The sequence below is a fragment of the Lactuca serriola genome, chromosome 6 (assembly GCF_051521515.1).
Source record: "Lactuca serriola cultivar US96UC23 chromosome 6, Lser_US96UC23_V15, whole genome shotgun sequence".
NCBI classification, from domain to species: domain Eukaryota; kingdom Viridiplantae; phylum Streptophyta; class Magnoliopsida; order Asterales; family Asteraceae; genus Lactuca; species Lactuca serriola.
In genome coordinates this window covers 17,007,802-17,073,358 of record NC_136413.1, presented here as the reverse complement: position 1 = coordinate 17,073,358, position 65,557 = coordinate 17,007,802, and the positions used below count along the sequence as shown (strand labels likewise).

At 34.8% G+C, this 65,557-nt stretch overlaps 4 protein-coding genes and 1 long non-coding RNA gene across 6 annotated transcripts; 3 read left to right on the top strand and 2 right to left on the bottom strand.

Annotated features, from left to right (window-relative positions):
- Nucleotides 1-25,169: 25,169 nt before the first annotated feature.
- KAT3 (potassium channel protein) lies at nt 25,170-30,396 on the bottom strand. Its single transcript, XM_079005816.1, has 13 exons — nt 30,088-30,396; nt 28,502-28,717; nt 28,059-28,220; nt 27,733-27,790; nt 27,339-27,656; nt 27,024-27,263; nt 26,663-26,761; nt 26,547-26,579; nt 26,172-26,357; nt 25,952-26,029; nt 25,805-25,871; nt 25,594-25,740; nt 25,170-25,461 (listed from the first exon to the last, which is right to left on the bottom strand). Exons 1-13 carry the CDS (start codon nt 30,273-30,275, stop codon nt 25,358-25,360), a joined length of 1,896 nt encoding a protein of 631 aa, XP_078861942.1. The 5' UTR covers nt 30,276-30,396; the 3' UTR covers nt 25,170-25,357.
- A 7,523-nt stretch (nt 30,397-37,919) lies between these two features.
- Nucleotides 37,920-39,949, top strand: LOC145057815 (Rhomboid-related intramembrane serine protease family protein). Of its 2 annotated transcripts, none has more exons than XR_013686197.1 (7): nt 37,920-38,282; nt 38,640-38,764; nt 38,862-38,947; nt 39,034-39,074; nt 39,151-39,317; nt 39,394-39,587; nt 39,651-39,949. XR_013686197.1 is itself a non-coding variant. In XM_079005716.1 (7 exons), the coding sequence occupies exons 1-7, from the start codon at nt 38,069-38,071 to the stop codon at nt 39,813-39,815; spliced, it is 861 nt and encodes a 286-aa protein (XP_078861842.1). In that variant the 5' UTR covers nt 37,920-38,068; the 3' UTR covers nt 39,816-39,949. The 2 variants fall into 2 exon arrangements, 1 of the variants encoding a protein (XP_078861842.1); XM_079005716.1 differs by having other exon boundaries at nt 39,394-39,456.
- Nucleotides 39,950-44,027: 4,078 nt separating this feature from the next.
- Nucleotides 44,028-47,072, bottom strand: LOC145058388 (uncharacterized). The gene is made up of 3 exons (XM_079006305.1): nt 46,787-47,072; nt 46,449-46,644; nt 44,028-46,247 (listed from the first exon to the last, which is right to left on the bottom strand). Exons 1-3 carry the CDS (start codon nt 47,018-47,020, stop codon nt 45,649-45,651), a joined length of 1,029 nt encoding a protein of 342 aa, XP_078862431.1. The 5' UTR covers nt 47,021-47,072; the 3' UTR covers nt 44,028-45,648.
- On the top strand, nt 44,140-45,357 carry LOC145058389 (uncharacterized). Its single transcript, XM_079006306.1, has 3 exons — nt 44,140-44,295; nt 44,557-44,645; nt 44,952-45,357. The coding sequence occupies exons 1-3, from the start codon at nt 44,140-44,142 to the stop codon at nt 45,355-45,357; spliced, it is 651 nt and encodes a 216-aa protein (XP_078862432.1).
- A 16,978-nt stretch (nt 47,073-64,050) lies between the features above and the next one.
- Nucleotides 64,051-65,142, top strand: LOC145058924 (uncharacterized). Its single transcript, XR_013686576.1, has 2 exons — nt 64,051-64,261; nt 64,924-65,142. It is a non-coding gene; the product is annotated as an uncharacterized LOC145058924 (long non-coding RNA).
- Nucleotides 65,143-65,557: the final 415 nt, after the last annotated feature.

The following is a 65,557-nucleotide window of genomic DNA, read 5'->3' as shown; positions in this document are numbered from 1 at the left end:
CCTAGAGCATCTAGGGACGAATTCTTATACCTCTCCTATCTCTTTATACCTTCTCCATTTGCTCTTGGTGTTTGTGAGCCATTAGAGGCACTACACTTGTGGTGCTTGCTTTCAAGACTTAGGGTTTGAAGATTTAAGTTGTTATTACAATACAACGACAAGAGGTATGTAATCTAACCTTCTTGGTTAATTTTGAAAATAGCAATCATGATTAGGGTTTTATTATGTGTTCATAATGTTGTGTATCTAATAGTGAAAACATAGATCCAATGCTAGGGTTACATGTACACATAGGATTGTTTGTATAAAACCCATCAGGAGGATGCTATTATTTGACATTATTTGCTATTTGCTTTGTGTGCGTGCTGAGTAGGGGTACATGGCAGGAAATCTTTGAGATATAGTTTTGAGTCAAGAGTAATCTAGGAGGGATAACTAGATGTTCATTATAGGGATCTTCTAAGAGAGTAGTTTGATATCCTTGAGGTATTAAAAGTACTTGTGAATTAGGATCCTAGGAGGAGGACTTGGGACAACTACGGGTTGGTGTGGAAGGTAGTATTGGGCCCATACTACTGAAAGCACCGGATCTGTACGCGACCTAAGTAAAAACCTTAGGATACTATGAAGCATGTAGGGATGGGTAATTGTGAGTGCGTTTTAGCTAATCCCTGATGATTCTTGTGTTTGTGTTTCAGAGAGTCTATAGTGATTACTTGAAACAACCCCGAGGGGGGGGGGAGTACTAGTGACGAGGAGATTCGCAGGATCATTTTTGAGGAGGTGGCCACAGCTATCAGGGAGGCCATTCCAGAGATGTTCGGGTCTATTAAGACCACGTTGATTGAGACTTTTGACGAGCGTTATGCTGCTGTCACGGAGGCTGCTGCTGTCGCAGCCACTACAGCCCTTGTGGCTGCAAGGCCACAGGGGGTGATTCGTTGTTGCTTCGAGAGTATAGCAACACGAAGCCACTGGAGTTTGACGAGACCCAGGGCCCAATTTCTGCTATGAGATGGATTTATGATATCAAGGGATGTTTCTATACTTGTTCATGCCCTGAGGACCTGAAGGTTCGATTTGTGCTAAACCAGCTTCCCTTAGGAGCGAAGGACTGGTGGAGGTTCGTGACGACTGATTATTCTCCTGCAGACCATTAAACAATGACTTAGGTGAGATCCAATTATTCCGAGATGAGTACATTCCCCAGGTGGAGAGGGAGCGATTGGACCAGAAGTTTCTGTCTCTCAAGCAGAAGACAGAAACCGTGACAGAGATTACGAGGATGTTTCATGAGACTGAGAGGGCGTTGTTCTGTCCTGAGCACGTGTCTACAGAGCAGGCACGTGTGAGTTGGTACTTGAGCATTTTGAGGTGGGATATTAAGGAGTTCATGGTGAACTCATCATATCGGATATTGGCTGAGCTACATACCAATGCAAGGAGGAGGGAGATTGAGCTAGAGATTCAGGTCAAAGAGGAGGGAGAGTCTCAGGGTAGAGACAGGAGACCAATGCAGTCGTAGCCGACGACCAAGCGGGCTAAGCCTGCTGATACGAGAGCATGAGGCCAGAAGGGCTACACTTGTGGAAAGTGTGGCAAGAGTCATGAGGGATCTTGACGAGCAGGGATTTGCTACAAATGTGGCAAAGAGGGGCATATGGCGAAGGACTTCCCCAAGGGATTTTCGGTTTGCTTTCATTGCAACTAGACTAGCCACTGGAAGGTCGAGTGTCCTCAACTTACTCATGGATCAGCCCAGGCTTCTGCTCCTGTTGCTTTGCACGTTGCTGATGGCCAGCCGGTGAAGGCCGAGGCTCCGAGCCCTCGTGGGAGATCCTTCCAGATGATTGCGGAGGAGGTCCGTGCAGCACCTGACATTGTTGCTGGTATGTATCTCCTTATTTATGATATTGTTATTATATGTTTATGCTTATATTGTGTTTTATATAGTTACTTTCCTTGTGAATTATGTGCCTGCTTTGGTGTTATTTGACTCAGATGCGAGTTGATCCTTCGTGTCTTTATCCTTTAGTCATCACATTAGTGTTAGACGCAAGGCTTTGAGTCGACCACTGAGGGTTTCTATAGCCAATGAGCATGCGGTTTTTGCCATTGATGTATTCCGGGGATGTGTTTTGGAGATTTTCGGTGTTGGGTTTCCGATAGATCTGGTAGCGATAGCGATGGGGGATGTATGTGTCATAGTAGGCATGGATTAGTTGAGCCGGTTTGGAACCGTGATTCATTGTGAGAGACAGAAGGTGACGATACGAGACCATAGTGGGGGAGTGCTTACGGTCTATGGCGAGGGGACTAGATCGGGATCCGCCTTCTGCTTTGCCACCAGGGCAAGAAACGTTATCCACTACCGAGGATCAACGATTTGTTTCACCAGTTGCAGGGAGCATCTTGGTTTTCCAAGATTGATTTGAGATCTGGGTATCATTAGATGAGAATCTGCGAGGAGGATATCCAAAAGATGTCTTTTCAGATTCGTTATGGTCATTACGAGTTTGTGGAGATGCCTTTCGGGCTCACCAATGCACCGATGGCATTCATGGACCTCATGAACCGGGTGTGTAGGCCCATGTTGGATCAGTCGGTGATCATGTTCATCGATGACATTTTGGTATACTCGAGGCCTAGGGAACAACACGATGAGCATCTTCGGGAGATTCTTGGGGTGTTGAGGATGGAGAGGTTTTATGCCAAATTCTCCAAGTGTGATTTCTGGTTACGAGATGTCCAGTTTTTAGGACACCTCGTTAACCAGAATGGGATTTTGGTCGAACCGGCCAAGATTGAGGCAGTTATGCAGTGGGAGGTGTCGAGGTCCCCATCCGAGATCAGGAGTTTTCTGGGTCTTGCAGGCTACTATCGGAGGTTTATTAGAGATTTCTCCAAAATTGTTGTTCCTCTCACCAAATTGACCAAAAAGGGTGTTATCTTCGCTTGGGGGCCTGAGCAACAGGCATCATTCGAGACTCTTCGTCATATATTGTGCAAAGCTCCAGTGCTAGCCCTTCCAGAGGGAGTAGAGGACTTCGTAGTCTACTGTGATGCTTCCATATCCGGATTGGGTGTCGTGTTGATGCAGAGGGGACACGTGATAGCATATGCGTTGAGACAGTTGAAGCCTCACGAGACGAGATATCCCACCCATGATTTAGAGTTAGGGGTGGTGGGATTCGCCCTCAAGATTTGGCGCCACTATCTTTGTGGTGTCTGATGTACCATATACACGGACCATAAGAGCCTAAGATACCTTATGGATCAACCCAACCTGAATATGAGACATAGGAGGTGGTTGGATGTAGTGAAAGACTATAACTGTGAGATTTTGTATCATCCTGGAAAGGCTAATGTGGTAGCAGCTGCCCGGAGTCGTAGAGCAGCAAGTGCTTCGATTCGAGACATGTGTATGAGGATGACGGTGATGAATCCATTCTTAGATACCATTCGAGAGGCCCAAGAGGTGGCCATGAGACCAGAAAACCGTAAGAGAGAGCGGGTGATCATGCATATTTCTGAGTTTGAGACTGATAGTCGGGGGCTTACGGCCTTCCATGGGTGGATATGGGTGGCATATACAGGTGGAGCTCGACGGATTTAGATGGAGGAGGCCCATAGGTCGAGATTCTCAATCCATCGTGGGGCCACCAAGATGTATTTAGACTAGAAGAAAGATTATTGGTTGCCATGTATGAAGAGATATGTGGCATGGGTAGTCGCGAGATGTGTTGACCTGTCGTTAGGTCAAGGTAGAGCATCAGCATCCCCATGGACAGTTGCAGCCTTTAGAGATTCCCCTGTGGAAGTGGGAACAAATGTCCATGGATTTTATCACCAAATTGCCGAGGACTGCGAGGGGTGTCGACGCGATATGGGTGATTGTAGATCGGTTGACAAAAAGTGCTCACTTTATGGTTATAAGTGAGAACTCTTATGCAGAGAAATTGGTCGAGGTCTACATTTGAGAGGTGGTGGCACGACATGGAGTGCCAACATCGATAATGTCAGATCGTGATGTGCGTTTTACTTCCAGGTTCTGGAAGAAATTTCATGAGGAGTTGGGTACCCGGATACATTTCAGCACCACATACCACCCGCAGACAGATGGCCATATCGAGCAGATGATTCAGACGCTCGAGGACATGCTACGCACATGTGTTATGGATTTCGGTGGGAGTTGGGACTCCTACCTGCCCTTGGCTGAGTTTTCGTACAACAACAACCATTACTCCAGTATTGGGATGCTTCTCTTTAAGCTTCTCTATAGGAGGAGGTGTCGGACTCCCATATGTTGGGGGAGGTCAGGCAGAGAGTGATAGGGAGCACTGAGATAGTGCTCAAGACGACAAATCAGATCCAACAGGTTAGACAGAGGTTGCTAACGACCCATAGTCGTCAAAAGAGTTATGCATATAGGAGATGTTCCGATCTAGAGTTCCAGGTCAGCGATTTTGTCCTCCTGAAGGTATCCCCATGGAAAGGGGTGATTCGATTTAGGAAACGGAGCAAGTTGGGCGCTAGATACCTTCCAAATTCATGACACCTTCCATGTATCCAAGCTGAGGAAGTGTGTAGCCGACGAGACGGCAGTGGTTCCTTTAGAAGACATTCAGGTTGATGATCACCTGAACTACATTTAGAATCTGGTGGCGATTTTGGATAAGAAAGTGAAGGTCTTGAGAAATAAGGAGGTGCCTTTGGTTAAGGTTCAGTGGCAGCATCGGAAGGGATCCGATTGGACTTGGGAGCCGGAGCACGTAACACCCGTAGATCCGAGCTAGTCAATTTCGAGACGATAAGCATCAAAAATGACTTTTTGATGGAAGATTATTTAGAAGGATCGATCTTAACTAAGTTGTAGTATATGTCACAAGGTTTCCGTGCATATAAAGAACGCCGAAATCCGAGTTATAACGAAGAAGTTATGACATGTCGAAGTTTCGCGACAGAGCCAGCACGACACAGCGCGATGTAAATAGTGAATTTACGTTAGAGCGATATTTAGCCTTAGTATGAGGAAGTTATGATTTTTCGAAGTTTCAACTTAGCGGTATGCAGCCCGAATACTCGATTTGGGATCGAGCGGTTTTTAGCCGACACAACCTAAACGAGAACCTAAGATCTCGTTAATAGTAGCATAACGACAAAAAGACAGACAAAAACGGAATTCAGATGAAGGAGTTATGAATTTTGAACGGATTTTTCCTGTCCCGGCCTACTAAAAATAACATATTAATAATATATTAAAATTAAAGTCAAAATTAGCCAACGAAGTCTAAATAAAAGTTGTAGATCTTGTTTTTACCTACACGTGGATAGAAAGAACTTCGAAAACGGAGTTCGTATCCGAAAGTTATGAATTTCTGAAGTTCGGGGCGCGAAACCCCAAAACTGTCATAACTCATGAGGTGAACATATGTAGTTCACGAGGTGAGCCCAGTTCACGAGGTGAGCATTACTGACTCACGAGGTGAACAGATGAGACGTCTTCCAGGGCAAGTGGCCATGATGAACGCAATGACGTATCGAGCTCACGAGGTGAATATTAGAAACTCACGAGGTGAGCTAGCTCACGAGATGAATATTAGAAATTCACGAGGTGAACCCAGAAAATTCACCCTATAAATAGAATTCAAGGGGCAGTCGAGTTTGGTTGCTCATCTCATCTCTCTCACTCCCGATACTCTCCCTAAGCCCTATTTTAACCCCCGAAGACCCGATATCATCCTGAGACCCGAAGAGAGTCCCGAAGCCCGAAGATCCCAAGAAGAAAAGAGTTTCCGAGCCGAAGCTCTGCCTGCGAGAAGTCCGGTGTGTGAAGATCTTCCAGTTTCACCGAAGAATACTACTTCTACAAGCAGTAGTGTTGTCCGATCATCTTCTGATCAAGTGAGTGTATAGTCACTTTCGACTTACACATAGATATGAAGTATTTTATAAAATACGTGTTATGTGTGTGTGTGTGTGTATATATATATATATATATATATATATATATATATATTGTTGTTGTTGTTTATATGTGTGAGTGTGTGGTTACTTTCTTCTAACACATAAATATGAAGTGTTTGCTTTGAAATACGTGTTATGTGTATATATATATATATTGTTGTTTATTTGGATTGAGTGTATAGTCCCTTTCATAAACACAATTTTAATACAAGTATTGTTTGAATGTATTAAGTATATGTTTTGGGTGAGAGTGTGGTCACACTCTTTTATCACATAAATATGAAGTATTTACTATAAAATACATGCTATGTGTTTATATACTATTGTTTATTGAGATAAGTGTGGAATGGATGTTTTATATGGTTTTTAAATGAGTTAAACTGTATATGTATTTTATATCTACTAATATGTTGGGTAAAACATGGGTAGATGAGATAGTTGGTATGTGATAAAATGATGAGGTATGTAAGATGATTAAGAATGATATTGGTAGATGCACCAATTAGAGAATATCATAATACTAGCAGATGCGCTTAAGAATAATATTGGTAGATGCACCATTTAGAGAATGTCATAATACCAGCAGATGTGCTTAAGAATAATATTGGTAGATGCACCAAATAGAGAATGTCATAATACCAGCAGATGTGCTTACAGGATAATCCTGACAGATGCGCTTATAGGATAATGTCGGCAGATGCGCCTAAAAGAGAATGTCATAAACCTGGTAGTCGCGCCTCATAGTGTATGACGGAATCCTGGCAGAGGCGCTTAAAGGATGATGTTGGTAGATAAGCCTTATGTAGCAATAGATTTTGTGCCAATTCCTTAGGTCAATCCTTAGGAATAAATGAATGACGGGTAGTTAAATTCTTAGGGTAAAAACCTAAGAAATAAAGAAGATAATGAGGATGAGTAATTGGGTTGATTGTTTGATGGTTGAATATAATAATTAAATTATTGTGGGTCGAAAACCCTATATGCTCACCAGGCTCCCAAGCCTGACCCACTCAGTTTTCTTTGTATCACATGTATTAATACGAAGACGTATTTCACTAAGAGATTAAAGGAGATGTAAATCATTAGTGTAAATAAATGTAAGTTTTGTTTATGCTTATGTGTCTGTATCGGAACATGACATCCCGAGATTTTTTTATATAATGAAAATACATTTCTTTAAGAAATGCTTTGATAAATTCTTATCATATTTTGTTTTGGGAACAAATTCCGCAACTGTTTTCTATAAAAGATTACTCTGATTTTAAAAACAAAGCATAAACAAATCGGTCTTTTCTGGCCGTGAAATTGGGGATGTCACAGAGCAGTACCCAGAGTTGTTTCTAGTGGACGACTTCGAGGGGGAAGTCTGATTCTAGTGGGGGAGAATTGTAACATCCCGACTCCCAGGTATAAATTTAAAGTGTTTTATATTCATTTTGACAGGGCAACTCGACGAGTTGGAGGCCCCCATTCGTCGAGTAGAGATTGAGATGGCAGCGTGGACTTTGGAATCAACTCGACGAGTTGGAGGATCCAACTGAACGAGTTGGAGTTGAGTGTGAAAACCCTAATTTTCAGGGTTTGCACCCTATTTAAAGCACCTTAAGACCTTTACCCCGCCTCCCTCATGTGACATCCCCAAAATCACGGCCAGAAAAGACCAGTTTGTTTATGCTTTGTAAAAATCAGAGTACTTCATTTTATAAAAGTGTTGCGGAATTTGTTCCCAGAAAAACATGGTAAATACGTTATTAAAACATTTTCGAAGAAACGTATTTATTTCATTTTAAAACGTTTGGGATGTCATCGTTAATACAGAAACATAAGCATAAACAGAACTTACAATTGTTTACACTAGTGATCTACATCTCTTTAAATCTCTCAGTGTAAAGTGACTTCATATCAACACCTGTGATATAAATAAACTGAGTGGGTCAGGTTGGGAAACCTGGTGAGTACATAGGGTTTTCAACCCACAATAATATAATTATTATGTTAAACAATCAAACAATCCACCCAATTACCCATCCCCATTATCTTCTTACTCTTAAGGATTTAACCTAAGAGTCATCTATCCTGCATTCGTTTATTTCGAAGTCCCTTGCTTTCAGGGTTATAGGACTGGCACTAAATCCATAGCTGCCAATGTTCGTTCGTAAAGCACTAATTCCATAGCTGCTATAGTCTACTCATCGGGTACTAAATCCATAGCTACCAGTGTTCATCTAATAGGTACTAAGTCCATAGCTACCAATTCCTAACAAGTACTAAATCCATAGCTACCAGCGTCCAACTAATAGGTACTAAGTCCATAGCTACCAATTCCTAACAGGTACTAAACCCATAGCTACCAACGTCTAACAGGTACTAAGTCCATAGCTACCGGTGTTTGTCCAATAGGCACTAAGTCTATAGCTGCCAACGTATACTCTCATCATCTTATATCTCTCATCGTTCATCTACCCATGTCATACCCAACATATTCGTATAAAATACGTATACAGTTTAAATTATTTAAAACCTGTATAAAACGTTCATCCAGCATAGACAGCAAGTATTCAGATAATATGTACACATAGCACGTAGTTTATATAAAATACTTCATATCTATGTGTAAGATGAAAGGGACTATGCAATCACTTGAAAGGTGGTGACTCAGCACTCGAACAGCGCTTCGATACTCTCAAAACGATTTTCCTTCGATAAAACCTAGTACCAATACCACTAGGGTTTAGTCTAACGATAACCGCGGTTAATTAATAGTCTAGCTATTATTATTATACAAGTGTTAAACAATACTTATATAACCCATAATAATAGCCCAAGTACTTATTATAAGGTCCTAGTAACATTACTATATTAAAACGTAAGCTAAACTAAAGATAGGTTAGGCGTAGCTCACTTACAGCGGGTTTTCTCGAAAACCGGGCTTCGCTGGAGCAGCGTCCCCGAGTCGAAAGACTCTTTTTCTCGGGACTCCAGGAGCCTCGGGGCTTCCTTCGGGTGCTAGGGGGTTTTCCTAGACTTTAGGGGGCTTAAGGAGGCTTAGAGAGAAATTCTAGAGAGAGAAAGAGAAGTTGGAAGGTCTGAGAAATGAGGATGCCCCGGCACCCTTTTTATAGGCTGGAAAAGCCAAAAACTCGTCGAGTTCCAGGCCAGGTGTCACCATCTGGTGGCTAGCCTTGGGGAGGAAGCAACGGCCAGGATTGCGCCACGTCACCCGATTTCGCACAGCAACCTCCCGACTTAGAAAAATCATAACTCTCGCATACGAGCTCCGTTTTTGACGTTCTTTATATCCACACGTAGGTAAAATCAATATCTACAACTTTCGTTTAGACTCCGTCGGCTAATTCTCGACCGATCTCAAGTTTAATAGTAGGAGGCGTTTAGACTGTTAAATGACCGCGAACAATTCGTCACTCCTTCATACGAACTCCGTTTTCATCCATCTTTTTACCATTGAGTTCCTATTAATGAGATATTCAACTCTCATTTAGTTCGCGGAAGCCAAAAACCGCTCGAACGAAAATTCGAGTTTCGGGCTGTACACTGCTAAGCCGAATTTTAGAAAAATCATAACTTCCTCATACGAAGTCAGATTTGGGCGTTCTTTTTATCGACGCGCTTAGTTTAACATATTCTACAACTTTCATTTAGATTGATAAGGCTAAATCTCGCTCTATCGTAAATTCACTATTTACGCTTCCCGGTGTCGTGCCGGTTTTGCCGTAAAACTTCGACGGGCCATAACTTCTTCGTTATAACTCGGATTTCGGCGTTCTTTATATGTACGGAAACCTTGAGAAATATTCCATAACTTGGTTAAGATTATTTATTCTAAATAATATTTTGTCAAAAAGTCGTTTTCGACCCCTATTTCCTCTAAATTGACTAGCCCGGATTTGCGGGCGTCACACCTCATCACCTTATCACCCTGAGACAAACCCATTACGACCTATATTCCATTTTGAGAGTGTGTAAGCTAAGAGTGTGTGTTTGGGTGCATCCCTTGAAGAAACTTGAAGACTAAAGGGGCTTGGAACAAGAATGAGTCGTTGGATCTGACATCCATTCAGTTGTAGCAATCATTTGGAGGTAAAAATCCATAACCTTGATCACTTGTTTGTTAGATCTCTCCATTAGATAGTTTATGTCCATTTCTAGCTTCTTCTTGAGTCATTATTTGTTTTGAGCATGCTTTAAAGCTAAGACTTCAGACCCGGACACTATTAGGGCCTTTAGGCCTAAAGACTCAAGCTTTATCAATATTTGGCCAAACTTCATGCCTTAAACCCCTTGTTGAGCCTTTTTTTTTTTGGCAAAGTTAGCCCCTAAATGTCATGCATGGACGTAAAGCTTGCAACTTTACGTGGTATCTCGACCCTAGAAGGCTAGATCTAGAGTTTGGGGCCTTAGTCTTGCTTAAAAGCGTCTAAATGAGAGAAAGTTATGAAGGAACTCGATGAGTTGGTTAGGGTTTTCCCCCGATATTCTAGACACTATACAAACTCGACGAGTTGGCGAGACAACTCGGCGAGTTGACTTGAATCTTCCTAATTTTCTGAGAATAGAAGGAACTTGACAAGTCGCATAGATGCACTCGACGAGTTGAGTCAACATGGACTGTTGACTTCCGTTTACTTTTAAGGTTTGGTCAAGTTGTGGGCTTTGGAGACCATGGAGGGGTAAAATGGTATTTCACCCTTGCTAAGACTTAGTAGAAGAGTTAGCTTAACATCTTTGAAGTTGAATTATTAATTAGAGATGATTGTGATATATGTAGGCGGAGTCTAGATCGATAGTTGGAGTATGAGACATACTTGCCTTACTTACGAGGTGAGTCTCCTCACGATACTTACCTGTGTGGTAATCACTGTGCGACTGGAGGGTCTTATTGGTGTTATCAACCAGAGGGTCTTATGTGCTTATACTGATTCATGTGATATTATGCCTTCTGACTTTGTAATTTGTGATGTATATTATTCTGTGCATTTATTGAGATAGGACCAGAGGGTCCAACTGAGTTGTGAGACCGGAGGGTCTTCACTGAGACACATGACCGGAGGGTCCTTGTTGAGATATAGCCATGAGAGGCTAATTATTTGTGTGTGGTATTTTGGGGAACTCACTAAGCTTTGTGCTTACAGTGTTGTGTGAAATGTGTTTCAGGTATATCTCAGGATCGCGGGAAGGCGCTGGCTTGATTGTACACACCGGCTAGTTGATTTGTGTTTTGAGGATTCTGGGATATATGAAAAACAATCTTATGCATTGTGTTTGAAACAATTTTATAAATTGAGTCTGAGAAGTGTAAAACTGTATTTTGTGTGGATTTTAAAATGAAAATTTTATTTGAAAATTCAGAGTGTTACATTGGGCCGTGGAATGTCATTTAGGAATTTGGGCCTTTTGAGTGAACGGGTTAGGCCTTGGTTTTGGGCCAAGTAAGAAAAAGGGTAAATTGATCTTTTACCCTGGATGTTGGACAAGTAATTTAGATTCTTGATTTTGGTTCGAGATCCAATTATTAATCGGATATTATTGATGATGATAGTGCGGGGATTTTCGAGATCAGCAGACCGAGATTTTATTTGAGAGATTCAACAACTAGAGGTGAGTTTCCTCACTGTGTTATCTACATGACTCTTGCATGTGTTATGTGTTTATATGTATACCGGGCGAGGTTTGATGATTATATTGTATGCTATTTATCTTTGTGATTTTGCATGTATGTATATGTTTGTATGTATACCGGTGGGGCCCGATGCCAGGTGGGGCCTAATGACTGACAGATTTGTTCCGGGCAGGGCCCATCATATGTTTGATATGTATGGTATGTGGTATTTTGGGGAACTAAATAAGTTTTGTGCTGACGGTTTTCAGTTTATTGTAACACTCTAATTTTCGAATATTTTTTTTTTCATTTTTAAAATCACATAAAACCCAATATCACATTTCTCAAAAACCACAAAATGTACAAGTTGTCAAAACACAAGTCAACAAATGTTTGATAATATCCCAGAACCCTCAAAAACATAACCTCTAACTGGTGTGTACAATCAAGCCGACGCCTTCCCGTGATCTTGTGAGGTACCTGAAACACATATCACACAACATGGTAAGCACGAAGTTTAGTGAGTTCTCAAAAATACCACATACACAAATAATAATCCTCTCATGGCTATAATTCGGTTTGGACCCTCCGGTCTCACAACTCGGTGAGGACCCTCCGGTCTCACCGCTCGGTGTGGACCCTCCGGTCTTGTGTCTTAGTGAAGACCCTCTGGTCTCATAGCTCGGGTTGAACCCTCCAGTCATGTGTCTCAGTGAAGACCCTCCAGTCTCACAACTCGGTTTGGACCCTCCATTCTTGTATCTCAGAGAAACAAATCGGTTAGCAAACCACCTACCTTACCTGTTCGATGGTTCAACCGGTCAGACAAAAAACTAGATATGTTTGCCCTATTCACAGACAAAATTGAAGTACAAAAAAATAGCCAAAATATAATGTTTTTTCTATATATTACCCTATTCAAAAGAGCCGCTTTTAAATATTGACCTCTTTAACTTTCATTCATATTTATTTCCATTTTATCTTTTAATTTTTTTTGTTCTCTGAAACAGTAATAATATAATTTATTCTAATATGTCTAGCTTGGCCCTAATTTGTCGACGTATAAAAGTTTGGATGGTTGAATAATTTTATTTGGGATCAAAGGATATAAAGGATATGTATTAATGATTTTGAAGAACAAGTTAGGCAACAAGAGGTTCAATGAGATCCATATGATAGCAACAAGTGGTTCAATAGAAAATCAAGTTCAAAAAATATCGAATTTGTGAGAGATCCAAGAAACTCGATCACAATTTTGAATCATGTTCATCTAATAACCATGTTTTAGGTTGGAGTGAATGGTGTTGAGCTCACCGAGCTTTACCTCAGCCAAACAACCCTTTACCGCAAGGGATTGTCGAGTTGGAAGAAGTAAGGGAGAACAAGATAAACTCTCACTCCTCTACAACCGGTTACAGAGCCCTTGCCAAACTCGCCATGCTGAGCTCGAGGGCCGGTGTGTTGCTTGCCGAGCTGACTGATCAACAGGTGTCGAGCCCTTCCCGAGTCCACTCCTTGTAACCTTATAGGAACCTAATATTTTTATAAGTTATAACCATCTACAAGTCATGTACAAATTATGGTGGTCTGATGGAAAAGTTACATTTTAGTCCCAAGATTTTTTTTGAACGAAAAAGTCCTGAAAACTGGCAAAAAATTGCATTGTGACCCTTTTTGACCGGTTGAAACCGGTACCAAATTAATTTGGGACTATTTCGTAAACTAACTCAAAATATTGAGACTTTTCTTTAAACAAAAATATTAGGACTTTTCTGCAAACAAAACCCTTATTATTATTATTATTATTATTATTATTATTATTATTATTATTATTATTATTATTATTATTAAAAATATAAATAAGAAGACTATTTTTTGAACTTTTTATTATTAATATTGTTAATAATACATATAAATGCATTGAAATGAAAAAAATAATATTAATGACATTATTTAAGGGTGAAGGTGGAGGAGATGGTGATGCTTTTAACATTGAAATCATGAATGTCTGCTTGTATATTTTTACTTTGTGTATGGTCATTTCACATTTGTTATTATTGTTTTCAATTAAGAATATCAATACATAACAATTTAAAAGAAGTTGCATATTTGTAAATTTATATATAAATAGTTTAAGGTAAAAGGATTTCTCACTTTGTATATAAAATTGTTTAAGGTAGAAGGATTACTTTCCAAATCCAACAGATCCACTACAAACTGAAAGGCCCGGTATGCTCAAGAATCATATTAAAATGATATTGCTAAATAACATATGATACTAATGGGTCATGCTAACAACAACTTGATACAATTGATTATTTATTAGAAATTGATTTTAATAAATATTCAATAAAACTCTTATAATTAAATTGGAAATTATTTATTTCATGGAAATAATAAATTCCATTAGCAAGTAACTTAAAATATATCATATGGTATGATTTATAAGTCATGTACGAACTTTTGGACTAGTTGAATACTTTTGTCTTTTTCCTAAAAGACAAGGTTTATATTTTATAAAAGAGTTTATAAAAGTTTGACTTTCTTTCTTCCTCTTTATGCAATTTTCTAGATACGAATAAAAAGAAGAAGTGTGTGACTTGTCTAATCATGCTTATGACAATGGGGACAAGTTTGTTTAAAGTGCTAAGGACTAATGGTTAATAACTTCACTTTATGCATATAAGTAAGAGAGCCTACACTTGGATTATTTTCTAATTCATTCCTTGATGAAAAATCCAAATCCTCTCTTCCCTCTCCCGTTTCTCTCTAGTTTTGGTTAGAAAACTTGAAGAACAGTTGCCTCTTCAAGCCTTGTTGTAACGCTCTGTTCCGAATTGACTCTTAGTCCGAGGTGGTGGATTAAAGGTCGGTCATTATAAGGATTATGGCTCTTGGGAAGGTAAGATCAAGCCCCTTTTGGGTGTGGGTGATGTATTAGAAGTGATCCGGGTGTTCGGTTCGTGTTTTGGAGCCTAGGGGTATTTTGGTAAAATGGAAGTTTGGGTTTTTGTTGAAAATGGACTTTTGTTCGGAAGGTATTTAGGAAGATATGAGTTTATAGAAGTGTAGGGCTTCTCGTTACTTTTTTGTGGATATAAGGATCGTCGAAAACGGATTTATATCGAAGAAGTTATGGCCTTCGGAAGTTTAGTAGTTTTAGGCTTAGCCGAGTACGCTGGGTGTACACAAGGAATACGTTGGCGTACTAGTGAAGAAGGCAGTACGAGGGGCATACTTTTGGAGTACGTTGGGCGTACTGACTAGGATGGTCGCGAATGTTCTTCGGAGTACGCTGGGCGTACCATATGAACACTGAGTGTACGCCAATCAGACCTAATCCTTATTTTAGGGTCTTGGAACCTATTTAAACTCCTTATCTCATAACCTAACCCTAATATCTTCAGCCTCCACCCCTCTAAACCCTAGAAATTGTCATATATAATCCATGGTGGCATTTTGAGCTTATGGAGTCCATTTTTGGGGTGTTTGACCCATTTTCAAGAAGATGAAGTTTGATGCAAAGATGGGAATCAAGGAGGAGCTTATAGATCTGGCTTTTAGGACTCATTCTCAGCTTGATAAAAGGTATAAAGCTTTGAACTTGACCATTGAATGCTTAGATATATTATGTTTAGTTTTTGGATCTTTTGGTCCCAGGAATGGAGATTTATGGTTCCAAATCCGTTTTTAGGCTTGGGGTTGCCACCCTTGATGCTATTTGAGTCCCTAAGGCAGAAAGTTGTCATCTTGATGGTCAGTATTGGTTCATGCTTGAGTTAGGGTCACTTTTATGGAAGTAGAATGCCATTTTTGGAGTTTGGGTTTGTTTGGGGCATGCAAAGTCACCAAGTCAGTGACTTTATGGGTTCAGACGTTAAGTATATTTAAGATCTGTGATTTAGACTTATTGGATCAAGTATTAAGCACTTAATGGATGTTGTGCATGATCTGTTTGTATGCTGGGCGTACTATGTAGTACGCTGCGCGTACAGTCCATTTGCTCAGTACGCTAAGCGTACAAAAGAGGTATGCTGGGTGTACGCTCTCAGGAGGACTTGGGGCTTAATGAACTTCAGACCTTTGGGCCCTAATAGTTTTGGGCCCGGACTTGCGGTTTGTTGGATCTGAATGTATCTTGGGCCAATATTGGAATAGTTGGGCCTATTGGGCCTTGTGGCCCAATATAGAAATGGACTTCACATTTGTGGGCCTCGGTTTGGACCAATTCTTGGAATAAGTTGTTGTGGGCCTTCGTGGGCCGATTTGGTGTGACAAACCGAAATTTTCCATCCTGTTCAGTCTAAAGCTTCATTGAAAGTCAAACTCATTTCTGTTATCTTTTAGCACAATTAGGAGTTTATTTGAGCGTTCTGAGCCTTGTACACTTAAGGGATAAGTGTCGGGGTTTATCTGCTGAAGTTATAACACAAAGAACAAGCCTGAAACACCTTGACAAGGAGTTCACGGCAACCACATTGGAATTTACGGTCGTAAAGTCCATGTGGGCCGTAAACTCCCCCTATATGTTGATATGTTGGCCATTAGTTCATTCCTTTCTTTCCCTTGGTTGATTTCCTCCCAAATCCTCTCAAGTATCATCCCGATCTTCAAAAAATGTAAGTTTCTTGTCCTAATTAGTTGATATCTTACTTGATCTAGTGATCTTACATGATTTCATCCGTGAAATCATTCCATTTGTGTAGATCTTCAAGTTTCACCAAGAACACACACTAGTGTTCTTGGCCAAAACCGACCATTCAAGCTCCTAGATCGTAAGTACTCTTGTTCTAACTCATTGTACACTAGTTTTAACATGTTTAGAGCTTAGAAACATCAAGAATCAATGGATGAATGAGAGTTTACGGACAAGGATCTCCTAAGGCGGTAAACTCCCTATAAGGGTGCCATGATGCCCTTTTCTCCTTCCTTATGCCCAGAACTTAGTCTAGAACCATACACCATTGAACTGGGGACTTTAAACATCGAAATGGTACTTCACACCATGAGTCTACGGCCGTAAACTTATGGGGAAGTGGTCCCCAGGTCGTAAACACAAGTTAAGGTCATTTCTTGGACCTTAAACCCACCTAGCCTCTTGTTTAGCCTTGAAACACTTAACCACTTAAGACATTATAGCTTTAAGCCTCAAATGGAGACCTATTAGAGAGTTTATGGCCAAGAGTAAACTCCCCTAGGCCGTAAACTCCATTAAGTATGGTCCATGGACCATAAACTCAATAGCAATGCCTTGCACTCCTTTGTTGCAACCCAATGGCCTCCTAACACTTTGACCAAAGTGTTTTCAACACATTAGGGTGTTTATACTTGTCTAATTAGTGTTATAATCACTAATTGTGTATATATATATATATATATATATACATATGTCTTTATATGTTATTAGGATCTTTGTGTGTGTTTAAGTCTTCACTTAACACCAAGCACTTGTCCGACACTTCCATATGATCCACTCACTGCAGGTGAGTTCATACCCCTTAATTAACCTTTTAAATGTTTTTAAATGTTTATGAATGCTTTTATGGGGGGGATACAAGTTGAATCATGCTAGTTAGTACATCAATCACATGTGATTAATAACTAGCATACAAATGGATTTACTACACTTTTAGCTGTTTACTCAGTATAATACTTCCAAATGACTTACCAAAACGTTTTTACATGTTCAAGCTCTTTATCAAACTGTCTTACATATTGTATGTTTCCTTTCAAACTTTGTTACAATTGTGTTTCAAACAAAGGTTTTTCTTATACTTAAAACTATCTTATCAAACAAACTACTTTCAAAACGTTTTATAATCTGACATCAAGTCATCATTTCTTAGTTATTAAACTTTTCAAAGGTTTTACAAAACTTTTTTTTATACTTTTATATTGTCAAATGCATGCCTATATATGTATAGTTATATAAGCAATTTTTAAAGGACTTAGGACGGCTAACTCGCTTTAATTCCTTTTCCTCGTTTGGATCTGGCCTTAGGGTATCGATTATTCATCCGAATGTCGTCTAAATATTAGTTATATATCATATATACATATATAGACATAAAAGTTCCATCAATCAGTTCAGTACCTTTGGGTAGCAAAGGCATACTTTCGGTTATACACATACATTACTAGTAACTATAATAGGTATAGTTAGGAGATACTATTTACTATTCCAAGTACAAAGAATCACACAAGAGTCAGTTCATTCATGAGTCTATACTAATACATTACATACTATTACAGAAGTACAATTACAGAAATACTATTACATACAATTACAAGAGATACAATTAAAAGAGAGACAATTACATAGATAGTATTTCGTAGATACAATACACGATAACATAAGAGGACACACAATAAAGAGAAACACGGAGGAAGATACAATACACGATAACAGAACAAACATAATAAGGTGCTATAGCATGGAACAATTACAGGATCTAACTATACCAATGAATCACTAACACATTGTTCTAAACAAAAGGTGATAGTTATATTGGGTATACATGATCATATAATCTTAATGTGGATGTTCACGACTTGCAATCATTACAGAGGTCGCGTTTGGTTTCCAGAATCTCTTGATAAGGAGAGTGTTTAGTATGGGATCTAGCCATCACATTATACCTTAATACTCAAATTAAGGCAATTAGTACAATAGTAGTCACTTTATACAATACTACAGTACTTACACTTTACAAACGACAAATGTACATCGATGGGTGTCTACAGTTGTACCTATCGGCGAGTTCCCACGCCGTGATTATCCTAGTACAAAAGGTTACGATTTCAGTTATTAAATTATTTCCTTATTACCTTTATTTTTTGTCGCATTCACATAATCGATGAGGTAGATTAGATTTGAATAATAATAGTTGTACAAGGGACAAACCTTCACTTATATAGAGGTTCATACTTTCAAAACAGTCGGGTCTTGGTAGAAGACTACTTTCAAAACAGTTGGGTCTTGGTAGAAGACTACTTTCAAAACAATCGAGTATTGGTAGAATACTACTTTTTATACTAGTAGGAAATATGAGATTTTCTAGGGTTTTCATACGTATACAAACTTTTCCTCAAAATAATTACAAGTTTTATTTACAAATCAATGACATTAAAATACTTATGAATTCACCAGCTTTATGCTGATACTCGCTTTCAAAATAACTTGTATTCTCAGGTCACAAATAGACAGGTACGACGACCAGGTTTTGTGAAGATGGAGCAGTCAAGACTCGTCTTTTATTTTGAATATTCATTATGTTGTTTTATACTATGAAAGAACACACTTGTATTTAAAATTATACTATTAATGCAATGGATGATGTTGTGGCTTGTTTACTACTTTACACTGTTGCATTACTTTACATGACGTCCTCCGCCCCAGAACGTTTCCACCGTTCTTGGTTTTGGGGTGTGACATTTGGTCAGGATTATTGACTAAGGAGAATATTGAGCTTTAGTATAAGGTCCATTAGAAAGGTCTGGGCCCAGTTTGGAAAATTGGGCCATTGATGGTTTTATGGACATTAAAATGTTGGGCTTTGTTTTGGTTTGGGCCCTTAGTTTTGGATCATATTGAGCTAGGGGTAAAATGGACATTTTACCCCATGCATGGGTTAAGGATTATGGTATGGGACCCAATTGCTAATTCGCTATATTGATTGGTAGTGACAGCTCGGGTAGCTGGTGGGGCAACAACTAAGGATTTCTTCAGGAAGCTTCTGCATTCGAGGTGAGTCTTTTCACCATACCCATGGGCTACCTATGTAGATGTTTGTAGTAGATCTCTTGCATTTGGAAAGTAATCCTTCTACCTTAAACAATTTTATATACAAAGTGAGAAATCCTTCTACCTTAAACTATTTGTAAACAATTTTACAAATATGCAACTTCTTTTAAATTGTTAAGTATTAATATTCTGAATTGACCATATACAATGTAAAAGTATACAATCAGACATTCATGATTTCAATGTTAAAAACATCACCTCCACCTTAAACAACGTCATTAATATTATTTTTCATTTAAACACATTTATATGTATTATTAACAATATTAATAATAACAAGTTTTAAAAATAGTCTTCTTATTCATAATAATAATAATAATAATAATAATAATAATAATAAGGGTTTTGTTTGCAGAAAAATCATAATATTTTTGTTTACAGAAAAGTCTCATTATTTTGGGTTAGTTTACGAAATAGTCTCAAATTAATTTGATACCGGTTTCAACCGGTCAAAAATGGTTTAAATATAAATTTTACCGGTTTTCAGGATTTTTTCATTCATCAATCGAGAACCTCTTCTTCTGTCTGAATCGATATTATTCCATTCCAATTTCTTCCCGATACCTCTCAAGGAAAATCTTAAAAAAAAAAATCTTTGGACTAAAATTTAGCTTTTCCGTAAATATTAGGATTTTTTTGAAGATTTCCCAATTAAAAATCAAGTATTATCCCATGATACGATAGTAAAGTATTATCCCATGATACGATAGTAAACTTATTTTCGTAAATTAAATAAAACTATTACGTACATCAAATCCGTACTTTGAAAATTCCAATAAACTACCAAATAACATGTGTAACATGACTATATTTGTTATACTTGAGATAAAACTTTATTTTCTAGAATTTATTTCCACCGCATGAAAAACCTCAATAAAGAAAAAAGATAACCGCCACCTTCTTTTTAGAGATACAAGTCAAAACCACATTTATGAGCATTGATTTGAGTTTGGTGCATGTATGGCTTATAACTTTTCCCCTTGAGAGTCAACAGATTTCAATCTCAATTGAGCAAGAAATTGCTTTACTTGAGTCTTGACTCTTGAGAGGTGGATCATCAAATGGGGATAAGTTATACTTCGAGAAGGATGATGAATGGTAGTACTTTAATCGGTACTTTGGTTGTTCTAATGTTGTTAATACATCCGGGGAGGGCTGGGGTGTACGGGTGCTGGGGTGGGTGTCTCAATCAGTGTGTACTTATCGCTGACAAAAAGCCTGAAGAAAAATCACCATGTTATTGGAATTGTTTAGCCAACTGCTTTCCTGAATCGGGTCAAATTTCAACCCATTCATCATCGGCTAGTGAAATTGCTGGATCTCCATTACCAAATACCCCTCCCATATCTCTCAATAACAAACCCACATTTCCTCATTTTGGCTTGGGTAAAAAGTATTATTGCATCATCGGTTGTTCTTTGCATAGTTGCCTTATTCATGGTCATGGTAATCTCTCTCTCTCTCTCTCTCTCTCAATCAAGAAGTTAAATTAATTTCCGAACAGAAACACATGTAAATTATGATATATTGTGAATTTGTGATAGTCCCTTTTAGATTTTGTAGTTAATTAATAGAGGTGATTAAACTTTTTAGAATAAAATCAAAAACCAAAATTGGCTTTGAAGCAAAAACTATTACCAATTTGTATGTAATATATAAAAGGTAACAAGTTGAAAATCTCTAGGAAGGCATATTATTTAATATGTCTTGTATATTAACAAGGTTTTCATAAATATGGAGTAAGTAAAGAGGAATTGATAGATATTTTTGTTGTCATTAACTTATTCATTGTATGTTTGTATGACTTGATTTTGCAGCTGGAGTCGATTTGAAGCTCTGTCTCATAAGGTGCACCCACAAATGCAAATAGTACTTGGTGTTTAGGTTTTGGTTTGTTTGTATTATTTTATTTCTAATATTCTCGTAAAACCAGAAAAAAATGATATAAACGAACTAAAGCTTATGTTAGATACATAGAGTCGAAAAAGAACACTTGTGTAAACCATAGTCTCGCACTTGTGTATCTCATATGTGAACAACAGTAAGCACTAATTAAAATAAAATGTTACTTTTAATGTTAATAGAATTTTTTTCATTAATTTAATTATCATCGTACAACAAGTGAAATAATAAACCGGTAATAAGCTGTGTAGCTAAGCCTTTTAAAATGTTTTATTACAGCATGGTTAAATCAAATTTTCAAATAATTTTCATATCTTTCAATCAAGACAACTGATACTACATATATGTATTTATACATATTATTTTCATATGATTGAACGTGCTAATACATATTCATTGATTCGTTCATAATAATATTCAAATAGTTGTGTTATCTGGTAATTAATAAAAATATATACCTTTTTATTAATATTTAGTTTATCCTTATTATTAATATTGTCATTCTAATAAAATTAAAATAATATGACACGATATCGGCATAAAAAATATTAAAAACTAATATAATTAAAAAATATTAAAAACTACTGATTAAATCATATGTGCTTAGATGTAAAAATCATAAAAGTGATTTGACCATATATATATATATATATATATATATATATATATATATATATATATATATATATATATATATATATTGAGTGATAAATAAAAAATACAACAAAATATGATCTAGTGACATTAAATTGTCAGTAAAAAAAGTTGAGAGTCAAGTATTGTTAGCAATACTTAATAAAAATTTGATGAAATTGTTTTATCATTTTATAGAAAATTTGAAAATATTTTATCCTTGATATCTCGTCTTTAAGGGGCTATAACTTATTGAATATGTAACAAAATAATGCAAAATTATAATCTAAAGTGAAGTACACACAATAAACTACATGTCGGAAAAAATATTGTGTTATTCCAATTTCGAACGAATGAATTAGAAAATTTAAATTTTTTTACATATTCAACATTATACAGAAAAACTAAAAATATTTCCGCTTTCATACCTGGTCTTCGGGAGACTCTAATATATATGTTACCAAATAAAGTGAAATTATAGTATAAAATGAAATGCAAATAGTAAAGATGTTACAAAAAATATGATATTATTCGGACTTCAAATGAATATGACAGTTTAAAGAATTTTATAAATTTAATATTTGGTAAATTTATTTTAACAATGATTGTTTCTGTAAATTTAGTTAAATATGGCTCGTTTATGTTAATTTTTTTTTACTCTCACACCCTTTATATATTTTTTATTGACTCATTTTTTATTTAGTTAAACATGGCTTGGCTTCAAGAGGTATTTTGTATTCTAAAATACCATTAATGTCAATTTATTTTACTCCGAGCTGTTTCTGTAAATCTACTTAAATATGGACCATTTAAGTTAATTTTTTTAATCCCACGCCTTTTATGCAATTTTTAATACCAAACCTATTTTTTATATTTAGTTAACTGTTTATGTAAATTTACTTTAAAATGGATCATTTCTGTAAATGTAGTTAATCAGGTACCAAAATTGATGTCTTGTTGACTATAAAGAAGTTGTCTCACTCTCTCATATATGTGATTGTGTGTGTCAGTGTCTTTATTTTATCATATGTGTATGTATGTTTGCCGCTAAAGTGTTTGTGATAATATAGTGTTTGTGTTATCATTTCTAAGAAAATATTTTGATTCTGTTTGCTTACTTTTGTTTTTTTTACTACAATTACGTTTCAAAACTATTATATATCGATGTACTTATTTATTTATAATTTCAATCCTTTATTATTTGAATTATCGATTTATAAATCTTTAATATTCATCACTTAACTATTTAACATTTTTTTATATTCAGCTAGTGTTATACACGACTTGCTAACCTTATAAATAAAGACAACTAATAAAATAATTTCAACAAACTAATTCACCAGCTCATGGTTTTTCTATTAAATACTACCGCCTACCAACAAATATTTGACTCTCAACTTTAGTGCCTATGAGGTCCAAATCTTTTCTAGGACAACAATAAATACAAAAGGTGTCATAAATTATAGAGAGAATAAATCAAATTGTTTTTTTGGACATAAAGCTTCACGGTGCGGGTCTAACCGTATGGTGTGGTCGTTGGAACCGTACCTAGGAACACCATATCATGGGTGCGGTTTTAGATGCGATTCATGAGGTTGTGTATTTGAGTGTTGCGTTTGGGTCATGCACTTGAGTGATGCCCAGCATGTCATGTCTATCATTTTTTCTCATCTGACTTTTATTCTCAATAATCTTTTTATACCCGTCATCAAAGGAAAGAGAAAATATTTTATAAAAAATAAACTTTTTTCTTTTTGTGATCATTGTATTTCTTTCATTTTCCCTTCTAAAATAAAAAGTTAAAGAAAAAATTTTCTCCATTTTCCTTCGTTTCTCTTTCTTTAAAAAAAACTCAAAAACACTCAATTTTTTCCCTACATTTTCAAAAAAAAAAATTTAAAATCACTTATTTCCACAATTTTACTCCCATTTACTTCAATTTCATTCCTTAAAAAAAACTCTTCCCCTAGTTCCAGAGTTGCAACATAGAAAAGAAAAAAAATGGAAAAGAAAGTAAGGAAAAAAAAGAAAAAGAAAAGAAATTTGTCTTATGTTCCAGGTTGAAAAGAAATGAAAAAAAATTTAAACATTTTGTTCTATCTTTCAAAATCCTTATATTTTCTTCTACTTCCTTCGTTGAACACTAATTTCTTTTTTTCTTTTTTTTTCTCATTGCATCCATTTTCTTCAATTTCTTTCTTTTAATTTGGGATCAGGTTATTAGAGATGGCGCTAAAACAGAGATTAGATAGTCTTTTTTTTTTAACAGTTTTAAGCTTCGATGGCGTCTTCTTCACCGCTGACATCTGCCTCCTGTAATAGGCAACTTATTCCAGTTTCCAATGAGTTTCCAATGGTCAGACCTCTATCTCCTTTGTCGCCTATGGTACTAGTTCTCTCCACACACACTTGTATATTGATCAGTGGTAATTATTTTCTAAACGAACGAATATTCCAAGTTTTTCATATAAATCTGCATTGATGTGAAGCAAATTCGTAACAGAATTCTATGAACAATGTTCTGCTTAGATATTCATACAACATTTTTTAGAGTTCATTTAACATACGATAATTGCTTATGGTTATTCTCTATACTACGGCCATACACGTTGAATATTGGTCCTACTTAGTTAAGTTTTTAGAAAAAGATTGGTTCAAATGTCATTATGTACGTTTAAAAAGAGGATTATATAAATTGTGTGTGCGATTTCTATTGTGAAGTCAATGATATGAGAAAATCTGTTGATGGAGATTCTTACCATTTGAAAATGGGATTAAGTGATACATAATACAATGTTTCATCCTCAAAGGCGTTCATTCTATTCATTTGTATTTGGTTAATATGATACCGAGATGAATAATAGATCCAGATCTGGACTTGGGATATATATACTTCTTCTTTTGGCCAAGTGAATTTTTGCTCCCTAGAATCATAATTCTCCATTAATATATCACCATTTTATGCTAAGGCCTCACAACATCTCAATTATCCATTCATACTAACCAAGTGATTTTAGTGGCTACTATACTTTAACTTATGGAAATGATTATATTCATGAAACCATTTGTTTTTCATGGTCTTTTCTGCCTATTTCTTTTGTACTCAACGAAATTGACAAGACTTTAGGTGGAATCATAGAAGAAATGGAGAAATGAAGTTTGGAGGAAGACAAAGATCAATTCCAGAAAGCAGCTTACTCTATTCTATACATGCTGAACAACAGAGAGAGTAGCTAAAAGCTAAAATTCATGGTAATCATCTCTCTTTGCTAACTTCTTTTAATATTCTCCAAACAACAATGTTTTTTTATTTTGGTCTTACATTCTGCATCTTTGTCTGTAGACAACATTTTGTATGTATTTGAAATTTATACAAGTTAAAGCAACTGCCTTATCTGGAAAAATAAGCTTGGGTTTTTTATATTATCATGTATTCAAGATATAAACAGGTGGTCATTCTCTCTTAAAGCATTAAGATCTTCCACTTGAGATGCATCAGCCATGAGAACTGTAGTTCCTCTTTTCCCAAACTTCTTCTCTGCATGATAACAACTTTATAAATTGAGGAAGATATCTTCATTCACTTACAATCTAAAATTCATTATGGCATTCAAATAACATGTTATAAGCTTATAGCTCAAAATACACTAGTTGCAGTTGGATTGCTCACCTGCTAATTTCAAAAGGTCTTCTATTGAGTCTGGTAAGTGGACAAGCTTTCCTGTCCTTTTTCCATCTATTGTTTTCTCATGTGGATGATGTCCATGGATTACCACCCTTAAGGGAAATGTGTTTGAGAGAACAGAAGTGGGTGTTCCTAAAAATAATATTTTTTATTAGATTATTTACCCAAATAGAAAAAAAATAAGATTATCAACAACCTTCTCCATCATCTCGACCATAATTCGATGCTTCACGATTTTCTGATTGATTAACCGATCTGGTTTGCTATAATGAGGATGGAAAAAAATGTTAGCTTTCATTTGCTAATGCTGAAATTTCATACCAATATCAATACAATGTTTTACCTCAATATTCAAGTCCAATAAAAGCTCTGACAAAAATGGCATCTCGTCTTGCATTTCCTTCTTTAAGTCCTTGAGATACTGAGAGCATAAAAATGTCATCTTACTAAAGATCTGTGCACTTTTAGAGGGCGTGAAATGACTTTAACCTTTAGATTCATTACCTATAAGTTTTATATTTTCAATATAGAGAAATATAAATGAGGCATTACTAGTTAAATACCTGTGTGAAGTTGGACATTATTGTCTTTCCGTCATCATCAAGTGGCTCCACTAGTTTTTTGAAGCGATGGTGACTAATTCGGACTACTTGAGAAAGTTTCTTACTTCTTATAGTGAAAGGTTGTGGAATGTTGAAGAGTACACCAATTTCACCAAACATATCCATTGGGCCTAATTTTATCAAAAACTAAAACATAGATGGGCCTTAGTTAATACCCTAGCATCAATACACATACAAATCACAATCTTTTTAAACTTATTGAAGCTAAAGCAAGAGATAGAAATCTTTTTTCTTTACTAAATATATTGATTACTATCTTTACATTGCTAATTAACTGCTTAATTCTCCGGTGCCCATTAAGAAAATAATATATACCTGTTCCATTCCGTTTTTGTGTGTCAGCACCTCCTAGAATTAATAAACCATTAGAAATTCAGAATCTCGGATGAGTAAATAACATTAGAATTTGATTTATTAAAGATTTTATATACCATTGCTCCAGATACTACAATATAGAAATCCGTTGGTATCTCATTTTGTAATATAACTTCAACCTTAGGTGGAAAGTATTCTGCTTTTAAATCTGTAACCTGCCAACAAAAACCACAATACAAGCTAACATTGATGCAATAAATAGCAACATACTTGTATTTTTTTTTATTAAATGTAGCATTATACTTCCATTTATTCCCATTACAACATTGTACTTTCAAAATTTTACCTCATTTTAGTAATCTCATTCAAATACAAAGCAATTATGAATGCTATGATTGGATGGATTTTGCAAAGTATAATAATGTATTATAAAGAAAAAAATTGCTACTAATATATGAAAAGAAGAATAATTCATACCAATTGTCTGCTAAGGTCGTCTGAAATGCCTTTAAAAAGATAAGTCTTTTCAACAGTTTTACGAAACAAATGTTGAGAAATACTAGATCTAATCGCCTTTGGCAAATCATCTAGAACTTCTTCTTGTTGTAGCTCAGCTGTTTTAAACTTAAGTTGCATATGTGCCAACATTTGCTCTTTCAATCCTTCCGGAAGCCTGTTCTTGCTCGCATATCTTAAAATCTCATTGATTGCATCCCTCTGTAGGATAAAGTTAAAATAAGATATCATCACACAAGTGACATGATCATTATTAAAAAAAAATGAATAACTTACCATGGCAAAAGTTCGAACAGCACTATGGACGATTAAATTGGTCATGTTTCCAATTAGATAAGAGGTGAGCCCGATGTTGAATAACATATAGAAGATATTGAATACTTTCTCTCCTGTATTTACTGCATGCAAGTCACCATAGCCAACAGTTGTAAGGGTCACAATTGACCAATACATTGAATACGTGTATCCTAACCAAATGCTTCTGTCCTCAAAGTTGTGAATAATAGATCCGATCCATGTATCATCCGATTGTTTATGATGAGTCGCTATCCAGTAGTAAAAGCACGCAGCTGAGTGCACTGCAAAAAGTGTAACCTGTGATATCCAAAAAATACCAATTATATTTTTGCCAGTTAGATAATCAAATAGGTTAAGTAAAAGCGGTACTAACACAAATTAGCTTGAGAGTTCTTGTCCCGAAGTAGCTGAAGCGTGTATCCTTCTCTAGTCTGTTTAGATAACAAGAGTTTGTTTCAGTAAATTTTATTATTCTTTCAGCAACCCCTGAGCTGGCCTATACTACTGCAATCTAGGTTAATGACATTAGAGGCTTGGGGCCCATAAGGAGTTTAATGGACATTGGAATTGAAATATTCATACTACAGTCTAAGACTCAAACCCTTGATCATTTATAAAGTAGATATTTTGATGCTTTAGATTTTATACTATTTGGCAAAATATATAGAATGTTTGTTCAACAAGTTTCATGGTTTGTACCTTGAGAAGAGCTCGCTAACACGCCTTAGCCGCCAAAGCCTAAGAAGATTAAGAAAGCCAAAGACTTCCCCACGGTGTAGTTTTCCAGTGAAGAGTCTGTATATTGCTTGAAATGGGAGTGTTGATGCCACATCCATTGGGAACATCATATGAGTGACATACCTAAAAAAACACACAAAGTAGATGGTATAATGGAAAATAATGCATTTTTTGTTTTGCAAAATAGGTTATTCTGTCATGAGTTAGCCCACACTGTCCGTCTTAGAGCATCATGTGAGAGGTAAATCAAGCAGACAGTTAGCCTAATCCATATTAAAATTAAATATGACATTGTTGAGGCCGAAACTTTTGACTTTAGATATAGCATATTGGAACCAACTATGATATGCCATGGGGCAATAATGCATGTTTTGGATACATTTAGAATAGTTTGTTTAGGATACCTTGTGGCTATCTTTTGATGATCATCGACAAGTAGATATGTTGACTTATCCAAATAGGCCACGAAGAAAGTTAAGAAGATGTCAACGACAAAAAAGAAGTCGACTACTAAATCGACGTATAGGAGAGATCCTGTGGCCACCTTCTTGAAAGCCAGCTCAAACGGGGATGACCATGCGGAATATATAACAAGTACCACTAGAAATGCTTGCCACCATCTACATACATTTACATGAAAGATTGAAATCTCAAATACTTTTTTGAAACACTACATTCCAATAAATAACTTATGCGTGCAAAACAATTAGTAAAATTAAAAAGACACCTAAAAAGAAACACGTAGGACAAGCGAGTTAAAAGCTGTCTAAAATATATATTCAGTCCATAAAACATTATTCCCTGTTTCCTTCAGTAAATTACAATATTTTTGTAATAATGTAACTTTAAACAAACCAAAATAAAAAATTATCAATCGACTTCCATAATTTATTGAAAGCCATGATGAAGGGCGTGGTCGCTGGTCAGAGAATACTTATCCCTTTAATTGCGTTTTTCGTTTAGTACTATCAATCAAGCGGCGTGAATTTTTAAATTTCTTTATTGCTTTTATTAAAAAAAACTACCAATATTATATTCATTTAATTGATCTGATATTTGGCTTTTAGCTATTCAATTGTTGTTTGTAATATTTACCATGACAAAGAAATACATAGAATTATTACATATAAAAATAATATTATGTAGTATTTACACAAATTTAATATCCAAAATAAACTTGCACCTGAAAGTTAATATCCAAAATAACATCCCTTAATCAAAACCAATTAAACCATATATGCTAAATTTCAAAGTTTCTTGTTTTCTTCAAATGTATGTACTTTATGCAGGCAACAAATCTATGCCAAATCTCAAACTTTCTTGTTTTCTTCAAGGTTAAACCTTGTAAATTTCGTGCGAGATGCTGATATTAAATATTTTAGACAATTACAAGTAAAAAAAATTTAATAAATGTTAAATCTCAAACTTTTGGCTCCTTAGATCCATTTAATTTGTTTTATTTTGGAAAGTGATTGGTACAAAAAAAATTTCTGAATACATAATAATTCATGTTTTATATATAAAGTTGTAATACAATCTTTTAAAACATAAATTATTGTATACAGACAACAAAAAAAAATAGATCAATCTTTTTATTTTTTACTCATTTGATCTATCATAAAAGGTAATTCTAATCAATTTATTTTAAAGTAAATGAGCTCACAACTCTATAAAATAATAATAATAATAATAATAATAATAATAATAATAATACTTATAATAATAATAATAATAATAATAATAATAATAATAATAATAATAAAATTACTTTTAAATAAATGAAAAATATCATATCCGATGTATAAGATTTTTGTTATAACTGAATTCCAAAGGCTTAAACTATTAAAAAAAGAAGATAAAAAGTTACAAGACAGTTGAAGATTTGATGAAAATAATCTTGGAAAAGTTTCTTCAATGGCGAAAGAACATGCAATCGTACACATTTTGATGCATGGTGTACAACTTTCAAACATATAAACACTTAACTTGCCTGTAGCGTCGATCATAAGGTGCAATGACATAGTCTCTAAGGGGAGGTGAATCGCCGCCAACAACAGTTCCAAAAGCTGGCAACAGACTGCTTGAGACTGATGCCAGATTGTTCATAATATCTCCACTCGAATGTCTCCGGTACAGTAATGGCACCGGAGATCGGTTTTCCGGTGACTTCTCTTTCATCTCCGGTGAGTCTTTAGACAGAGAGAGATTAGATCTATATTTTTATGGGATGTTGATTAGTAAATAGATTCGGATTAAACCAGCAATTAAGAAAGGAGGCATTGGGGTTTGCCTTGCATAATTGCATTATTCAATTCGGAGTAGAATATATTAATTAAACAAAAACCCAAACGATAATTACATTTTGCTTAAGATATTGGTGATAGGGTTTGACTTTATTGGTAAATACAAAATTTATATTTTAAATTTGTTGCTTGCTGGCCCTTGGATGGTTTGACTTTCTGTGTGTGTGTGTGTTTGGATTTTGACAAAATGAACAACAGCTGTTAAAAGATTGATCATGGTTTTATCATTTATGTCATGATTTGAATCAAATTGGATCATGGGTTTATGGATAGGGTTGACCCGATTGACCCAAACACACTTTTTTTCCTTTTTGTTAAAATGAAAGGTTTATATATCTTCGCAAAAAGATTTTACAAAGATTAATTTAAAAATATATTAAGACAGAAAAAGCGAGATTAGTCAAAATTTGTTTTAAGTGAGACAAACGTTGTTGTGGGACGTGGGCTTGGACTTTGGATTGAGTATCAACACACCCATTTTACTTGGACCAAACCCTTCAATAGTGAACAATGTTTTCGAGTTTCTTTTAGAAAAAATAAAAGAAAAAAAATATAGTTAACATAATATATATATATATATATATATATATATATATATATATATATATATATATATATATATATATATTATTTATTAGTGTGTTTTGAAAAAAGAAATGATATCTGTTTTTTTTTATAATTATTCTTATTTGATTGTAATATCTGCTAAAATAAGAGTACCATTTTTTATTGTTATAGAATTTTACAAAACACTTTTAGTAAAGTAACATTTATATGATTTTTTTATTACAAAATAGGAAAATATATTTAAAATTATGTACTTTATTCCAAGCTGTTTTTTTTCCTTAATATGATAATGTTTCAACTTAAAGATCCTTGTATTCATAAATATTGTGAGCAGACAAAAAAGATGATGTAACATGCTAATGCTAATTTTTGCAGATAAATGAATTTTGGTAAGAAATCTTAGTTTGTTTAATTAAACAAGAATTCAACTCGAAAATGACCATTTTCTTTTATATGCAAGTTTTATCCACATCATCAATTTCTACTATTTTAACATGTTTAGTGTTTCAAACCGGCACAACATCTCAAATTTACAAGGTGCAAACTTTAAACCGACATAGATTTAAGCAAGGTTAAGAGTCAAGGTTTTTCAACCTATTTAATGTTTCAAACTCATCCGAGTCCGACACAACACGTTTTACATGTCTTGAGGGACAATAATATTGTAAATGACTTTAGTTAATAAAAATATTGTTGTGATTAGAAAATCGTACCATTTAAATATGATTTGAAAGGTTAGATATTGCTATGGTTAGAAAACTAGTATATCGTTTGAAATTCTTTATCTTGATCTTGAAATAAGGAATAGAAGGGTATTTAGGGGGTGTAAAGGATAATAGTGAAGTCGAAAATAATAATGACAATTGTAAAATTGCTCATTTTAGGCATCAAAGCATGTTGATACCCTCATCGGTGAAACTAATCCTCTAAATAAAACTTCATTCTCTCTTCCATTGGTAACCCGGTTAATTCTCTACCTATAAATTCATAATGCATGATACGAGTTGTTATGATTTATTATCCGACAAATTTGGTCTTTATGTTTGTTTCAATCTCTCGTGTAATAATAAACAGATTAAATAATTCATAACTCATGCGTTGAACTTGAAACAAGCAATATAATACAATTTCAAAGATCATATCTCATTATGGCTATATAATTTCAAATACTTTGGATTGCTACACTCCTGAATAGTTAGATAAAGATTATCTTCGACCTTTTCTTTAGATTAGTATACTATTGAATCCTTTTCGAATCCCAAATAGGTAAAAAAATTATATGTTAATATCTTATAATGTCAGTTTCATAAAAATACCCTTTGTAACTTTATAAATATATGAACTTTCAAATCATATTTGAACAAATAGCTCTCTAACCATAGTAATAAATTTTATTCTTTATTTATTTTACGGATGGACATAAAAAACAAAATGACACATACCATGTCACTATGATGTTTTTTTGAACATTTTAAATAATTCATTGCCTTTTAACAAATTTTCTATTTCAGAAAGGTTTTTTTTAGCATTTAAAATAAGAGAAAAGACAAAAGAAGCTAATTTCATTTACTATTTTCCAAGATTTAAGCAAAAATCAAAAAGTTTATCAAATAGACATCATTTTGCATGATGTCATCCCACGCTATCAAATTCCTACGATAAATGTAAAATCATAAAAACAACATTAATTTAAGACAAAAATCTAAAAAATTCAAAATACCTCACTACGAATAGGAGGTTTTATTGCAATATATGGGAAACAATAAATTTTTTTGTGTTATAAATTTTCAAAAACTATTTACACATCCAAAAAGAAAGATTTAAACACCCAAAAGCTTTAAAAAAAAATTGTTTTTCCCTCATATTTGCAAATAAAACCTATGATTTTACATATGGCGGAATTTTTTTCCCGTTTTTTATGATTTGCATTTGTTGTAGTAATTCACCACAAAATTGATGGCTATTTTGATAATTTGACTAAATAAGATTAAAATGATTGGTCTTTTTCTCTTAAAATAGTTCATTATAAATTAAAATAATTTATTAATTTATTAGCGGTTTCACAACGCTATAAGTTAATAAGTTAAGGGTAAATTACACCACTAGTCCCTCGTGCATATGTCGAAACGCACGTTTATCCCTATTTTTAAAAATTAACTTGGATCATCCTAGATTTGTTTTTCCTTACACTCTTAGTCCCTGTGGACATAAAAAGACTAATTTGCCTTTAATATATATTTTTTTATTTTTTTTATCAGTTTTTATAATTGACAAAATTGCAAAAATGGTCCCTGTGGTATGCAAATTTTTGGGGTTTTAGTCCAAACCCCGAGTTTTTTGGATTTATGGTCCTTTTGAGCTAGTTTACTTGCAATTTTGGTCCCTGTTCAAACTAAAATGACTATTATACCCTTAATAAATTTAGTTTTCATTTTTCTTTCAATGTTTAAAATTATTATTATTATTAAATATACAATTGGGCCCACATCTCTCTCTCTCTCTCTCTCTCTCTCTCTCTCTCTCTCTCTCTCCAGAAATCAGCATCGGATACCCACCTTTTTTTCATCTTTCCTGTAAACCACATTGAAACCTAGAAAACCATTGTGGTTGCTAACATGATTTCGTGACGTCGGTTCAATACCCGACACTTGCTTGACACCAATAAAACAAACCATTGCTGACCTCTTCCCCTTCTCCTGATGTTGGGGATTTTTGAGTGTGAGGGTAAGCACAAACTAGTTAAGGGACGAAGGCATGGGTACGCCCAATTCAATCAAAGTCTAAATCCTAATCTAAACCCCGTCTTCATCTCCGATTTGCCCCGAATGAAGATGGATTCACCATATGAAGATGATTTGATCAATTTATGTTTCTCTGTATTTCTTTTTTCTTTTCTTAAACTGCTAAAATATATCTGTTTCCCCACAGCCTTCGCATCACTAAGCACCACCATTCATCTTCTCTACACTCTAATCACCGTATATTGAATCACCATATTCATACCTATGTCGATTCAAATGGAGAAATAGATGAATTTCTTTTGGATTTGACTTACAATTTAGTTCAAATAAGGGGAAGAAGGTGGGTTTCCACCGGAACCTCAATCATTACCGTCACTGGCACAATTAGAATCAAGGAACGAGAGAGAATCATACAGGATAAAAAAGGTTTTAAATCTTTGCTACTTACTTTGACTTACAGAGAAAATGGAGGAAGCGAAGGACCTTTAGTCTGTATGTCACTTTGATTTATAAAGAAACCTTAGTTCACTTAGGCGTTTCATCGAGCACTTGATATACGATGTTTAATCTCCCTCAGTTAACTCAACGAGATGATGGTGATGTTTGAGATTAATGGTGGTGGAGTAGATGAGGGTTTAGATGGTATAAGTAGCAGGGGAGTCACCAAGATGGGGGAAACGATGATGAAGAAGAGGATGACGATGAAAAATCTTTTTGGGAAGTGAGAGGGAGTAAGGACGGTGGATCCTTTTATATATATTCATCTTTTGACTCAATCACAGAAAAACCCAAATTTTGTATCTGATGAGGTCCACCAGAGAAATTGAAAACCCAAATCTTGTTTCTTCTTCTCAAATCTGTTATTTGTTCGATCTACTGGTTTTTTTATAATCTTTCACCATCTTCGTTGTTGAATGTCGAACAAACACTGGTGACATAAGTAAGTTGTAAGCTAGATCCATTAAAGAACTTCGAAGTGAGTTCTAACGAGAGAGAGAGAGAGAGAGAGAGAGGTGGGCCCTATAATTATAATGAATAAAACTTTCAATTAAATAGAAAAAAATCATAAAAAATGTATCAGAAGGGCATTTTAGTCTTTTCAATTTTCTGAGGGACCAAAAACGCAACGAAACTAGCTCAAAAGGACCATGAATCCAAAAAACTCGTGGTTTGGACTAAAACCCAAAAAATTGCATACCACAGGGACCATTTTTGCAATTTTGTCTTTATAAGTTAACAAAAAGGGTAAATTACACCATTCGTCCCTCGTGTACATGTCAGAAAGCGTGTTTAGTCCCTATTTTCAAAAATTAACTCGGACCATCCCTTGTTTGTTTTAACCTTACACGCTTCATCCCTGAAAGACGATTTTGTTGCAAACTTAGTCCATGCCTAATTTAAAATGACCATAATACCCTTATATTTTATTTTTTTAATTAATTTAATGTTTTTATTATGAATTTCAATTAAAAAAATAAAATAAACCCTCTCCCCTTCATTTTCCCCAACCCATCCATCCCTTCATTGTTACTGATCGGAAAGAAGCACCCAAACACAACATACAAACTGCAGACCACCACCACTATCTCCACCCTCTGACGAACATTCCTCACCCCTTTCTGATGGGTGGTTGTGGTCTTTGTTCTAGGGCCTTTTCATCGGAATCTAGTGCTCGTCTTCTCTGGCGGAAACGACGGGATCTAACGGAGGCTCCTGCGATGGTCTTCGACCTCTTTCTCTACCCTCTTTCTTAATCTAAATCTGACAGAGGCTCCTTTCGACGCCCACCCTCACCGTCACCGGCTCACATGTGTGCCGCTATTAACATCGGTTAGGGTTTCGACAGATCTTCGTTTAAAACATCTATCTCTACAGTCAAAATCGAAGCTCCACAGTTGAGTCTACATTTGTTCAACTGAAAACCTTCGTCTTCGTCACCACCTGTTCGCCGAAGATGGAGCGTTCAAAAAGATGAGATTGGAAATGAAAATCGGCACCAGAGCTTTAGATTCAAAGTATCAAAGAAGAAGACGGAGAGAGGTATTGTTCAGCGGAGGTGAATGTGTTGAAATCGAACCATCATAACACTGATGCTGTCCCCAACGTGCTTCAAGAAAACCCTCACTCAGGTACTACACCTTGTCGCCTTCTACACCTTGTCACCTTCTGGATCTGCAACACCCCCGATTGGAATTCTGATGAAATCAGCTATGTCGATTGGTAGTTGCTGCTAGGTTTATCGAACGAAAAAATATAGGGTTTTTTGGGAGGCGATTAGTGGTGGTTTTGATTTGGTTGGTTCACGATCGGAATAATGGAGTCGGTCGGAGATGTTGCAAAAGTCGCCGGCGGGGTGTTAACTGTAGATATGAGATGCACTGAAGAAGAAAAGGGGCGAGGGGGCAACCAGACGAGTTATCAACGTATTTAGTGGCTATTTCTTTTTTTAAAAGGAAATAATAATTATTTTATAATAAATAAAGCAACATATAATTAATAAATAACAAATAATTAAAAAAATAAATCAAAAAGGAAATAAATAAGGGCAAAATGGTCTTTTTATATCCGGAGGGATGAAGCGTGTAAGTTTAAAACTAACGAGGGACGATCCGAGTTAATTTTTTAAAATAGGGACTGAACATGCCTTTTGGCACCTGGACGAGGGACGATTCGTGTAATTTACCCTAACAAAAAATATATCCGCACCAACCACACCTCTCACCCTTCCCTTCCTTCTTTCATCTCCGGCAAACAGCCTCCCTCCCTCCACACGTCCTTCGTCTTCTCCGACAAACTCAAAGAAATCAAACCACTCCCAGTGTACATCTGTTGACTCCCTTCAACCACGTTCCTTCATTCATTCTCTTCCCAAATATCCTTATCACCCTCACACTTTTGTAATGACTGGACATCAATTTTGCAATTTTTGTTTATGTGAACTTCATCAAACCCCTTCAAGTTGATACACACATCAAATCAAATTAAATATCGAATCAATAAAACCTAAAAGATCGGACCCTAAACCTGCAAATCGGAACTAACGAGTCGCAGGAGTCGCAGGAAACCGATGTCCATCACCACCAAATCGAGGAACTTGGTGCAACTTAAATCTCGGGACCATCGATGCCTATGGTGGTAATCGTCCAACACCACTTCATTTTACTCATTCTTTGAATCCATTTCTAAAACTCTTAGATTGGTTCCTCTCTAATCGGATATAAAATTTTTGAGGCAAGATCTTCGATTTTTGATGGGTTTCATGATTGTCGCTAAAAGGATGATGACGTTGGGGAGATGATGGTCGCCAGAGGTAAAAGATCATTGGAGGTGGATGACAACAGATGTGAGAGATACAAAGAGAAATAGATCGGTGGTTGGCTCTTTTGGTTTAAAAGTGAACTAAGTGGGCGTGGTAATGAGGTGATGCTCGTCGGATGAAGACGACCGGAGGTAGAGGTCACCGGTGAGTTTTAGAGTAAAGAAAAGAGTTGGGTCTCATTTTTCTCTCTCATCGAGTGTGTGTAGGTATGTGTTTCAATCAGTAAAATGGTGGAGGGTGGGGAAAGTGAAGGAGGAGGGTTGGTATAGTGGGCCCTTTTAAAAAAAAATGAAAATAGTAATAAAAATATCAAATTAATTGGAAAATAGAAAGACAAGGGTATTATAGTCATTTTAGTTTGGGCACGGATTAAATTAGCAACAAAAACGTCTTTCAGGGACGTAACATGAAACTTTAAATAATATGAGGGACGGTCCGAGTTAATTTTTGAAAATAGGGACTAAACGTGCGTTTCGACATATACACGAGGGACGATTGGTATAATTTATCCATAAGTTAATATTTGAATAAAAATAGTTTATTCTAGTGGAAAACAACTAATAAATCCGTTTTTCATAAATTACTAGCTTATAAACTACTAATAAACAATAAGTTTTTATTTTATTTTATTTATTTATTTATTTATTTATTTATTTATTTATTTTTGTGAAAGACGTTAACTCAAAACATGACCCACCCACTAAACTTGAATTTTTTGAACACTTTAATTTCTGTCTTATATCATTTTTAATTCACTTGTTTTTTTAACATTTTAAATGTTTATTTACTCAATTTTAAAATTAACCATTTTATAAAACAAATCAATTCAAATGTAACCTCATTTTCACATCTTTTCCTCCCTTAATTTGTTTTTAAGAGAATAGTCTTTTCTTTTCTTCCTTTCTATCAAGTCAATAACTGTAGAACGGTGTTCGTTGCCCGAGAATACACGAACCTTGTGCGTTGAGAGCCGGAAGTGTAGAAGTACAATTGGCGGGGTTTCTCTTCTGTTGGTTGTTTAGCTGCACTAAGCTGACAACAATGGCGGAGTTAATAGTTATACGTAACCAGCTTTTCGCCAAACCCTTATCTTTTTCACCATCATGTAAACTAATGCCTATGATACTTAATCGCCAACCCTTCAAATTCAGTTATAATCCTCAATCTCTTTCTCCAAGTTTCGGCAGATTCAACCGCCCTCTTCTCATTCATCCGATTCCTCGATCTCGTCTGTTGTGCAAGATGCAAGACTCCGGTAATTCTTTGTTGCGTAAAAATGTCCTGCTTAGGTTTACATATATCTGATTGATGCTTATAGCTTAAATTCGGTTTAATTGTTTAGTTATATAGTGAGATGATGAATACCCAATTCCCAAGAATTGAGGCGAAGTATTCTGGTTGATTAGCTTTGTCTTATTGAGGAGTTTTATCAAACACCTAGTTAAGTAGATTATCCACCTAAACTTAAATGTAGGTAGCAATACATCTCCACTGAGATCGAAATTCATACCAATTTTTAAGTTAGAAATCATAAAATTGAAGCCTATAGTTAAGCTGTAGCTCTTTTGTGGAATGAAACAAGACTTATTAAACTGATTCATTACAATTTTAGATATGATATCGCAGCTGGAGATTGGAAAATATAGCGACAAGAGGAAGCCAGAGAAGAGAGTGAATGGGATATTCTGGATTTTACTACTTAATATTGGAATCTATGTAGCAGATCACATATTTCAGGTTCAAACTGAATCAACTTATTATAATGTTGTTTCATACATATACTTGGCATCTAAACTATAGAGAATTGATTCAAAATTTTTATATTTTGAACCAGGTTCGTGAGATTAAAGCTTTGTATTTATACCACAATTTTCCTGTTTGGTACCAGTTTGTGACTTCAACTTTCTGTCATGCTGATTGGTAAGGCCTAAACCGAAACTATTGATGTGGTTTAAATTTAATCCAAGAAGTTTACTTATTCTGTATCTTAATATGTTATACTACAGGAATCATCTCTCTAGCAACCTTTTCTTCCTATATATATTTGGTAAGGGAAAGATTTCTTTAATGTTTCCTTATTGTCTATTTTAGGGTTTTATAGTTTGAATCTTTTTGGCAAATAGGAAAGCTTGTTGAAGAAGAAGAAGGAAGTTTTGGAGTGTGGCTTTCTTATATCTTAACGGGTGCTGGAGCAAATCTTGTTTCTTGGCTTATACTTCCAAGAAATGCGGTTTCTGTTGGTGCCTCTGGTGCAGTGTTTGGTCTTTTTGCAATTAGTGTTCTTGTTAAGGTACATGTTTTTTCTTTAAAAGTTTTGAAATCCAACCACTTTATTAATTAATTATTAATTTTTTTACTTATTGCAGCTCTCGTTTGACTGGAGGAAGATTCTTGAAGTACTTATACTCGGTCAATTTGTTATTGAGAGGGTATGCATATCTGGATATAGTGATCATATATGAATGGGAAATGTTTAAAAAATCTTCAAGAAAGTGAAACTACTTTTTGGAAAAGCTCTACAAGCTTATCAATAAGCTATTTCAAATAGTTTTTTAAAAAGGTAGCTTATATATAAGCTATTTTAATGTATGAAGTAAAAAAGTAACAGGGCATATATTGACAGGTGATGGAAGCAGCTCAAGCTTCAACAAGTTTTGCAAGCAGTAATAGTGCTATGCAGAATGTAAATCATATTGCTCATCTTTCTGGTGCTCTTGTGGGTGCGACTTTGGTGTGGCTTCTCAGCAGAGTTCCTTCTCAATCTGTGGACCATGATAATAAAAAATGATGCTTTCATGATATAATTATTAATACCCATTCCATTTCAACTATTTCTGCTGTTTTGTTAATTGTTGCTAATTCTGTTACATATTAAACCATACTTGCTTCTGTTTAAATGCATAGATTTCATAGCATTCCATATTTTGGATTTTGGTTACTCCAGCCAACGACTGACTTATCATCCATCTGTATCTCAAAAAAAAAAGGTTATCTTAAAGAAGGTCTGTATATAGGTGCCCTTTAAGTTGCTCATGCTACCATCAATGGGATCCCCACCAAAATCAATGAGGATCCACACCGATTAACAGCACTGTCCCTCCGAGGACAGTGGTTTGTTACATGGTTTCTTTTAGTGATATTTATATCTTGATAATTGTGAATAACAAAACATACCTCACAAGGCTTCCAGGAAAACATTTTTTTTTTTCGATTGTCTCATGTAGCAAGGATTAGAGTGGATTGCCTTGGAGAGAAATCTTTTAGAGATCTATCATGTTAGCATGTAATTTAGTATATTATATTTTTGCTTTTGTAGGTGGTTTTTGATTGGATATTGTTCATGAATTGTTGCGGAGTTAAATTTATTTAGGATTTTCAGTTGCACAGTTTAAACTTCAAAAAAATTTGTCTAGTTGGAATATCACATGTTTTTACTTTAGAGATGCACGCATAGTACTAAGAAAAATAGTATGATTATTCAAACCTGATTCTTAGGATATAAGGTCACTCGATATCCTCACGGTGAAAAGCAAGTCATCATCAGTTAACCATTTCACAAGGGTATGGAAATTGTGGCCGCTAGTGAAGAAGAGAGAGAGAGAGAGAGAGAGAGAGAGAGAGAGAGAGAGAGAGAGAGAGAGAGAGAGAGAGATTCCGTGAAGGCTAGTGGAAACCTTCACTCCACAAGACAACCACTAAAACTTCGGAACCTCCCTCCACGTCAGCTTCTATGCATGAAATTGTCCATACTGGGTTTAACTTAAGGAGTGGTCCACTAAGGTTAGGCGGAGTGTAGGTGCTATGGAGCTCGTTAAGGGGTCATTAGGCTCGCTGAACACCTCCCCTTGGCTCTCGCTAGGGAGCCACTATGAGAGAGAGAGAGAGAGAGATTTGTTGTGATTGGTGGATTGACCATTGATCGGATTCATTACTTCACATTTGACCAAATTCAAAAAAGAAATTTTACCCTAAAAAAAATCAAAATTTCAAATTTTTATCAACCATTATAAATTAAACTACACTCTTAATATTTCACACACATAAAATATTAAGTGTTTGTCTTTAAAACACTAGAATTTATGTAATAATTAAAAAAAATATAACTTAATTAAATTTGAAAAAAAAATGATTGCTAGGAATGTTATAACTCTCTATGAAATACTAAGAATTAGGTGTTAGTGAGATGATAGACAAAAAAACTAATATGGTAGTAAAAAAAAGTGATGTAACAAAGTGTTAGGGATGATATCGGTCTCTCTAACCTAATTGTTTACTTAAAAAATATGTCACATCAGTTTCACTACATCTTTATTATATTCTTACTAACTATAGGAAATACTCATCATTGTCATCATCTATATACATTAATTTAATTATTTATTTTAAATACACAAAATTAATAAAAATACAACCTTTTTCGAAACAAAATAAAATTTTCATTACATCAAATAAAAGTTATATTACTAAAATTGAAAATAAAAAATTACATTAAAAAACTAAAAAAAATACTAAAAAAATGTTATGCTAAAATTAAAAATTACATTAAAACCTAAAAAATATAATCCTTATATTTGTCTTTCATTTTGCGTTGAAGCTTTTTAAAAAGACTGAGTTGATCAAGTGGAAGATCTGGATGGTGGAGATGTTTATAAATTTAAAGTCGTTAAGCATTTGTTTCTCTTCTCGAGTTGAATTTTCCAACTCCTATTATTATTATTTTTTTGAGATAGATAAGATGATTGTCAAGTTTTTGCGAACGCACTTGCATGATATTCGTTTTAGTGACATTTTTTCCTTTGTTCCTTGTCGATGATGATGTTCTCAGTTTAGCTTTGTCCCTTCCAATGGGTGTCGAAGGGTGACTTCTTGTGGCTCCTCGTCATCATCATCATTGAGGTCAAATCCAAAACCCACGTCCAACTCCAAAGTTCTCTGTTGTTGTTTGTCAGAGCCAATGGATTGTGATTAACTAAGCGAGCTCGAATCAAGTACCCACTTTAGATCATCTTGCATAATACACCACGTTTTTATGGCTAAAGGGTCTACCAACATGGGTGGTTTTGTATTGTTGAAGAGCAGTGCTTAAAAGGTCAAATTCGTTACACCCATTTCGTCGATGTTTGTGAGGTTAGGGAAGATTTCATTAAAACTTGTGAAAGTAGCTCTTAGCTCGAGCTAGTTGTCGTTTACACCATTGTAATTGTAACTCTGGTATTCACCATTTCAAATTTGCAAATGGAAGTGTGCTAGAACACGGTTCTAAATGTTGTCCCGGTTTGATCGTTACGTGTCTTCCCATATAAAGATATTGAAATCCAAGATTTTGAAAGCGTCGCTTCCTCATCTTCGGTCCAATATTTTTGCCCCTTTTCCCCTTTTCTTTATTTTTTCTTCTTTAAGATTTTGGTGGTTCAGTTTCCAACACCTTTTTGATGTCATTATTATAAGGAGATTGGAGTTGGTAATGTGGTTGGTTGGAAGATTAGGTTTGAGGTTGTTGAAATTGTTGGAATTGGTGTGATATTTGGTAATGGTCTAATTGTTGGAAGTAGTTTTGTTGGAAAATAGGTGGTTGTGGAATAAGTGAGGTTGTTGGAACTAGCATGTTCACGAACTCTTCGATTGGTGATTCGAAATATGAGTATTTGCAAGGTGTTGTGTTGAGTATGTATGTAACGGTGGGTGAAATGGTTGTATGGAGTGTTTGGATTTTGATTCATTTTTTAATTTTTGGTGAATGAGAAATAGTGTGTTTAAAGAGAAAGAATTGGTGAATGTTATATAAAAATGTGTATGAAATAAGATGGTATTTATAGGTAAATATTAGATAGTTTAAGAAAAAGTTTTTTTTTTCAATGGTAAGAAAAAAAGATTGTTGCCTCTTTCTGTCTCCCTTGTAACGTAACGTAAGTCAACCTACGCCACCTCATCTTACGGAGGGCATTACACAACCACTCCGTGTAGCCTTAATTTTTTTTTTTAAGTAATTAGAATGTACAATATTATTCAAAAATGCTCGAACAAGAATTTAATATTAATTATATAACTCGAATACAAAATTATACTTAAGACATGACTTTGTAAAGTAAACTTTTTTATCAATGTTTAAAAAAACGATTTTTTTAATTGAACAGGTATGGTGACCGGTTTCCGGTTCAACCAGTTTAACCGGTTTGACCGTCGGATCAACCGGTTTCTATAATTTTCATTTTTTTTCTTATTTTTCTATACATATATACAAATATAAATCATGAATTTGACGTTAAATAATTCAAACATTAAAAATATACATAAAAATAAGTTGTAGATCAATCCAAATACATCAAAATAACATACAAGCATAAGTTTTAGTGTTTTACATCAATACATATACGTCAAAAAGAAAATAAAATATAATAACGAAACAAAATATAGTTTTAGATGAATACAAACACATCAAAAAACTTTATAATATTACCATATGTTTTTATGTAGAGAAAACTAAATAGATTTGAAAAAAATTACCAAAGTTTATTATGTAAATGATTCTTTTGTATATGTATTTATTTGGTTTAACCGGTTCAACCGATTTATTTTGACAGGTTCAATCGGGTTTTTCTAAAAACTTGTCGGTTTAATCCGGTTCAGAAATCGACGTAAAACCGATAATAGTTGAACCGTTCTCTTTCCCGGTTTCCGGTCCAACCGGCTAGTTCAAACTAGTTTTTAAAACATTGCTTTTTATACGATTACATAATGTGATTGTAATTTCGGGTCGGGTTATCATAAAAGAAAAAGGGTAATGATGGGCTTCATGCACAAATCAAATCACAATCCCACGGCTGCCTAGATTGAATCTCAACCAACATAATTAGCAGAGGTTTCAAATTTCTGATTCCAAACCCCGTATAGATTCACACAATCCAAAACAATATCAACATTATCATGGCGAGAAGAAAGGCTCGTTTCCGTCTGTCTCCTCAACATAATTCGATTATCAATTGAAGAAAACTTGTATCCATCATCGAATATTCTCTCATACTATTATTATTATTCATACATTATTGCAATTTCAATTCAATTTACCACATAAACAACCAATCCCACCACCTTCAACAAGAAAGTTTAATGAAATGTTGAAGATTTGGCGATGGTATACAAATTGTTTAGCTGTTCACCCGGTGAAAACACAGGTTATCAGCTCCGGTTTAATTTGGGGACTTGGTGATCTCGCCGCTCAGGCTGTTACACGCGCCACCGCTGTTAAGAAAAAAAACCTTTTCCTTTCCGTAAGTTTCCCCCATCATTCTTCTCCAATTCTAACAATTCCATATTTCCCTTCATGTTTCTGCTGTTCTTCGTCTTCTTGTTCCTGTTCTTTGCGATTATTTCTTTTATTTGCGAAGATAATCTTTTGTTTGTTGGATGGTTTTAAATTTCATCTCATCCCGTCATCCGATACCTATCTATCTTTGTCACCATTTATCTGTTTTTATTGGATGACTTTTCGTTTGATTAACATGTATGATGATATATCCTTTACTCAACAGGATGAAGATAATATACATATCAATTGGAGACGAGTTGTTACCACAAGCATTTTTGGTATGGCGTTTGTTGGCCCAATTGGTCACTTCTGGTTAGTTTTTTCTTATTTTGCATCTTTTTCAACCACTTTACCCTTACATTCCACATAACAAATATCACAATATTCATCAATTTGAACGAGAGAGAAGTTAACGTCTTAATACATTAAGCCAGAATTTTTTTAGCTTAACCCGGTAAGTCATTCGGTCCAGAATAAGTTAGAAATAAACATACATGCATAATTGTCCAGATTAAGTTTTTAACACATCAATCCCCCTTGTAGAAATTGGGTATTTGTTGCTATTGTTATACTGTGTTTGGGTTGCATTGAACTGATGTTATGAGATTGCTTTTGTAGGTACGAAGGCTTAGATCGTTTTCTAAAGTGTAGATTCAATTACCCACCAAAATCGATGCGATTTGTTGCCATGAAAGTAGCCCTAGATGGGATCATATTCGGTCCGGTTGATTTATTTGTATTTTTTACTTACATGGGTTTTGCATCCGGTAAAAATGTAAATCAAGTGAAAGAAGAAGTGAAACGCGATTTTTTACCAGCCTTAATTGTAGAAGGCGGGATATGGCCCATTGTTCAAGTGGGCAATTTCCGGTTTATACCCGTGAGATACCAACTTTTATATGTCAATCTTTTCTGCTTGTTGGATAGCTGTTTCCTTTCATGGCTTGAACAACAACAAGATGCTGCTTGGAAACAATGGTTCAAGACTTTTTCTTTTAAAGAACAAAAAAGTCGAGATGGATGAATTTTTTTTTCTTTCCCGAGTTGACTCACTACTGATTCTTATCCAACCTTCGTGACTCGATAGTCTTGACTGATTTTGTATGCTAAGGCTTGTGTTTGAAGGCATGATAAGGATGTTATTTTCTGATTTTTTTTTTGTATGATTGATTGTATATATATAGTGCATTCTTCTAATATCTTTCTCATTTTTCTTGAATTAAGGAAATGTCAATGTTCATAGTTCATACAAACTATGTGGTAGAAAGTAAAAGATTATGAACCTCAAAGATATAGCAATGGGATTTTTCCTTCATCAACAAACATTATCCAAATCTTTAATCAAAAAATCAACTTTTTCATATAATCCACCTCTACGATAACCAGCAACCAATAACTCATAAGTGGATCTTGCAAGTTTATGTGAATCCTTTATAAACTCCAAAAACACCTCTAATCTATCATAAGCATCCCCACGAAAATAACAACACACCACCATTTCCACATCTTTATGTGACCTAAAAGACACTCCTTCTTTCAACATCCTCCCAATACAATACTCCAAATCATCCAATCTATCCAATTTAGCATAAACCCTAATCAAACCATTGTGAAATTGAGAAACAACATCAAAATCGAGATTCGTATTCCTAATCTTCTCTACCACCCACTCCAATTCTTTCACTAATTCTAACTCACAATAAAACCCCACAAGCTTATCAGCCATACACATGTTAATCTCCCATTTATGATCCAATATACTCTGCATAAACCCTCTGATTTTAACCAAATCTTTTCGTTCACATAACCCCACAAGCATATTATGTAGTATTGATGTGTTAGGCTTGAATTCTGCTACTAACATGTCTCTGTAAAATCTATCAGCATCTTCGAATCTTTTTAACTTTATGCAACCTAAAATGATAGTCTCATAAGTATCTAAATCAGCTGAAAACCCAGAGGCCATTTTGGCTTCATACCATGCCACCATTGCCTTACTGTTTCCCATGTTTGCAAATCCCGAAATGAACAAATTGTATGTGTGAGAAGTAGGTTGTTTATAGTCCTCTGAGTTTTGCATTAGCTGAAATATGCTAAGTGCAGTGATGACATTACCTGAAGATAAGTGAGCAGAAATTAGGGCGTTGAGAATGATGGAAGTTGGCTTTAGACCTTGATTCTCCATTAAAGTGAAAACACGCATTGCTGTTTGTGTGTTTTGGATCTTCCCACAGAGATGGATTAATTCCAAGTAAATATCATGGTTTTTCTCGTTTTCTTTTTGCAACTTCTGTAATCCCCATTCAAGAACCTGTCTAAGTAAATAATAGGTTTTGGATTAGCAACAAGTAGTTTGATTTTAACTTTCACTATCTGAAGCATACTTAATTTCTAATTAATTACAACTTCAGACAATATAACGAGACGATTAGGGTTAGGAAAAGAATTCTTACGAGCTGAGCTTTGTGAGGGGAGGAAGAATAAATAGAGGTCAGGAGCGAATCCCATGAAAGGTCGAGGTTTTCGATGCCTGATTTTCCCACCATTTCTGAATCAAGGTTTGTCTTGATTCGAGAAACTGGCTCCTGAATCAATATATTGGATGCAATTGTTCGTGAGGATTGATACAGAATCGTCTGGTACAGCCTTTTGGCAGATGATAAACCATTCACTCGCACTCCCACCATTTGTGAAGCTTTTTTGCGGCTCTTGGTTGATGTGATGGACCTATTTGCAAACCTTTCCAGTGATATAAATTCTATTCCTATTAGCAAAGCACTTTATTTTAGATATTTAAAATAGAGAAAATGACAAAAATAACCATTTACACTGATTGCATTAGAAAAATAGCCAAAAAAAATCGAAATTACAAAAATAGCCACCCATTTCGCAGATGAGAAGGTCCCATCTGCGAAATGACATTCTCATCTGCAAAAGTACAAGCACCTGTGCTTTAGGTACTTGTACTTTCGCAGATGAGAAGGTCCATCTACGAAATGGCTCTCATCTGCGAAATGCCCTCGATTTTGAGTATAAAAATGTTTTTTTTTCTCCATTTTTCACCCTTCTCTACACAAAAACTCTCTCTAACTTTGGGCTTCTCTCGGAATTTTGGCTAGTTTTTGAAGAAAATGGAGGATTATGTCAACAATCCCGCAAATATGGTTAGATTTTAACTCTTTTAATGTCAACAATCTCTTTATTTTATCATTTGTTGTATTATTTAGTGTTAAAAAAGGGTAATTTTGTTGTGTTTGATAGTTTTAATATTTTTTTAGTGTACTTGAAGTTTAAATGCAAGTAGAGACAAGTAGAGACAAGTAGATAATGTTTACAATTTGTTATTTTTGTTGTTTTTTTAGTTGTTGTATAACCTGAAATCTTGTATATTCTTATCGTATAATTGTTTATATAAAGTGCAAAATAGTCGTTTGTATATATATTTGTCGTATAAGTATAACATTTGTATAAGTTGAAAATTTGTCGTATATATATTGTTAGAAATTGTTTGTGTTTGTCGTATAAGTATAACATTTGTATAAGTTGAAAATTTGTCGTATATATATTGTTAGAAATTGTTTGTGTTTGTCGTATAAGTATAACATTTGTATAAGTTGAAAATTTGTCGTATATATATTGTTAGAAATTGTTTGTATTTGTCGTGTAAGTTGAAATTTTGTATAAAGTTGTCATATAACTTGCAAAATTGTTAATTTGGTTGTCGTTTTATTTTTAAATTTTTTTGTTTATATGGTTATAAAATGTTAGTTTTAATTAGAAAGATAAAAATTGTTTATATATTTGTCGTTTAAGTTGAAAATTTGTTTAAGTTGAAAATTTGTCGTTGATATATTTGTCGTTTAAGTTGAAAATTTGTTTAATAAAATGTTTATATAATTATGTATGATATTGTTTTCTATCGTAAATATATTTGTTGTATAACTTGGAAAATTGTTTATATATGTGTATGTTATTGTTTTTTATCGGAAATATATATATTAGTAATTAAGAAACTGTATTTGCAGTTCGTAATCATATATTTTAAAAAAAAATATTTTTTAGTTATCTAATTTGTTTTTGTGTTTTTTTGCAGCATGATTTTAGTTTAATGAATACGAAAGCCTTTGCGAACTTAAAAGGCTCTAGCGGTAACATATGGGAAGTATTTGAAGTTTTAGATGATGCCCGACGTGCTATTTTCAGAGATACCGTCTTTGGTTATTTTATTGATGTCCCTCGTTTACAAGGGGACGCATTATTGTTTCATAAAATGTTCCTTCATCAGATCCGGCCGGACCCTGTTTTATCTCCAGATGGAATAAAACGTTTATATTTTCGAGTAGGCAATACGAAAATGGTTTATGGGCCGGAAGAGTTTTGTTTGATTATCGGCTTCAATTTTGGGGAGTATCCAAAAAACATTGGGAGAAAAGGGTCGGAAAAATTAATAAGCAGTAAAAAAAGATGTTTATTGCGTGAACGGCTATTTCCGGACCATACTAATAGTTCGGTGAAAATCGGCGACCTGAAACGTTTAATTTTAAATCAAACATTCCTAGCACTTGACGACGTTGATGCAGTTAGAGTATGTTTGATATACGTTTTGTGTGAAGGTTTTTTGGGTAAAGAAGTTAATGATCGGGTGCCACAAGATTGGTTTTTTTTTGCTGAGAATTTGGATCTCTGGAACAGGTATATTTTGTTTACGTTAAAAGTTCTATTTTATTAAAGTTATAATTTATATAATAATCAATTTTGTTTTTTTGTTTTGTTAGCTTCGTTTGGGGTAGCTATCTTTGGGATTTTACTTATGTTGACCTTGAGGATACATGGAACAAAATATATCATTATTTATCACTTTCTGAGCGTGGTCAAACTTTAAAGTACTCCGTCTCAGGATTTACGGCTCTAATAAGGGTATAAAAATTTTCTTATATTTAAATTGTTTTATTGTTATGTTTTTATTTTAATTTTAACTTTTATTACTGTAATTGTAAAAAATTGTAGATATGGATATATGAGATGATTCCGGCTGTTCGTGCATGTGGATTTGCATCGAGAAAAAAATAAAAACTTGCCTCGGATGAAACGATGGAGTGGAACAAAAAATTTGAAATGGGTTGACGTGAACAAGATTTGGTCAAAGATGTAGGTTTAAAAATATTTTGTTTATTATTAATAAACTTGATTATTATACTTTTATATGCATTTTTAATATGTTTAATTTTTTAGGAGGGGCTACCACCAAGACAAAACATGTTACCGGGTGATGGTGAGATGACATCTTCTTATTATATGTCATTTCAAGAGTATGTATATGGTGAAGGGAAAGCAGTTCCATCCCCAGTACGGGACCATTTTAGGAGACAAGACGAATCTTCGTCTAGTATGTTGTCCAGTGGCCGCTCTCATGGTAGAGGTCGGGGCAGTGGGAAACACAAGCTAGACGAGGTGTTGAAACGGCTACATGCACTGGAGCAGCATGTGTTTATGAACCGACAACCTACAGAGGTTTTTGGGGAACTACGATTAACGTCAATGGAAGTGCATATTTATGACAGTCTTGGTAGAGGGGCTTATGAAAAATTCAAATCTGAAGGAATCTTTTCCAAATTTGAACGTCGGGTGGCAAATAATTTGGACAAGATTAAGTATTGGGCCCGGAGGAACATCCCAAGGATTCCATTGAATATGCAATTCATTTATGAAGAAAATGTTCCCCAACAAAGTAGTCATTTGGGAGATTGTGGTGTTTTTCTTTGTATGTTTATGGAGCAATTGGTTTCAGGTCAACCAATATGTGTTCTTATTGACCCAAAGAATGCAACTTTAGAGTTCCGTCTACGGATGGCAAAAATTATTTGGGGGTCTAGTCTTGGTCCTATGTAGTTGGATTATATAAATGTATATATAAATTAATGTTGGATTTCATTATTAGTTTATTTTTACAGTTTACTCAACGGATGGCAAAAAATATAACGTTACGACAATTACAACAAATTAATGACCTACTAATTACTTATCAATACATACAACATAAGAACGACTACAACATTTGTTTTAACATTACAAATACAACAATTTATTGACCTAACAACTTCAAAACCATAAAAACAATATTGAAAAGCTTACAACTTGTAAACAAGAACTGCCAAGAACAACACCCAACTACAAACCAACGCTATCTTTAACTTCTTATTTTCTGATTGAAAGAGCTTATTAGAGTTAGCTACTTTAGCTATTACCATAGAAGATTGGTCCTTCTCTTCATCAACCCAACTGATAAACCCGCATTTTGGTCCCTGTTAAATTTAATATTCACAGTAAGAAAATAAATTTTTGTGATGTAAACACGAGGGTTTAAATTTGAATGACGTTAACAACATGATACCAAATATGGGCAGGCGTAAAACAATCTTCCTGGGTTTTTAGCTGTACCCGAAATCCTAACGATACGTTCTCCTCCGCAATTGCAGTATGCCATTAGCCTTCTTTTTCTTTTAAATCGGAGTTACTTTCTCAGTTAAATTTTTCATAATGAGTGACACCCATTTATAGAAGAAATCATATTACAGACAATTCTTTTTTGCTATGAAATGAACTGGTTTGACTATGAATTCAAAAAGTTGAACTATGAAATGCAGACAAGTACATTCTGTAGTATTGTCATGTCGGTCAGTGAAATTTGACTATGAAATGAACTGGTTTGACTATGAATTCAAAAAGTTGAACTATGAAATGCAGACAAGTACATTCTGTAGTATTGTCATGTCGGTCAGTGAAATTTGACTATGAAATGAACTGGTTTGACTATGAATTCAAAAAGTTGAACTATGAAATGCAGACAAGTACATTCTGTAGTATTGTCATGTCGGTCAGTGAAATTTGACTATGAAATGAATTGGTTTGACTATGAATTCAAAAAGTTGAACTATGAATTTAAAAGGTTAAACTATGAATTTTGATCAGTAGAGATACAATATTTTCTATTTATAATTGCATTTGTTTCATATTGCATTTGTGTGATCATTGTAGAGCACTATCATCGGTATTGAAAATGAGTAGTTACAGCGAAAGAACCTTTTCTCAACTACCAATTTTCTTGCATAACCTTCAAAGAACAAATCCTAATACCTTCACAGCCATTAAGAAAACCGATACCAACCGCTTTCAATTCTGTTTTGTGGCTTTAGGTTGCGTGGTATAACATACTTCTTTTATTGAGTTATATAATATTTCATGGTAATGTATCTCGATTAGTTTTTACTTATCACTAATATGTGTTCGTTTTTATGTAGATTCGTACCTTCCTTAGGTGCATGATACCGCTGATATATGTGGGTTATTTACCCCTTCTTGGGAGCTTTCTGACAACAATGTACTTCGCAGTGGCTTTAGATGGAAATCATGAACCACTACTCTTAGCAATTGGTTTGGGAACCTTACAGTGTGAAGAATCATGGAGATGGTTCATGATGAGGTTAAGAGATTGTTTAGGTGAGGACATAGAGGTTGGTTTCATAAGCAACCTGTGTGATAACATAGACTTTGGTGTTCAGAGTGCCTACCCGGATTCCTATCATGGATATTGTCCTAAAGAGATAGCTCGAAAGATACGTGAGTCTGTCGGACATAACAATACGGAAGTCGAATCGTTGTTTTGGAAGTCATGCAATGCATATAGCGTTGATGATTTTTACTTGTGTTTAGAAAGGTTGCAAAGTACATGTAGGAAACCACCTTTCTGCACCTTGCTTATGAGTCCAATTTATTGGCTTGACGATATACCGATTTCAAAATGGACAAGAGCATTTTTTCCAAAAATACGTTACAATGTTAAATCGATTGACGTCCCTGAAATTTTGCAAATTATATCCTCACGTGAGTTTCCTATAACAGCGATAATTGAGTTAACCACCACGTCGATACAATCAAAGTATGCTGAACGGGCCGAACTGGCTGGTAAGGGAGATTGTTATATTTAGTTTTTTTTTATTGTGCTACTATTTTTATTAAAATATCAAATTTTACAGGGAGGTTGTCTGGTGGGTTGACCCCTTACGTTGAGAGTAAGGTTCAAAAAAGTCTCAACAAGTCTTATAATTGTAATGCAAGACGTTTGTATGGGGATACATTTGAAGTCGATGACACTTTTGCCACCAGCAACGTACAAGTTGAACGAAGGGTATGTAGTTGTGGTAAATGGCAAAAAAGCGGTATACCATGTGGCCACGCTATAGCATGTCTAAGAACCCGTACATCTGAGTCCATTCAGAGAATGGTTGATTACAAGTTCACTGATTATGTGTATCGACTTGCATATGGATCTGAGTTGGTGAATACTATACCATCACATGTGCATTGGGAAATACCAAATGAAACGGTGATCCTGTTACCTCCCTCAATGCAGTAGTTATTCATGTAGCACCTTTATGTTTTATGTAGTATTATGTATTAGTTTTTTATGTACCCCGTTTTTATTTTAGTGATGTGTTATGTATTAGTTATCCATGTACCTAGTTTATATTTTATGTCGTATTATGTATTAGTTATTTATGTACCACATTTATATTTTATTGCGTTCTATATATTGGCTATTGACGAAACAACATACATTAAAAGAAATGGACGTTTATTAAATAGTAACGACTAGACACATACAACAACAACTAACTTAAATAACGAAAAACAATTAACTTAACCAACATACATATTAAAAATAAGGGACATTCTTTAAAAGACTCCATGCATCTAAGTGGGTAAACTCGCTACCATCATATTCAAAACGGTATAGTTCCAAAGCCACCTGCCGTAGAATGTCTTCATCCGTATTTGCATGTTCGTTATCCAACTCGTTATAAATACGTTGAAATTGTTTCACCTTCATTTTCATATCCAGAAACTTCGCTTTGACATCTCTTCTTCTTCGATATTGAGTGCGGTTCATTAAATGGTGAAACAAATGACAGACACGAGACCAAAATGATCCAGCACGAACTTGTGGGGGACCCGGTGGAAAATCCACCTCTACAGTTGTAATCCAAGCTTGAACCAAAGCGACCTCCTCTGCGTTCCTCCATGTATGTGGTGAGTCCATAATTGCAAGGAGGGAAGTAATACAATACAATTACAATGGATATTGAAATCTATTTATAACCACTCCTTACTTTCCTGGTGCAATGACTTGTCAACTCAAGCAGCAATGTATTATGTTGTCATTCAACCGGGGATGAATTGTCAACTCGAACAGTGATTTGTTGTGTTATAAGTATAGTACACTGCATTCGTTAGTTAATTTTGACTATGAATTGCAGACATATTAGAAGATTGGACTGCGATTTTGTGTAGAAACTACTATAAATTGACCTTAAGTTACATGCAATACTTTATTAAATTTACCAATAAAGTTGTTCAAATATTGTTTTTTAGATTCTACTCTCTCTGTTTCAATCAAAATGAGTTCTATATCATGGAGCAATGAAGAGTTCTTGGTTCTTACACATGCTTATATTCATGTGTACGAGACAAGCAAGTTGAACGATCCAATGTTTTGGAGTCGTTTAACCAATATTTTCAATGCTGAAAACCGAATGGCTACAAGAAACGATCGTGACGAACTAGACATCTTAGCAAGATGGTATGAAATGAAAACCGAAGTTCTATTATTCAACGATCTTTATATCAAAATTGACGACACCCGTTTAAATGCTACTGAGGATGTCATCTTGGAAGCTGCTAAGGAGGAATACAAGTCATTAAGTAACGAGTTGGAATTCCAGTTTGAAGCCCCTTGGAATATTTTGAAATATATCCCGTTTGTTTAAAATCTATTTTAGTTTATTATTTGAGTACTAGGTTATTTTCATGTATTTCTTATGTATTTCGTATGTATTTAGTTTGTTTAAAATCTATTTTAGTTTATTATGTGAGTACTAGGTTATTTTCATGTATTTCGTATGTATTTCATTTGTTTAAAATATATTTTAGTTTATTATGTGAGCAACTCGTATGATTAACTTGAGTTAATAAATGGCCATTGCATTATTTATCACAATATATTAGAATACATTAGTAACAAGGATTCCATGAACCATTAAAAACATCACAACAATTACATGAAAAACAACGACATAATACGAACAAAGCATTAACGTAAAACACAAGTCCATGGGTTATTCTTAACACAAATTAGAGCGATCTACTTGAAATACTGTTTATCTCTAACAACCTTCCAAACTTCCTCATATTCGAAGTCTCTGCCGTCATGCTCACAGATGTAAAACTCTGTAACAACTTCCAAGAACTCTTATTCGTCACGATAACGAACATTGTTACGTTTCGCATAACTACATGCTCGATTGAACCATGTCACTTCTTCCTTTACATTCGTCCACTTAGTAACAACATCTGATTTTTCTCTTTTTTGTCCTTCTCCCATCTCATGGTTAAACAAAGATGTGATGCGACTCCATTCATCACCAATTAGGCAATGCGGGGGAGCAAGTAACGGTTCACCATCCTTAACACTTAGCCAGCATCGTGTTAGAACTAACACCTCGTTTGTCGTCCATGGCCTTTCAGAATTGGAACCAGGTACTTCATTCGAAGAAGTTGTTGCATTTGACGACATTTCTAATAATGGGAATTCGTTTCGTTTAGGTGATTTGGGTGTTTGGTTTATAGATCTTAAACATCTATTTATATAAATAAATAGACTATGAATTAATACTTTGACTACGAAATGGTTATATCTGGACTACCATTTTCAGCTTTATGCAGTGTTTTGTCATGTCAAACTGTCATTTATCTCTTGTCACTTAAGGGTCCCACTGGGATGTGCAGGTTACTACAGTGACTTGTCATTACTGTCTAGTCATTTCAAAGTTGGACTTCTCATTACTGTCTAGTATGTATAAATACCACTTATTGCTCCAGTTTAATACAATATCGACTTTATTATGAGTTCCTCACATAAATTCGAAATTTGCTCATGCAACGAAGTAGATTGTTACTACTGTGATTCGGTAGACCCTTTTTTTACACCCTCTTCAGCCGGGCCATATATGTCACATGAAAATTTTGAAGAATTAAAAAAGGCTGAAGCACAACAAGAAGAGGACAAAGAGTCATCCCGACTTCTCACTCAACTTGCTAATGATATAGATTCGGAATGCAAACAATCTCAAGAATGGATTGACCTCAATAAAAACAAAATCAAAGAGCATAAAGATTGGATAAAAAAGAGTAAGAAGGAAATCAAAACGACTGGAAAACGGCTTGCTGAGAAGGATGAGCAGTTGATACACATTATGGTAAAAAAGGATCGTTTCGAAGACAAAATGAGAATTAGGGATGACTATATAATAATGGAGAAAGAGAAGTACCCGTTGCAGTTCCCTGAGTTTAAAAATTAGTTATAAAGTTGTTGTAATATTATCATGAAACAGATTAGGTTGCCAAATGATCGTTTGTTGTTTTTTTAAATAACATGTTGTAACTGTTAAAATAAATCTGCAAACTATATTTTATAATATAAAGGCTTCATTCATTGTTATAATCAACAAACTTAACTAAAATATGAAAGCATAGCAATGTCTTGTAAGAGTTAATAAAAATATTACAATACATAATAAGCTAACAACTCGTCATTACTCTTATTTTCAAGGTTGTTTTATATCAAAATCAGCGTTATGGGTTTGTGAGCAACCCGCTGAACCACCAATATTATATGTCATTTCTGCAGTAGAAATTATGTGACCTGCTCTGCTACCGGACACCCTTCCAGTACAATTATTTCTCGTGTGTCCTAGTTGACCACATGTAGAACACTCTTTTATAATTGGACCCTCGCCTTGGGATGGAATGCGGTCTGTGTTTCTTGGCTTGCCTGGCTGACGTTTATCCATTATAGGTGGCTTAACAATCATCAAATCATCGGGGATCTCCCATTCGGATGGCTTCGGCAGAGGGTTTATTGATTCCTCATATGTTTTCCTCAGTGTTTCGGTAAGGTAAGCATTAAATGCAAACCTCGAGCAATCTTGGTAATTGTTCACTGTTAAACATCTTATGACATGACCACAAGGTATCCCATCAAGTTGCCAATGCCTACATGTACATGTCATATGTTGAAAATCAACAATCACATTTTGTGCCCCCTTTTTGACCTCGCATTTCGTATTTGAGATCATGCGAACATCCCATTTGGTAAAAGTTTTCTTGTTTTCTTTTACAACTTCATCCGCCCAAGGGGTAAGTGTTGTTGTTGCTTCCGCTAAAAAAACAGCCAAAATGAAGAAGTTAAGATCAATAACATCAAAACTAATAAAACATTAATATTACAAATTTACTTAATACCTGCAAAGTTACGTCTTTGAAACCACCATTGTTGCATTGTAGCACGAAAAAAATCAATCAACATAAGTATTGGCACCTTACGTGCGTGTCTAGATAATGCATTTATAGACTGTATCGGTTCCTTTTAAAATGTGCCCTTGACCAGGTTTCTGGATTTATACTTTTTAAGTACTCCCATACTGGTTCTTTTGTCTTTTTCATAACATCCATGGCAGCATCAAAAGCATCAACTGTGTACGCCCTACACGCCTCCCAAAAAATTCCTTTAACCGTCTTACTCTTGCTGAATCTAGATACTATGTTGAAATACAAATGGACACCACATATTCCATGATGAGCGTGAGGAAAAATGTTGGCAACGGATATTGCTATAGATGGAGACCTATCAGATATAATTGTAAGCTCCTGTATATTTCCTATGCAATCATGTAGTTTTTGAAAAAACCATGTCCAAGAATCGGTACACTCATTTTTGCATATACCATATGCAACCGGTAATATTTGGTTTTGTCCGTCCTTAGTAACTGCAAGTAGCATGGTACCTTTGAACTCGCCCTTTAGGTGAGCTCCATCTACTACTAGGGTCGGCTTACAAAAATTGACAAAAGCTCGTACCTACAATACATTGTATATCTATTCAAATACACCAAAATAAATATTAAAAAATTAAATTAGGATATGATAATACTAACCGAGCAACCGAGTGCGACATACAAAAACTCAAAGCGATCATCGGCATCTGTTTTAATATGTGTGACAGTACCCGGATTATGTTTGGCCAAGTTGTGACAATACGCCGGAAGTTTGGTAAAAGAAACCTCTTTCGTACCCCTTAACGACAACAATGCATATTGCTTCGCACGCCATGCCTGATGGTATGAGATATTGATATTCAATCGAGCACTCATATCATTAACAATTTCTTTTCCCCGATAAACTCTACTATAGTCTTCAGCCAAAACATCAGCAACATATTCACCCAAAACATATTTGTTTGCTTGTCGATGATTAGGTTGCAACAATGTTGAAGACACATGTGTGTACATCAACAAATTTATTCACTTGGAAATGTCCATCAGAATTTTTAATTGCTTTTGCTCTTAGTAACCAAGAACAATTTTTCGAAACACACACAGCTTCATACCTTGATTTGGTGGATCTACTTGTCCTCGTCTGGAAACCTTCTCGAAGACATTTTTTACCAATACACCGCTTTAAAAGTTCTTTGTTGGGATATCTTCATTAATATCAACTGTCCATGCTGGTACAGGGGGCATACCGTGAAAAAGGTTATCGGGAAACTTAGCTTTAACTTCATCACTCAACTCATCTCTATCGGAATTGCTTTGTAGCTCGGTTATATCTAAACATACATCACCAACATCAACATAATGCCCGTAAACATGCTTTTTTTCATTTTTTTGACTTGAATTTTTTTTCTTTTTAGTTTTATCTACCACACGCCTATTCATAAGTTTAACTTCTTGTTCGGCAACATCATCACAACGACCACCCACATGATTAAGATATGTACCAACATCATCATCACCAACAGACTTGTAATTCTCGGGATCCACATAGTGAATACGTGAATAACTAACATTAATATTTTCAGCAACACTGTGAAACTGAGGTATACTAGGAGTATTGAAAGTACCTATCGGATCGTTGCTCCCTTTATAACTGCATAAATTACCAACAAGCTGGTTTCCAATTTCACCACCCCCATTAACCTCCTCAACTTCATCAACCACCACAAACACTTTCACAGCCCTTCCTCCACTACATTTGATTACGTTTATCAACATTCTAACATCCATGTCTTCAACTATAGCTATATAATAATTTAATTTAGGATGGTGGAAACGAAGACTAATTCTATAATTGTCTAACAAACCAATTTTGCTTCTTACCAAAGATACAAAATCACTATAACTAATATACTCAGAAAATATCAAAGTGAATTCATAAATACCTCCCTGTGGACATATGTATTCCAGATTAGTTCCATTAACTTGCCATCTCCCACCGGTTACAAGACAAACCAAATATTCAATCATTTTTTGAGCAAATTGTAGAGAGAGTTCCTAAACAAATAACAACCAAAATGATATTTTTTCTACAAAACATTTTATATAGCAACATGATTTCGTAGTCAAACCAATTCATTTCATAGTCAAACTTAAAAAAAATAATAATAATACAAAAAAAACACCATTTCGCAGATAGAGTGAGAGGATTTCGCAGATGGACCTATTCCATCTGTGAAATTACCCCTATATATACAACAAAAATATTTAAAAAAAAAAAAAAAAAAAAAAAACTTCTCATCTGCGAAAGTACAAGCACCTAAAGCACAACTGTGCTTTAGGTGCTTGTACTTTCGCAGATGAGAAGGTCATTTCGCAGATGGGACCTTCTCATCTGCGAAATGGGTGGCTATTTTTGTAATTTCGATTTTTTGGCTATTTTTGTAATGCAATTAGTGTAAATGGCTATTTTTGTCATTTTTTCTTTAAAATATTATTTTTAGAAAATGATAGTACATATAGCTAGTTTTCTTAGATACTTTTTTTTTCAAGAAAAATTAGCAAAATATAAGCACTTTTCGACCATGTAGCCACGCATTTTGTAGTGGGTCCATCGTGATATATGGTCATTGTGGAATGGGGTTTTGGCTGAAACATGGTATAGTTTTCTCAGTTATCACCGCACTGGGAAATAGATCGACTATCACAAAGCCATACTATGAAATTGTGAAAACCTTAACGTTGAATGGTCGCACTCTTGCAAGGCCCATAATATGAAATGGTTGGGGATAATGACTTGAAAGGGTAACGAACTTTCGACTTTTTTCACATTTAGTCACTAAACTTTTTTTCGTTATCTATTTGTCATTGAACTATTGAAACTGTTCACATTTTACCCTTATGACCGGCTGTTACCGGTCATAAGGGTAAAATGTGAATAGTTTCAATAGTTTAGTGGCAAATAGATAACCAAAAAAAGTTTAGTGACTAAATATGAACAAAATCGAAAGTTCGTTTCCCTCTAAAAAGTTCAATGACTAAATGTGAACAAACTTTCTATTGTATTATGTTTTAGCAAATTATTTATTTTTGTTAAATTGTAGCAACATTTGTTGATGAAGAAATCTATGAAATAATAAAAAAAAACCCTTGAAAATATATTTAAAAAAAACAAAAAACCGAAACCGAAATAAAAAACCAATGGTTTGACATTTTCCAAAATAAAAAATCAAAATTTCCAATATGATTTATGTTTTACAAAAAAATGAACCATTCTCACTGATGTGAGTTATGACCATTGGTTTGGCATGCGGAATTTGTGACATCCCATTAATACATAGTTACAGCATCACCTGAACTCGTAATTCATAGTAAGGGGTTAGAGTATCATCGCGTGAATATGTAGTTACAACATCGCCTGAACTCGTAATTCATCACCTACAGGTTATGGGTCTGTTGGTGTTTCCACTGGGTTGTCTAGAATAGTCTGTGGTCGCCATTTATACTCTGGTAGATGATTACATCGCCACATTTCCGGTTAAGGTTATGGTATCTCCTTTCATCCTACATCACCTATTCATCATCATCTATTTACCTAATTATAATCACCTTTCTATCATCACCTATCTCTCATCATTTTATTTCATCACATACTAACTATTTCATCTACTCATGTTTCATCCGCAACATATTTGTAGATATAAAATAAATATACCGTTTAAATCTTTTAAAACATGTATAAAATCGTTCATCCAACATAGACAACAAGTATTCAAATAATATGCACACATAGCACGTAATTTATATAAAATACTTCATATGTATGTGTAAGATGAAAGTAACTATATATACCATAAAAATCCCATAAATGCTTCCTAACTTCAAACCCCAAGGTTTACTCTACTAAAGCTTCATATTCTCGGCTCTCTGGACCTAGATGGGTCCATATTCCTAACTTCAAACCCCAAGGTTTACTCTACTAAAGCTTCATATTCTCGGCTCTCTGGACCTTGAAGGGTCCAGATCTATAACACAAACTTGCAAGAGGGGTTTGAGGCATTCAAAACCCCAAAGATGAAGTGATTCACGCCCTAACCCCAAAATGGAATCTACACAATAGGGAAGGAAAAAGGTTCATTTTTGTACCTCAGAATGAAGCTCCTTGCTTGAATAACTCAGAACAATAACCTTCCTTGGTCCCTCTTGCTGGAACTCTTCTCCTTTCTTGCAAAATCACACCAAAAAGCGCAATATAGCTCTTCCTCTCACTCTACACACTCAAGCTCGCTAAGGTTCTCACTTATGGGAAAGGTAGTCGCAATTGAAGGCCATAAGTGCCTTTAAATATGTCTCGGGCTCAAAGATTTAGGGTTTCTGCCAACAGGGCGGACTCGTCGAGTCCATTCATTAATCTGAGTCATCAGTCGCGACCTTACTCGACGAGTTGAGGCGTCAACTCGTCAAGTCTCTCTTCTTAACTCAAAAGAAAAATACTTAAATTATGATACCTGGAAATCCGGATGTTACATTTTGTTTTTTTATTTCATAGATTTCTTCATGAACAAATGTTGCTACAATTAAACAAAAATAAATAATTTGCTAAAACATAGTACAATAGGAAGTTTGTTCACATTTAGCCATTGAACTTTTTAGAGGGAAACAAACTTTCGATTTTGTTCACATTTAGTCACTAAACTTTTTTTCATTATCTATTTGCCACTAAACTATTGAAATTGTTCACATTTTACCCTTATGACCGGTAACAGCCGGTTATAAGGGTAAAATGTGAACAATTTCAATAGTTCAATGGCAAATAGATAACGAAAAAAAGTTTAGTGACTAAATGTGAAGAAAGTCGAAAGTCCGTTACCCTTTCAAGTCATTATCCCGAAATGGTTGTGGTACAACCAAATGGGCCCATTGCAAAAACTTACTGTGAAATATCATAAATTTTCTTTATTTAGTGTTTAGTTTTAATTCAGTAGTCAAACATATTTCAAACAACTTCTTTTTAATAAAAAATAAGTTCTGATTGGTTTTTTTCGTAGTTCTTTGTGTTGGAGGATCGTGACAGATGTTCATGGCGAAACTCAATATATCATGCCAAAGGTTTGGACTTTGGAACTACAATTTATATCATCCCTCGTATATGATACATTTATGGGTTGTTAAATGTGTCAATGGAGATAGACTATAAAAATAGCTTTAAGGTAAGTTTATCATTCTAACATCCCGAGTTACTTTATGATATAGACTTATAGAGATATATGACAAGAGTGATGTCAAACATTAGAAAATCGTTCTTCGTAACGATACTTCATAATTGTGTACATATGTATTGTGTATATTGTTCACATATACATAGATCTACTACATTGAATGCATATGATGTTGATGAAAACTAATCTATTAGGAGAGGGTCTAATAGAAACTAATTTAGTATAAGAGGGTCCGGTGGAAATCTATCACATGCAGAAAGCAATAATCAATATTTTTTTTAATATCTTCAAGTATATAAAACACCATTATAACCCATTTAACATGTTCTCAACAAAATCATAAGTATGTTGCTATTGAGAACATTACTACATGTGTTATTGATGATGTCAATCGAAGCATCCTTCTCTATCTTCTTAAACAATGTGATTCTTGTTGGTGTCAGTGGGTTGGGGCGTTTATCTATTACATGGTGGACACCACACAACCTTCTAATAAGATGGTAGGACCTCATGTACTCCACAAATATGATGACAAATTTCTCTTTTTCATAAATAAGTTTGGGAATGAATACCTCACATGTATTTATATAAGAACATGAGAATGAGCTCTTCCTATAAAGATGTCGATGACAATTTAACTTTTAGAAACAAACTACGAGCTCTTTAAGATGTGATTTTAATGATCTCATCAATGATCACATTACTAGGGGTTGTAAAGTAAGTGTTAATTTTGTTATCTTGTGTTCAATATAAACTTGTAAAACCTTATGCTTAATTACCAATTTCACAAATGCTTAATCACTAATTTCACAAAAAAGTATACACTTCCATCATTTCCAAAAGAAATCAATTCGTAAACTAAAACCTCATTTGGTTTTGTGAACTGAAAATATATTAGGATTTCTTCTAAATAACCTAGTTCATGCATTATGGCATCTACTTCAATAAGCGATAAAAATGTAAATGTCAAAGAAATCGACCATAGTCATTTTATATTCATGCACTTCCTTCCCAGTGACATGTTTCTATGCCAAAAAAATTGTCACTGATAGCTACACAATAGAATACAATTAGACTACCAAAAAACCAATTAGCTACTTAACAAATCATACATCTTTCACAAATAAACAAATAACAAAACAACAATGGGTCCAACGTTGTCAAAGACATCAAACATCCGATAATAGCATTCACTTTGTCATCTATCCATTTATCTCATATTTTCCAAACCGTCAACACCATTTTTTAGCTTCACACAACTATTGCACTACTGATTTGATCAAGATGATAATCCCTACTAATCTTTGTGATGATTGTAAGTGACAATGAAGATGAACACTTGAAGCTTGGAGGGATAAGTTAACATAAGAATGATCATATTCTCAATTATCACGTGAGAGTGGCAGTAATAAAAAATATACGGATAAAAAAAAAACAACAATTTTGCCATTGTGTGTGAGGCATGTGGGTTGAGTTAACATCTCAAAACAAATGGAATATACGTAACAAAACAAAGACTTAGGGGGTGTTTGACTTAGTTTTTCACAGCCCAAAAGTTCTTTTTGGAAAAGAAAAAAAACAAAAGATGTTTGACAAAAATAGTTTTAAAAGTTACTTTTGGAGTTTTTATACAAGGAAAATGAATTTTTTGGAAAAGTCAAGAAATCCTAACTTTTTATAACATTTCCAAAAAAGATTTTTGGGTTGTGAAAAACTAAGGGCGTGTTTGGCTTAGCTTTTAAAAACTCAAAAGAACTTTTCCAAAAAGTTACAAAAAGTCAGGATTTCCTGACTTTTCCAAAAAGTTGTTTTTTCTTGTATTAAAACTCCAAAAGTTATTAGTTTGCCAAACATCTTTTTGTTTTTTTTCTTTTACAAAAAGGACTTTTGGCTATGAAAAGCTAAGCCAAACAGCCCTTAAGACAAGAAATCCCACTTAAACATCAAGTATTAGAAGAAAAAAATGGGTGTTAGTGCAATTTTCATACAACCATAGGGATCATTTCTTCAATTTACTCTAAAAAAAACATCGTATATCAATTTTATGGTTAATGTTTTTCTCGTATTTACGGGTGGGAGTGTATTTATAGAGGGAGGAGGATCTTGAATTTTGGTTATCGCTTTTTTACAAAAGAACGAAAACTCCAAACACCAAACAATATTCCCTTCGCTAGGTTTTGGTTGAAAAGCATCGAAGACAATGACCGGAGCCTCAAACTTAACCAAGCTCATCAAGCCAACCAAACGCCTTCAAGCCACCGATATCCAGGCAGCCGCCGGTTGGGGTGTCGTTGCTCTCACGGGCGCTATTTGGGTGGTTCAGGTCGTTCTTCCCCCTAATATTTCGATTTTCATTTCTTCGATTTATTGATCGCTTGATCAACTCAATTTATCATCATAAAATTAGGATCTCGTTGAACTATATCTTTTTCAATCAGTTCGTTAATCTCTTTCTTAATCGCGATGAAATTCTGTTTTCGTATTTATGCTTTGTGCAATTGTTTGTTTTTCTAGTAAATCAGAGTCTCGAATCGTCGTTACGCTAGGGATTAGATCTGGATCTTGGCTCTGTGACATTAATCTTTCGAAGAACATTGACCTTTATGGTCAAACTATACCTGGCTATACCTAGATGACCAATAATGTAAAATAATGCCTGAAATTATAATTTTTCTGGTTGTTGAAGGTGAGAACGACTTAGATTTAAACTCAAAACTACTGAAGTTTCAAGATTCATCATAGTCTGAAGCTGTAAAACCGTCCTTTATTGCCATCTGTTGCAATTTTTTGAAAGGAACCATTGGTTAGATCTTGATTCATAACCTAATAGCCCCCCCTTTCATGGCTAGTTTATGGGTGTTTTCCTTGAGACTAGATTTCATTGAGTGTGAGGGTATTGTTTTGTTTAAATGCTCAAAATTTCTCTTGTATATTCATAGAGAAAAACATATGTTTTAACAAGTGAGTTGTGTTGAATTTTTGCAGCCATTTGATTGGGTGAGGAAGACATTCTTTGAGAAACCAGAGCCAGAAAATTGAATAGAGGTGTGGGATCCATCTCTAATTCTAATGGCTCAACTCTTGTTTTTGCCATTTGTTTCCTTTCTGCTGTTGAGAAAGCTGTAGGCAGATTTTTGATTTGAATAATGTGAAACTCCAAATATGATTTTGTTAAAAAAAGATTTACATTGGTTTTTGTGGTCATCTTGCTAGCTAACTGTCACTATTGACCGTGTTCATTTGCAACTTGTTGTATTGGATTTCGCTTGCATTTGTGACGCTGAGACTGATTGAGTTGTGACGCTGAGATTGATTTCAATGGGACAAAATTCAAAATTTGCAACTTCTTGTCCCACCTAGAAAAACAGGGTTGAGACATTTGCTCTATATGCAAAAGACGTGAATGTCCTTATCATTGTCATCATCAAAAACAACATTGGAAAGTTTGCCTGATCCAATGTTGTGAAGTTAGGTCTAGTGCAAATGTAACACAACTAATAACTTGAGATCAAAGCCTAAACCATTTGCATAAATTTCAAGAAATAAAAATGTTAGCTTGTGGAACAGTCACAGTTTGAATTAGAAAAAAGCTTGACTCGACTCTTGAGTCATTTCACGC

Bases quoted from the DNA above. Each gene is read 5' to 3' on its own strand.
- KAT3 (XM_079005816.1), bottom strand. From the start codon at position 30,275: ATGAAAGAGAAGTCACCGGAAAACCGATCTCCGGTGCCATTACTGTAC. The intron at 28,221-28,501 runs GTATCCTAAACA...GTGTTTTTTTAG, and splicing joins CATCAAAAGATAGCCACAAG to GTATGTCACTCATATGATGT. The intron at 27,264-27,338 runs GTAAGTTATTCA...TTTATCCTACAG, and splicing joins CTGTTCGAACTTTTGCCATG to AGGGATGCAATCAATGAGAT.
- LOC145057815 (XM_079005716.1), top strand. From the start codon at position 38,069: ATGGCGGAGTTAATAGTTATACGTAACCAGCTTTTCGCCAAACCCTTA. The intron at 39,075-39,150 runs GTAAGGGAAAGA...TTTGGCAAATAG, and splicing joins TTTCTTCCTATATATATTTG to GAAAGCTTGTTGAAGAAGAA. The intron at 39,457-39,650 runs GTATGCATATCT...ATATATTGACAG, and splicing joins GTCAATTTGTTATTGAGAGG to GTGATGGAAGCAGCTCAAGC.
- LOC145058389 (XM_079006306.1), top strand. From the start codon at position 44,140: ATGTTGAAGATTTGGCGATGGTATACAAATTGTTTAGCTGTTCACCCG. The intron at 44,296-44,556 runs GTAAGTTTCCCC...TTTACTCAACAG, and splicing joins AAAAAAACCTTTTCCTTTCC to GATGAAGATAATATACATAT. The intron at 44,646-44,951 runs GTTAGTTTTTTC...TTGCTTTTGTAG, and splicing joins GGCCCAATTGGTCACTTCTG to GTACGAAGGCTTAGATCGTT.
- LOC145058388 (XM_079006305.1), bottom strand. From the start codon at position 47,020: ATGGTGGGAGTGCGAGTGAATGGTTTATCATCTGCCAAAAGGCTGTAC. The intron at 46,645-46,786 runs GTAAGAATTCTT...TTACTTAGACAG, and splicing joins CCCCTCACAAAGCTCAGCTC to GTTCTTGAATGGGGATTACA. The intron at 46,248-46,448 runs GTAATGTCATCA...CTATCATTTTAG, and splicing joins TTCTGCTCACTTATCTTCAG to GTTGCATAAAGTTAAAAAGA.